Source organism: Embiotoca jacksoni, unplaced genomic scaffold (assembly GCF_022577435.1).
Source record: "Embiotoca jacksoni isolate LCO1_2020_lvr unplaced genomic scaffold, fEmbJac1.0.p SCAF_22, whole genome shotgun sequence".
Lineage (NCBI taxonomy): Eukaryota > Metazoa > Chordata > Actinopteri > Embiotocidae > Embiotoca > Embiotoca jacksoni.
Genome location: NW_027185363.1, coordinates 4,174,590 through 4,243,848, shown reverse-complemented (window position 1 = coordinate 4,243,848; position 69,259 = coordinate 4,174,590). Strand labels below are relative to the sequence as shown.

At 41.4% G+C, this 69,259-nt stretch overlaps 6 protein-coding genes across 13 annotated transcripts in view; 4 read left to right on the top strand and 2 right to left on the bottom strand.

The window, feature by feature from the left end:
* Window positions 1–12,814, top strand: part of gigyf2 (GRB10 interacting GYF protein 2) — a 16,689-nt gene extending 3,875 nt beyond the window's left edge. Inside the window, exons 6-29 of one of the 5 annotated variants that reach the window (XM_069157367.1) lie at window positions 770–875; window positions 973–1,013; window positions 1,095–1,127; window positions 1,330–1,506; window positions 2,273–2,484; window positions 2,616–2,763; window positions 4,368–4,607; window positions 4,736–4,908; window positions 5,205–5,361; window positions 5,469–5,635; window positions 6,260–6,354; window positions 6,762–6,890; window positions 7,056–7,186; window positions 7,286–7,386; window positions 7,542–7,682; window positions 7,796–7,954; window positions 8,036–8,275; window positions 8,365–8,487; window positions 8,661–8,897; window positions 9,398–9,600; window positions 9,747–9,898; window positions 9,988–10,199; window positions 11,683–11,824; window positions 11,919–12,814. In XM_069157367.1, the coding sequence (XP_069013468.1) occupies window positions 770–875; window positions 973–1,013; window positions 1,095–1,127; window positions 1,330–1,506; window positions 2,273–2,484; window positions 2,616–2,763; window positions 4,368–4,607; window positions 4,736–4,908; window positions 5,205–5,361; window positions 5,469–5,635; window positions 6,260–6,354; window positions 6,762–6,890; window positions 7,056–7,186; window positions 7,286–7,386; window positions 7,542–7,682; window positions 7,796–7,954; window positions 8,036–8,275; window positions 8,365–8,487; window positions 8,661–8,897; window positions 9,398–9,600; window positions 9,747–9,898; window positions 9,988–10,199; window positions 11,683–11,824; window positions 11,919–11,986 (3,587 nt within the window). In that variant the 3' untranslated portion in view covers window positions 11,987–12,814. Of the gene's footprint in view, window positions 1–769; window positions 876–972; window positions 1,014–1,091; window positions 1,128–1,329; window positions 1,507–2,272; window positions 2,485–2,615; window positions 2,764–4,367; window positions 4,608–4,735; window positions 4,909–5,204; window positions 5,362–5,468; window positions 5,636–6,259; window positions 6,355–6,761; window positions 6,891–7,055; window positions 7,187–7,282; window positions 7,387–7,541; window positions 7,683–7,795; window positions 7,955–8,035; window positions 8,276–8,364; window positions 8,488–8,660; window positions 8,898–9,397; window positions 9,601–9,746; window positions 9,899–9,987; window positions 10,200–11,682; window positions 11,825–11,918 lie in introns of all 5 variants that reach the window. The other 4 variants (XM_069157366.1, XM_069157364.1, XM_069157365.1 and 1 more) reach the window with 4 other exon arrangements.
* A 2,665-nt stretch (window positions 12,815–15,479) lies between these two features.
* Window positions 15,480–21,340, top strand: snorc (secondary ossification center associated regulator of chondrocyte maturation). Its single transcript, XM_069157994.1, has 3 exons — window positions 15,480–15,561; window positions 19,972–20,130; window positions 20,254–21,340. Exons 1-3 carry the CDS (start codon window positions 15,480–15,482, stop codon window positions 20,361–20,363), a joined length of 351 nt encoding a protein of 116 aa, XP_069014095.1. The 3' UTR covers window positions 20,364–21,340.
* A 2,124-nt stretch (window positions 21,341–23,464) lies between these two features.
* LOC138203271 (G-protein coupled receptor 55) lies at window positions 23,465–27,298 on the top strand. 2 transcript variants are annotated; one of them, XM_069158024.1, is made up of 3 exons: window positions 23,465–23,490; window positions 24,529–25,264; window positions 26,415–27,298. In XM_069158024.1, the coding sequence occupies exons 1-3, from the start codon at window positions 23,486–23,488 to the stop codon at window positions 26,619–26,621; spliced, it is 948 nt and encodes a 315-aa protein (XP_069014125.1). In that variant the 5' UTR covers window positions 23,465–23,485; the 3' UTR covers window positions 26,622–27,298. The 2 variants fall into 2 exon arrangements, with proteins under 2 accessions (XP_069014125.1, XP_069014126.1); XM_069158025.1 differs by lacking the exon at window positions 23,465–23,490 and adding an exon at window positions 23,503–23,578.
* A 1,495-nt stretch (window positions 27,299–28,793) lies between these two features.
* itm2cb (integral membrane protein 2Cb) lies at window positions 28,794–33,861 on the bottom strand. Its single transcript, XM_069157361.1, has 6 exons — window positions 33,699–33,861; window positions 31,525–31,662; window positions 31,230–31,421; window positions 31,015–31,125; window positions 30,690–30,840; window positions 28,794–29,980 (listed from the first exon to the last, which is right to left on the bottom strand). The coding sequence occupies exons 1-6, from the start codon at window positions 33,783–33,785 to the stop codon at window positions 29,889–29,891; spliced, it is 771 nt and encodes a 256-aa protein (XP_069013462.1). The 5' UTR covers window positions 33,786–33,861; the 3' UTR covers window positions 28,794–29,888.
* Window positions 33,862–33,879: 18 nt separating this feature from the next.
* On the top strand, window positions 33,880–37,621 carry hes6 (hes family bHLH transcription factor 6). Its single transcript, XM_069157362.1, has 5 exons — window positions 33,880–33,995; window positions 35,935–36,063; window positions 36,148–36,234; window positions 36,358–36,439; window positions 36,753–37,621. The coding sequence occupies exons 2-5, from the start codon at window positions 35,989–35,991 to the stop codon at window positions 37,166–37,168; spliced, it is 660 nt and encodes a 219-aa protein (XP_069013463.1). The 5' UTR covers window positions 33,880–33,995; window positions 35,935–35,988; the 3' UTR covers window positions 37,169–37,621.
* Window positions 37,622–39,411: 1,790 nt separating this feature from the next.
* per2 (period circadian clock 2) lies at window positions 39,412–68,405 on the bottom strand. Of its 3 annotated transcripts, XM_069157357.1 has the most exons (24): window positions 68,235–68,405; window positions 62,311–62,861; window positions 56,264–56,356; window positions 55,895–56,049; window positions 55,482–55,603; window positions 55,134–55,335; window positions 54,039–54,090; window positions 53,348–53,490; window positions 52,903–52,981; window positions 52,614–52,720; window positions 52,356–52,509; window positions 52,078–52,192; window positions 51,667–51,816; window positions 51,073–51,163; window positions 50,734–50,911; window positions 50,261–50,385; window positions 49,254–49,460; window positions 48,267–48,530; window positions 46,825–47,729; window positions 46,295–46,411; window positions 44,460–44,667; window positions 44,016–44,223; window positions 42,222–42,375; window positions 39,412–42,143 (listed from the first exon to the last, which is right to left on the bottom strand). In XM_069157357.1, exons 2-24 carry the CDS (start codon window positions 62,742–62,744, stop codon window positions 42,024–42,026), a joined length of 4,383 nt encoding a protein of 1,460 aa, XP_069013458.1. In that variant the 5' UTR covers window positions 62,745–62,861; window positions 68,235–68,405; the 3' UTR covers window positions 39,412–42,023. The 3 variants fall into 3 exon arrangements, with proteins under 3 accessions (XP_069013458.1, XP_069013459.1, XP_069013461.1); XM_069157358.1 differs by lacking the exon at window positions 46,295–46,411 and having other exon boundaries at window positions 50,734–50,914; XM_069157360.1 differs by lacking the exon at window positions 49,254–49,460 and having other exon boundaries at window positions 50,734–50,914.
* Window positions 68,406–69,259: the final 854 nt, after the last annotated feature.

The following is a 69,259-nucleotide window of genomic DNA, read 5'->3' as shown; positions in this document are numbered from 1 at the left end:
TGAAATGAACTCTTGTTGCTGAAGAATAGTGTCCTTCTGTTTGTCACCACAGAGTCAGACCTGACTTTTCAGGGTTGTTACCAATTATTAGCCACGGCAAATTATCCTAAAATCAGAAACCTTCTATTACAGTTTAGAGTTGCAGTTCTGAGAATGTTCTTCACCACTTAATGTCCTGTTCTCTGTTGTTCACATGCTCAGATGTAGGGACCAGACTGTGAGAAGAGTTCAAATTTAATCAGAGACATCTCTTAAGTTATATATACCGACTTCTGCGCGTCTCCAATGAACTGTGTTGTTCGCCACATTCGTCATGTCAGACACTCGAGTTGTGCATCGAGCTTCACGGCATCGAGAGTCATGTCATGAAGAGGGCTTTATTCAGGATCGGAAGAAGTCGCAGATGCAAGAAATCAGATGTTGACAGTCGTGCACAATATTGTTATATACCCAGATGATAAAAAAGTGCAGCATACCAGACTGCATTGTCTTTGAAGGATATTGTCTGTGAGTCATGGAGAGGACAGATTCAATTAATACCCACAAGCACCTGCTTATTGTCCTCTGGGTGAAAAGGAGAGTGCAGCATCATGATTCAGCACATGTGAGAAACCGATGATGGTCATTCAGTTATATGTTTGTGTGTGTGTTATTGGTAAAGAATATATTAATCCCAAGGCAAGTTCGTACTTAGAAGCCGGCACATGGGAATCACCAACTGAATCTCACGCGGTTATTTTAGATCGTATCAACTTGTGATTGTTTTCAGGGCGGGGAAGAGGAGATGGAGGGTTTTACCAAAGAAGTTTTGATGACGTGGAAGGTTTTGGTCGTGGAGGGAGGGAAATGCATCGGTCCCAAAGCTGGGAAGAAAGGTATTAAAATAGGCTTTTTCTGACCATATGCAGATGTTTATAAGTTTTTGTTGTAAAGCATCTTGACTTCTGACTTGATGTCTGTTTTTCTCACCAGGGGAGATAGAAGGTTTGAAAAGCCAGGTCGAAAAGACCCAGGTTGGTGCTACATTTTGTTGACATAACGTATTGTCTGAATACACTGGCTTACCTACTTTCTGCTCTTTATGAACATAGCAGAAGCTGTTCCAGGACATTTTCAGATCAATCACAGTAAGTGTGCTTTGTAAAACATGTAATAATTGACCTATTGAAAGTTGGGATTTTTTGAGTAGACGTGAATGACGCAAATTACAGTCTTGTGTATCAATTCACTGCATTAAATGAGTTTGTCAATGTCAATTGTTTCACTATGAATAAAAATCCTAATTGCTCCCTCTTTACCCTCCCCCACCCCGCACACTACGTTTTGCAGTCCGAAGCAACTACGAGGACGTTGGAACAGGACTACCGAGGAAGCACGACTTCACGCGCTCTGAGAGTGAGAACTGGCGTACTTCTCGTGATGATCAGAATGGTGAGGATGATGAGGGGGGCTGGCGCCTGTCGGGTTCTCGACGGGACAGTGACCGGTGGTGTCCCCCGAGCCCAGGTGGGCACTGCACTGACCAGATACATTTATCTACGATAAATGTATTTGTGGTGTACTGCTTTGTTTTGCGGCCTTTTTCAGAAAAAGGTGCATTTTCATTGGCGACTCCTTTATTTACCTTCCTGGGCTTTTGACCTGCACAGCTTCTTGAACATCGTGTGTTATGATATATAGACGCTTTTTGTTTACTCCTGGTGGGCAACATTTTCTGCATCGATTTAATTCACTTGTATTTATACAGTGCCAAATCAGAACACAAGACATCTCAAGGAACTTAACATAGTAAAGTCCCTAGAGTAGCACCTCACAGCATTCAAGAGAGGAACCCAAGAATTCAACAATTCCCACATGAGCAACAGCTAGAGAACTCTCTTTTAACAGGGAGAAAACCTCCAACAGAGCCAGGCTAAGAGGTTGGCATTCATTTGCCTCGACTGGTTGGGGTGAGGGGAGAATATAGGCTGTTATTGGAACCAGTTACTGTAGTCCAGAAAGTGTGGCTTCAAAGACGGAGATACTTAGATAAGTGCAAAACTACAGGAGCTAGACGAACTGCATAAAGCAACAATAAACAAAACTATGAAAGGGTGATGGCATAAAGATAGTGAGATGCAATGGTGGTATATAAATGCATGGAGAGTGAAGGAGAGAAGAGGCGCTCATTGCATCATGGGAGGTTTCCCCAGCAACCAAGGCCTTGATTAAGTTCTCCTATATTATGAGAATAATAGTTTTACAATTCTAGCTATTCTGCCATTTTTCCCAGATGCGCCTCGGTCAGCAGGGTGGCGGGAACTCCCAGATCAACGTCGGCGGTTCCCATTTGATGCCAGAGAAGACGAGCGTGGCTACAGGAGGCCGCGGTCAGGCAGCGGCAGCCTGGAGGACGAGAGGGACAGCCTGCCGGAGTGGTGTCTGGAGGACGCAGAAGAGGAGGCAGGCACCTTCGACTCGTCAGGAGCCTTTCTGTCCCTCAAGGTAGTGGAGTTTACATGAACACCAATATACTCTCCCACTATTACGGAATAAATTATTTATCCACTTGGTGATCGTCCATTTACAAAGGAAAATGCTCAAGTTCTTTGATTGTGTTCGTTCTTCTGTTACAGAAAGCTTCCAAGGAGCCTATTCTGGAGGAGGCAGAGCTCGACTTCAAACCCTTGGAAGAGTGTGAAGAGGGCCTGGAAGAGGAAGACGGTTGGCCCAAGGAGACCAAAGAAACAGAAGCACAGGCCAAAAGAGAAGCTGACAGAAAAGGTCAGTCACATCATCACTGAGTCTTGATGTATTGGTTTCTGGCCTGGATATATATAGTCAAATGATCTTTGTGCAAGAATTGGATTTCTACATTTTGGACCAGTTTACAGGGCTTACGTCCTGTTTCTCTCTTGGTTGAATTTCCTTAGGCCTCTTTCTACATCATGGTCACAATTGTGAGATATACACAATAGAGGTCAACCAATATGGCTTTTTCAAGGCCGATAGCGATTATTGGTAATCAAGCAGACCAATAAACCAATATTTGGAACCGATATACAGTTGCAGTGAAAATGAAAATCTTTCCGTCAAAATTTTGACATATATCCTAACACAAAACTTAATTCAAATGACTTTAAATTAATGAATGCTGCCACTATGTAATCTTATTACAAAGCATACCGCAATGTGGGGTATTTATTGTAAAAACAAAGAAGTCCGTTATCGACGCACCAGCAGAATGTTTGACGCATGATTTTAACATGATTTTGGGGTTTGTTCATTGACAGCTTAACTTTGGGCTTTTATTGCGCTTTTTTTTTTTTTTTTTTTTTTACAGTCGCGTAAGGAGTGTAGTTGTTATCAACTCCGGTAACATTCACCTGCGTCGCCTCTGTGTTCTTCCTCGTCTGTTCTGCTCTGCTGTCCTTCATGATACACGGAGAGCGAAACAGAAGAGCAGCAGCACAGAAATTAGCGCGACTTTCAGTGACAGAAAAAGGCACGCGCGACTCTCAGACTGCGCCGAAATGAAGCGGGAGCACAGGGACTCGGTAAATAACATAATATGTTGTTCTGTTCTGGCGGGGCAGGAGGTCCCGTCGGCCGGGCTGCTTCTCCCCACACAGTGGTGGGAGAAACACGGGATAACGAGTCGCTGCGGCGTTAGACAAACTTTTATAAACTCTGGAAACAGAGCAAGCAAATATGACATGATTGCGTCAGCGTCGAGGACTGTGGTGTTTTTTTTGTTGTTGTTGTTGTTTTTTTAATGACTTCTGCCGTGTCCCCTGTCTGACCTTTTTTGAAACAGTCCTCTGAGCTGCTGAGAACTTCTCTGAGACAGAAGCGAAGCGAGCGCCTTCTGTGGCAGAGACGTTCTCTGCGTTTTTCTGACCGTTACTCATGAGGTGTAACCGATCAGATAAAGCTGCGGGTGGGACATTGCTCCACACAACAGTGGTGACTAGAGACTTGAGAGAGACGCTGCATCGGAGCCAAAGCAGCGTATTTTGAATTCATTCATTTTATCGGCGATTGAATAAAAAAAAAATACAGATACTGATCATTGTAAAAATGCTAAAATATTGACGCCGATAATCGGTTGACCCCTAATAAGCAACATCATGGCATTGGTTTGATTAATTTTCTCACCTTCGTTTTTAGAAAATTTCTATTTCTTGGTTACTGATATCTAAGGACAAAAATATTGTTTGTCTGGGAAAAGTTGTATTGTGTCATTGTTGCAAGGACACAAACAGACACAATGGATTTGTTTTCAGATGCTGGCGACCATAAGATGACTAAATCAAAAAAAAATTAAATAACCGAAAGCAAAATGATTTGGTTATGATGCAATCTCATGACATAATTGTTTATTTCAGAGTTGGCCAGAGCATCAGAGGACGGTCCACCTGTTGCTCCTCCAGTCTCGGACCTCCAGGCTGCTGCCCAGTCTTTGTCCACAAATCAGCTCAGCAGAACAGAAGAAGCTGAGAGACCAGCTGAGCGGCAGCCCCCCCGGGAGCTCCTCCCAGAGCCATGCAAAGTCCCCCTGCACGTCCCCATGTCTAATAGCATGCTGGAGTCCCTTCCCATGTCCCACATTTCCACTACCCTCGCAGGTGGGTTGTGTGCCTTCAGTTTTACTGTAAATACAATTTTTTTTTTATTATTATTTTTTTTTTTTTGCCAGATAGTTCTATCTACCGTAAAACTTAATATCTGCTTTATCTCATACTGTTCCACGCAGAAGTATCTGCTCCGTCACCCATTGTCCAGCTACTACCACAAAAGCCCATAGAAGTTCCTGTGGCGATGAACAATCCTTTATCCTTCTCTTCAAGTATAATGGCACCTATTGGCAGGCCCATCCCTGTGCCACACGACACTGATGAAGACGAGGGACTAAAACACTTTGAGCAAGTAAGTTTGGAGGCTTTTAGCATGAAAATGTGTCAGTAGGGCTGCTGTCCTCAACTAAAATTCCACCAGAAGTCATAACATCTAACAGGGTAGTGTTAATATTATGAGATGTGACTTCTCTTTTAATCTCCCATCAATGATCATAAAACAAGTTTTCGACCACAATTTTGTCCAGTAAAGCCCAACAGCCTGTTGATTTTTTTTTGTTCCTGTGGCCGTTGACTTGTCAGCAGAGAAGAGGCAGCCTTGTCACGTTAGGTTGTGTTGACTTCATGTCTTTTAAAATTCTTACCCAGGAGGCAGAGAAGATGGTAGCGTACCTGCAGGACAGTGGGGTGGATGATGACAGACTTGCAGCAAAGACTTCAGAGAAGCCCAAACCTGCAGGCCTGCCACTCACCCATGAAGCAGCTCTCAAGTGGTTTTACAAAGATCCCCAGGGGGAGATACAGGGTGAGGCTGGAGCAGGTTGTCTGCGCTGGAAATGCAACTTGAACAGTGAAAAGTTTTTCTTGAAAACAAACCCATAAATTTCCTCCTCTTGTCTTGTGCTCTTTTAGGTCCATTCAGCAACCAGGAGATGGCCGAGTGGTTTCAGGCGGGTTACTTCACAATGTCTCTGTTAGTCAAAAGAGGATGTGATGAAGTATTTCAGCCTCTAGGAGACATTATGAAGATTTGGGGGAGGGTACCATTCACGCCGGGCCCCGCACCTCCACCGCTACAGGTACGGATGGTGCAAAATGTGCTCAATTTGATTCCCCATATCCATGGTTTGCTTTGTAAATCATTACTAGCCAATGACCTGCAGGTGGCGCAATACTCCACTCGTTTTACCAGTGAGCTGTATTGGAGGAAATATTTTTGTCCGCTGTGGTTTTTCAATCAAAAAGCTCAATTACTTGTTTAAAAATAATGAACACCTCTTCATTAAGAAAAATCAGCATCTACAAATGTGAACTTCAACCTTTGGATATAAAATGTCTCCTGCATCACTGAAAGTCCCTTTTCATTGTCAGTGCAATGCAGGCTTCAAGTTTACAATGTCAATTGGACCAAGAAGTGTTTCCAAATTAGTTGTCGTGTTCCCAGGTATTCACTTTTAAGTTTTTGGTGAGCTCAGAGAAGCTTTCCACTTTTAGTAGATGATTTTCAATCCAGTCTTTTCGTGTCAACCACCACTGCAGTCAAAGTCAAACATCCAGCAGAATTTGCATTGAGACGGGGGGGCACTTGAAGTTTCTCGTCTCTCTGACTTTGTGGATTTGGAGTAAGGTTTTCATTTAGCGGTTGCGATGTTTGTTTGGCTTTAATGATTTATTCTGATTCTTGTCTTTTTAATGTGTTGCAGAGGGAGGGCGATCAAGAGAGGTTGAAAAGGCAACAGGAGCTCACAGCTCTCAACCTCTACCAGTTACAGCAGCTCCAATATCAATACCTCCTAAGGTATGTTAGTGCTCAGATCCACAGACATCACACAGCTCCCTCTGGAGTCACAGATTCCCACTGCTCTTTTGGCATAAGTAGCTTTACTCCTCAAAGCCTGTAAACAAACTTTGGTGTGTAAAATTGGTAGCTTTCCACTTTCGGGTTCAAATATCCTAATAGACATTTGTACGCTGTGATGCCTGCGGGAGCTGTAACTGTGATGAGTTCTGGAGGTATTCTTTACCTTAGAACCGAAATGACCCTCCCCACTTCTAGTTTTAACTCCTCAAGAAGTGGGATGGGATTGAATTGCCCAACACTCAGTGTAAATAATGAATCCACTGACATCCATTCACATGTTTGCTTCCCTTGTATCCCGTCCCGCTTCATTTTCCTCATCCACCTGTCCCCCCCCCCCCCTGCAGGCAGCAGTATGCTCAGGCCCTCGCCCAGCAGAAAGCTGCTGCTCTCAGCTCAGCTCCTCTTCAACAGCAGCAGCAGCACCAACAGCAGATCAACCTGCTTCTACAGCAATATCAGGCTCTAAAGATCAGGTCAATAACGCTCACTCTATTGCACATGTCCGTACCGCCCTACCTCTCTAAATCTGCATTTAACGACGTTGACTTTTAAGAGCTTGAGTGTTAAGAAATCTTACCCGTCGGTGTCATCAAGGAGGCATCGCATTTATTCATGTTTATTTGCCTATGTTGTTGTAGAGCATCCGAGAGCCCCCTACCTCCTGTCACCCGATCTATGTCTGTACCAGACTCTGGTTCTGTGTGGGAAATGCAGAACCCGACCTCTCAGGCTTCCTGCACACCAAACCTCCAACAAGTTCCTCCAAGCAGTGAGTTTCTAACTAGAATACCCTGCAGTGTTGGATATTGAAAAAGTCTGTATTGCGTTACAGCAGCTGTAATGCATCATATTCTATCACTGTCAGCAGTGTGGGACGGCAGCAGTGTATGGGATTTACCTATAGAGTCCATGGCACAGGCTCCAACTATCGAACAGATGCAGCAGTTCGAGAAGTCGAAGTCTGCAAAGGTAAACAGTATTTCTTCATCTTGTGTTTGAAGGCTTTTTTTTGGTGTTTTTTGGCTAAAACAGCCACAAGGAATTGCCTCCTAATTGATCAACAGTTGTGTAAGATAAAACTGATTACAATAAAAGTCTGAATTAGACCTCGTATTTCTGCACAGCTTGAGTTGGAGAGGCGCGAGGCAGAAATGAGAGTCAAACGGGAGGAAGAGGAGAGAAAACGTTTGGAGGAGGCTCTGAGAGCTCGACAGGAGGAAGAACGGAAGCGCCTGGAAGAAGAGGCGCTGGCGCGGCAAAAACAGGTCCATCATTTTAACAATAACAGTTTGACGCACTTAAAGCCTTTACGCTACTGTCCCACCGAGGGTCCCTTTGATTTGATGGCTCTGAGACTGATGCAGTGTTGTATCTCTAGGAGGAGGCACTGAGACGGCAGAGAGAGCAAGAGGAGGCACAGCGCAGGCAAAAAGAGGAAGAGGAAAGACTGGCACAGGAGGAGGCTCTCCGAAGATTAGAGGAGCGGCGGAGGGAAGAGGAGGAGAGAAAGAAACGGGAAGAGTTCCTCCGCAAACAGGTAAGTGAACTAAAAGACCTCATACTTTTGCGTTTTTTTTTACAAATGTCTCGCTAAATGCCGTTTTGTCTACGTCACCAGGAAGAGGAGCGCAGAAAGCACGAGGAACTCGAGGCCCTGAGGAGGCGCGAGGAGGAGAAGCGAGCAGAGGAAGAGGCCGCTGCAGCGGCAGCTGCTGTAGCTCAACAACAGGAGGAGCAGAAACGGAGAGAGCAGGAGGCCCAACGGCAGCAGGAGCTGCAGAGACAGAGACAACAACAGCAGGAGGCCCTCCGGAGACTGCAGCAGCAGCAGCAGCAGCAGCAGCTCGCACAAATGAAGGTGAGCGCACCGGAGATTGGTCATCGAAAACAAGGCGCCACAAAAACCGAGACGAAGCGTCGATTTAAACATGTCGCCCTGCTCCGCAGCTTCCATCCTCTTCGAAGTGGGGCCAGCAGTCAACCAACACTTTAAACCAGACTCAGAACGCCCTGTCTTTGGCCGAGATCCAGAAACTGGAAGAGGAGCGAGAGCGACAGGCGCGGGAGGAGGTAAGACGGCGACCAGCTGATCTTCAAGTCCCCTCGGTTTTGTTTGGTTCCTCAATTACCAGCAATTAACTTCTCTCGGGGTATTAATTAAGTACCAAATTCGGACTATTCCTTGGAATTATTGAAATAAATGCTTGTTATTATGTGTACTAATATATTTCTCACCCTCACAGCAGCGACGTCAACAGCAAGAGCTCCTGAAGCTACAACAGCAGCAGGCCCTGCAACAGGCTCAGCAGCCCCACGCCAAGCTGTCGGGTTGGGGTAGCGTGGCCAATCAGCCAGCCGCTACCAAGTCTCTGCTGGAGATTCAGAGGGAGGAAGCCCAGCAGATGAAACAGCGGAAGGACCAGCAGCAACCGCAGACGAACCCCGTCGTCACCCAACAGACCCGCCCTCAAAACAGAACTGTACGTTCTAGAAGTGACGATAACGCGTTTCTCGTTGGATTAAACAGGATAAAAGTTGCATGTTGAATTTTAGTGGAGGCAGCACGACAAGCAAAATTTCAACATTAGAAAATCAGTATTGGTATGCAAATTGGGTTTTTATGTCGTTTACAGTTGCTTGACGAAATTACAGAATAGTTGTGACTCAGCATTTCTCTCATTCTTCAAATTTTAACTCGACAAATCTGCCGCTGGAATTTTCACTTTACTCCTTTAATTCTAAGTACATCATATGAGCTTTAGCAGAAGACGTTGGGTTGAAACGATTAGCAGATCAATTTGACAACTATTTTGATAACGAGTCAGTCATTGCAGTAATTAAGGATGTACTGCTTTAAAAAAATTTATGTGACATCATGTTCTATTCTTTCACCATTTCCTGAAACGTTATAGATCAAACAACCTATTGGTCATGAAAGTAATGGGCAGATGAATCTAACGGTGCCTCGCTCTCTTCACAGACATCTCTGAGTAACTCGGTGTGGGGGTCTGTAAACACCAGCACCTGCACTAATTGGGGTTCAGAGTCCAGCAGTATCTGGGGTGACACCCACAACTCAAACATGGGCTTCTGGGACGAGGCTGTGAAGGAGGCCGTCCAGCAACCCCCCATCACCAAGAAAGGCAACACGCAGAAGAACAACAAGGGCAACGCCAACCTCAGGTATTTATTTAGAAAGCCAAAATAGAAAAATGTCTTAGTCACAGCCTCTGAGGAGAAGCATGCCTTTCCGTATGAAGGATATGAGCAATACACTGAACTTAACGGCTCCTTTTGTCTTCCTCCTCCATCGGACTGTGCACGTAAAGTAACTCTTTGAGTGGGCGAGCCAATAAGAAGGTAGAAGAGGAGGAGAAGCTGCTAAAGTTGTTTCAAGGGGTCAATAAGAGCCAGCAGGACACCTTCATGCAATGGTGTGAGCAAATTCTGCACACCCTCAACACAGCCAACAACCTGGATGGTAAGTCTTTATAAATAAGTTGGAACAGTCACTCCACCCAAAGCCATTGATGGGTCCTCACAAATATTCTCGATCTGTCCTTCTGCCAGTTCCTACGTTCGCATCCTTCCTGAAGGAAGTGGACTCTCCATACGAGGTGCATGACTATGTCAGGGCCTACCTGGGGGACACTCCTGAGGCCAAGGACTTTGCCAAGCAGTTCCTGGAACGTCGTGCCAAACAGAACGCTAACCAACAGAAACCGGCACCTCAGAACCAACAGCAAGGTCTCAAGCAGCAGCAGCAGCAGCAGCAGCAGCAGGTGAGTGACTCCGTGAGACTGAAGTGATGACGGTTATTTGAAGGCTCAGCATATGAATACCAAACGTCTCGGTCCCTGTTCTGCCCTGCAGACCCACACAAGTCTCGTAATGTGATCGAAATGAGAAACATTCTTGTCCATTTCACTCCCCCGAAAATAGCTTTTGCTCTGGGGATTTTCTGCCTGGCCTCTTCGGCTCAATCAGGGCGCGGCGTGTCTGTGACGCGGCCGATGCCGTCACGCTGCACGGCTGCTGCTGTTATTTACATTTCTGGTGGGAACGTTTCTTGCGTCGCACTTTTGGATCGGACCCAAAAGATGCCACAGCAAAGCTAATCCCTTATTTCTTGATGTGATTTTGTTGCTTATGAGACCCAAGTGTTGTACTTTTTTTCCTTTTCTTTTTAAAACGATGTTCTGTATTTTTTTATCGTGTTTATAGAAGCCAAAACACATTGCAGTGTACAACATGAAATCAGCCACCGTCGTAGAGGATTGTGTCCATATTGTCCGCTCCTTGTGTCTACACTGAAACATTTGAAGGCAGCAGTGCCTCCATCAGAACTTGCATGAACTGTCAACATTTGATCTTTTATTCATTAAACACACAGAACGCTGAGAAAACTTTCCCCAAATTGAAAATATTGTTTGTATGTAAACACGGTTTATTCTTACAATAATATGGCCGGGCGGTTTTCTCGGAAAACACGTTGCGTATCCGTCAGTGTTACTTTAAACATATATAATGCATATTTTAAGAAACTGAATGCTGCCATTTCTATTTAATCATACCCGAAATGTACTCTCTGCATATTTAAGAAAAATCACAGAGTTTTAAACAGTTTGGAAAAAAAACATTTTGTGAAACATTAATATTAGCTCTCTCTGCCTGTGGCGTGGCGGCCATTTTGAGTTGCTGTAACTTCTTTGTACATATTCCTTCAAACATTACATCTTTGATAAAAGTCCCGCCCCGTATGGTAATATTCGGTCATAGTAATAGCGGCCCCTGCTGGCGACAAGACATATTTCACACTTTCACATGCTTCCGTCAACATCAAATCGGGTCAGCATAGCCTTAATACATTGAGGATGATGTAGAGAAGCCCTTGTTTTTTTGTGAAAGGGCATCGGCAGGGTCTCGCAGCAAAGTTTCATGTCTCGCTGTGACACAGGAAGTTCGTGTTTAAAGTCAAAGGATGCTTGAAACCTCACAAAACTTTGCACATGCATCTGGCGTGGTTAACCCTGCGGCCGCATACACCTCTGACCCACTGGCTCTCTGACGTGCAGCATACGAGGGCCCGCATATCACTGCTTGCAGTTTTAATTACCACCATTTTCATTCAAATGTATTGTCAATACATTGAGTCAGACTAAGAGAAAATATTACTGCTTATGTCAAGAACCAGAACTTCACGTAGCAGCTTTTTATCCAGCGGTTGATTCAGTCTTTCAAGTCCACATTTTTCCTCTTCCCAAGGACTCTGTATGGGGGGGAACTGTGTCTTCATCACTCTACCAGTCCAACCATACAAGTGGCCAGCAGCAGCGCTTCGAGACCGTCACCTCAGGGAAGAAGAAAAAGAAGCAGAAGATGGTCCGGGCAGACCCGAGCCTTTTAGGTGAGAGCAAACCGCCATCTCCTTAATCTGGAAAATCTGCTTTTTATATCCCGCGCGCTAATTGGATCTATCTCCCCGTTTATTCCATTTTCAGGTTTTTCTGTGAATGCGTCATCTGAGAGATTGAATATGGGCGAGATTGAGACTTTGGAGGACCTTTAAGGGACTGCAGCCAAGCAAACCCCACTGACTGTATCCAGTTTGAACAGCAGCTGTTTTTCCTAAACCACTGGCCCCGACTTCTTCCACAACTTTCACCTTTATTTCGCAGTTTCCCATTTATCAAGCGTCCTCCAGTTATTTCTCATAAATTCCAAGTAGTGAACAAACCGTGATCTCCAAAGTTGGGTGGGTTTTAATGTTGCAAACGGACATGGACTCCGACTAAAACCTTCAGGAGAAATGCGCTGGAGCAAACTGGCGAGCGAACCATTGAAGCCGCCAAGTGAGCAGTGAACCCGACTGTCTGGAGAAAGTCTGCAGAAGTGTCGATGTCTCTCCGGCATCAGCAGCTCGATCCATAATCATGTCATCTTGTTCGAACTCACGGTAACAACAGATTTCCAATTTGGCTTTCATTGTATACGATTTTTTTTTTTTTTTTTTTTTTTTTAAATGTGCGGATATATGGATGGGGTAGTATGGGTAAGGTTTGAGAGATTATATCCATTGTTTTTGTTTTATTTATTTAAAAGTTTTCCCCTCTTCAATCCTCCCTTCTCTTTCCCTCTCCCTCGTTTTCGGCTGGGTGTTCGTGGATAATGACGGCAAAGTAGAGCCCAAGGATTCGTGCCCACTTATGTCCTGTTTTAAGGACATGTTCAAAAGTTCCAAGTAGTTATCTATTTCTTGTAAAATACTAGGCTGTTAAAAGAATAAACTTTCAATTCTGCATCTGTATTCTAATATATGAAAATTGATCTACTGGAGTCATACTTTTTTTTTTTATTGCAGTATGAAATAATAAAACGGTCTGATGTGTGGGCTGTTCACACCCGTGTCTGAACCATTCAGAAAAAACACGACTGCAAGATTCAGTGGATTCACATTCATTCACCCGGTCGCACAACAGAGCAAAAAAAAAAAAAAAAAAATCCCATTATACAGAGATCCTATTAAGACATGTAGAAATGAACATTATTCACTGGCAGGTGTTAAAGAAGACGTAAATGTATTCACATATCAGGATTTATAATATAATTAAATGTAAATCCCTCCTAACTGTGACATAATTACAAAATTGAAAACGAGTTATTGCATCGCACCATTTTCCTGATAATCTGCTGCATATATTCTATATATAGTTATGACGCTTACCCTCGTGTGTATTGACAGCTTGAGCCAACATGTTTTTGTTTTTTTGGCCACACAAATGATTGATGTTTGAATTGGAATATGCAAAACCTCAGGCTTTATTCTCGGGAAGACACTCATGACCATTCAGGAAGTAAAAGCTCATCCTGTGACCTTTGGTGAATATATTTAAAAGGTTAGATTAGTAATCGTTTCTTTATATCTACAAACGGGAAATGAAACCCACTAATTCGTTCTCATGAAAAGGAAAAACCTATTTCTAAGCACGCGCTCGGATCGTTACCCTGCCGTAGCAAAAAAAAAAACCTTTCAAGCCTTCGCTGCGCGATGTGTGAAGACTCTCCAGAAAATAACGGGAAGTGGTGCAGATGAGCTTTCCTTAAGTGCTCCTCAGCAAAACATCGATCCCTTTGATCTACCGGCTAGTTTCTCTTTAGCGGCTTAATCGGCACTGTGTGAACTCTTTTGGTCTAAATGTAACCGACGTCCATTAATCTGTAAAAGTGCCGTGCTATAGTTTCAAGTACTTTTTAAGATACTTGTATTTTACATCAAATGCATACTTTTTATGACGCGTGATACTTCTGCGCGGGCAAATACTGTCGTTTTCACTACTTTAATTTGAGAACTATATAGTAACCTCTTAACCTCGCAGACAAAACAGCTTGACAAAACCTCACCTCGACCAGCTGCAGCGTTAAAGGAGACCGCCGACGATTTAACGCGTGCTCTCGATTTGACCGGTGACGGAAATGAACACGAAACAAACCCAGTTTCAGACCCCTGACAACGTTTCGACCAGAAAAAAAATTCCGTTTCCAGAGCGCGTTCCGTGCTGGAAGCGGAGATCGAGGGTGCCGCGTCGGTCCGGCGTAGGTTGAGGGAAAACCAAACAATGGGGAAGATCGTATCGTTTACCTGCAACCTTTCCGCTTTACTTCAGTCCGACCGAGCCACTACGAGCTCCTACAGGGCCGTATAGAGTCACCTAAAGTACTAAACCTAAAATTCTATTTCTATGAACGACGTTGAGCTCGGTACCAGCCGTTTCCCTCGGTTAGAGAAACAATTCGTCATCTGTGTCATTAACAATGACTGCATCCTCTTGCTACACTGCCAGCTACCTACGAAAAACAGTAAATGGCCTACACTCGTATAGCGCTTTATCTCCTTAGCGTTCTCAAAGCACTAACTTTTACATACACGCACTGATGAGGCTGATCTGCCGTGCAAGGTGCTCACCCACCAGGAATACATTCGCACACCGGTGGTACGCCATCGGGAGCAACTTGGGGTCCAGTGTATTGCCAAGGGACGCTTGGGCACGTGCACTGGAGGAACTGGGGATCAAACCGCCTAACCTTTCGATGATCGGGCAACCAGCTTAGCCACAGCTTCCCCAATGCCGGGTGAGAGTGACGTAGTGGCACGAGTTGCAGAAAACAACTGACACGTCTTTGATCGAGATGAAAAGTGAGTTAAATGCTCCGAGCAACGGCTCCTGTGTCGTCTGAAAATGATGTCGGTGCCACAGTTGCGTCAGTACTGGCTGCTCGGGTCTGGACAAAACAACTCGCGTCCACACAGCAAATCAACTGACGGGATCTGAAGGTCAGACCGGACGAATTAAGAGAATCGTCTTGGGCGTTCAGCGTGCGTATCAGAAGTGATTGTGGGTAAATGTAGGAGCAGCATTTAATGGAGCTTGACCTTTTTATAGATTAAAAGTCAGCATATCTCAGAACCTGCTGCTGTGATTTTGACTATTTGTTTGTTTTTTTTAATCTGTCTCTTGAAAGTCCCCCAACTGAACTGCTGGAGTACCACTTATTTGCTCCACAACAATAATATACTAATACACTGAAAGAAAAGAGTGTCTATAATCGTAGTGTTACTTTTTGTTTCTTTACATTTTGCTGCTAATACTTCTGTTCTTCTACTTTAGAGTAAGTTCTCATTACGTCCTCCCATCACTGACACCTTTTTGGTTGGACTCAGAAATTTCCTTTGATATTTGAAGGAGTAAAAAGTCCGGCAGAGATCTCTGTGACGTCACCCGACCACGGTCAGCGGCCACCGAATGTTTACCCCTCACGCCCAGCTATGTGGCCGGAGGGGTTCTGGAGTGGGTGGGTCCTGCGATGATGTGCTCACAAAGTGCACACTGTCCGGACAGTCCTGTGCACACCTAGTCCCACCCCTTCCCTCACCCCTAAGCCGCCTACCTTTCTCCCTCCCGCGCTCCCCTCTACTCATTCTCCTGCTCCCCTCGTTGGGTCACTTACTCATTCGAAGTCATCTGCTCCAGGAGTTTCGGAGACGCTCATCCTTCGCAGCCACCATGGTTCGCAGCAGCAGCAGCAGTGTCTGCAGAGTCGTCCTGCTGGTGCTCCTCAGCCTCTTGGTAGCCTTTGTACACACAGGTAAAACCTCCTGTTAGGTGTGTTTGACATTTATTTTATTTCTATGGCTGGGGTAGTAACAACTGCGCCTGCCTGTGCCGCAGGTAATTGAGGTGGAAATGTTCCGAGAAGGAAAGGCATGTAAGACTGAAGACTGATTTATAGACACCATCTGGCTGATGGCGATGCAGGGAAAGTGGCGTTTTAACAAAGACGGCGACAGTAAATTGTATCAAGACATTCAAGCCTGTCGTTATGGAAACATTTGTTCTTTTTTTTTTTTTTAATTATCGCTGGTCTTTTTTCATCCTGCCGCTTTGTTCTTAAAATTTGTGAGACATTTTAAAGCTTATAGTCTTTCATATAGTAAATTCTGCAGTTGTGTCCTGACGTTTCCTCTTTAGTTATCAAATCAAAGGTGTGTTGGTGTCCATCTTTGCCCTCTTTTCCACACACACACTCAGGCCTGTGTGTGTGTGTGTGTGTGTGTGTGTGTGTGTGTGTGTGTGTGTGTGCTGGCAGCCTAATGTAAATGATGCAGTTGTTGAAGCTGTGCGAGCTGTGAAAGCTGCCCTTTGACAAACAAGATGACTCGGTTACTTTCATGATGCCTGATGTTCGTATGCAAGTCTATAAACTGGCTGCCCTCTCGCTCGAGCTCCGCTGAAGTGATTCAGTGTGGCATTGGTTTGCATTTTAGGTGCTGTGGAACTTCATTTCATTTACGGGAAGAGATTTTGCAGATGAAGTTTTGTACAGTTCTTCTATTTTTTTTGTGATGTAGTGAGCGTTCACACCTGACGCCAACTGGTTATCGGAATAAGTGCTATTTAAGATGTCTCATCGCAGCTTTTTATTTCACTTTCATTTACTCCTGTGTGTAATTCTCCGTTCCTCTTTGTGATGTCTCTCAGATCCATTTGAGAGAATATCTGGACACAGTATTGCAGCTTTGAGGCCCAGAAGTCAGAGTCGAGGTTAAGAGGGCAGTGGGACGACAAGGGTGTTACGAGGACAACAATGTCCTCCCTGTCCTGTATAGACAAAAACAAAAAAAAAAGGCTGAGAACTCTCTCTTTTTACCCAAAACCAAAATTGTGAACAAAGGCTTTCACCTTTTCACCTGAAACATCAGGGTTTTTTGCGGGTGGTTGTGACTTCCCTATACCGTTCTAAAAACATAGATCTTTCAATCTTTATGCGTGACAACACTGGGGGACAGACTTTAGTTTGATCCTGGAAACAAACAGAAGAATCTGGAAAAAACAGCCAAGAGAACTAGGACGGCGTGTGTTCTTCCTGGCTGTACACTGTCTACTCTGCAGACTTATCTTATTACACACATTTGTTATGAGTGTCATGGTTGTCATATACTGTATTTTCTAGTGTTACAAGTCCTGACCACAACACCGTCCCACTGACTGCAGCAGCGTGACACGCAGCCTCATCGGTTGACTCAGCATGGGAAACACACCAAGATGTGTCAAATAAGGAGTTTAAGCAACACAGGATGATAATTACTCACCAACTCTTCTTGATGTTCTTCATCAAGTGGTTGATGATCTGATCGTGTTAGAGTCTTGTCCTACAATACAGAAAAGGGTTACTTTAGTTTACTAGTTTTGAATGAAATTGAGACCAATTCGAGCAACTGAACTTCAGTTGCTTTAGTTATTCAGGGCTATTCCAGCCCTCCTCTTTTCAAAGTAAAATCCAAAACACGCCGTTCATTTCTCAAAGATTTGAACTGTGGAAAATGTGGCCACCATTTATGGAAGTTAAAGAGGGTGAAACAAGGGCACACATCACCACCCATGTCGCGTTTCGATGCTCTGCCAGGTTGCTTTTCACACGCACTTGTCTGCGCGCTTTGTCATCTGTCTGGCCGGTGTGAAATCCTGACCGTGGAGGCCTGAGGTACCAACAAATGGTCTTCTGTGTTTTTACTGTCTGAAATGAGCCTGACTTACAGTCTGCCACACTTTAATGAGTTCTGGACGTTTGTAGTGTCAGAGAAGGAGGCTTCTTGATTGACATCTGGAGTTACAGCATGTCTTTAAAAAGTGTGACGACGAACCAGAGGTGCTCCTGCTGTTGACCCAGGACACACAGCTCCGCCAAACCCAAGCAGAAAAACTAAACTGTCATCAAAATATACAGCACGTATATCCATATATTTCTTTTGAAAAGGAAACACACAAGATTAAAATGTGATACTAATCTTTACTAAATCTACAACCGAGCTGAACAGCTAAATTGGTTCGCTAAAAGACTGGGTGAAATATGTATCTACAAATAATTGGATACTAATTCTGAAACGGACAAAAGTAATGAATAATTGGTTGAAATAGTAAAAGTGATAAATAAACAGTTGAGAAACTTGGTTAGTTAAAAGTAATGGACTCTTGAGACAGCTATTGAATAAACAATTGTTAAAACAATGGAAAAAGGTAACTTGCTAAACTCATTAGCTAATAACTAGTAGAAATAGTTGGCAAATGGAAGAAATAGTTCAAACAGAAAGCCAAAACTTAATCGTTGAAATAATCAACAACTCACAAATAAACACCTGTATTTGTTAATATATTAATACAGTCAAAAAAAACAATGAATAAACAGAATAATAGAGTAATAGATAAACAATAAAGATAATTCGAAAATAAAGAATTACACTCAAAATCCTGAGGGTTATGGATAATTGGTTAAAAAAAATCCAAACAAACTCCAACACTGTACTTGTACAACTGCATAATTAAACAAAGCAACTACAGTTGTAAATATTGAACAGCCACCTATGAAAAGACATTGTATAATAACCACTTTAATAAAAACTAGAGTTTTGTTATCAGTTCATTCAAGCATTGTTGGCTGAATAGTCACACGACTGCGGTTTTTCAAAAGCTTTTGTTTCACTGACAGAGAGGAGATAGGTTTTGTTTCTAGAGGTTTCAGTCATGTATATCCCACTGAACAGAAATTAGCTTGAGTAAACTCCTCCCCATGGAAACAAACACCCAACGGAAAACATCATGTTATTATTTTTTGCCTTCTTATTAAATCAGGCTGTCCAGAAGGCACAACCTTTTACACACAGGGACTATTTAATAAACAAGTTTGTTTGACATCCAGTGCCCAGCCGGTGCCTGGTTTGGGCCCGGCCGGTTGTTACTGGTTGCAGCCTGCCGCCCTGCGTGACCGCACAAGCTGCCTTTTGTGCCCTCGGCTGAAGGCCTCATTGATGGCTGAGCTGGCCACGGGCCCAGGCCTCCTACCCTTCAGCCAGCTACGGGACGGGAAGTTGCATACGCGTCAACACTGCGAAATACGCACATCTGAAGTGCATATCAGGGCATTATATGTGACGACTTGATATGATATCACAGGCACTGGTTTTTAGTCATTTTGTCATGTTTTTTTCCCCCCATCCGTCGAACACTATAAATGAGGTGTCTGTAATAATGACAGAGCGGCGAAAAGATGTGAAACGGGGTGAAGGACTTTACTGAGGCCATCACAGGCTACAAAGTAAATATGTTGCGTTAAATAAGCTGAGTGTAAATATGTTTGGATTATGGTTTAGTTGGTATGCATAGAGTTGAGGACAGGATAAGTCAATCTGTGAGTGTCTGAATGGGTGGGCCTGTGCATGAAGAGGGTGGTTTTTTTTCAGGAAAATGACGATCACATTTTTTTTGCCATGTTCCTTTGGATTTCTGAGAAGAAGCGGATCGATCACTAGAGACAGTAGCAACCACAATCACAGAGTGAAGTGGTTTACACTTTTTCATTTCCAGGGGGTGGGCTCTAAAAGTTGAGTTAGGAAACACAAAAATGTGGCCCAGAGTGACACCTTGTTTCCCTGGCTGATGCAGAGGTGTGAAAAGTCTCAGGGTAACTTCACGCTCAGAGGAGAGGAATGTCGGACAACAGCAATTTGGGATGGAAAGAGAACAGACGATCGAAGACGAGAGCGGAGAGCTTTATGCACAATCAGCAAATCACTGCCTCGCCTACAGACTGTTTGTTTGTTCTGTTTGAAGTTTGCTTGTGGAAAAGTGAAACATGTTGCGAGGGTACCTGTAGCGCAAACGGACAAAATGTCCATCCTCTACAAAGACATCCTTATACCCAGACCTGAGCTGTTAACCCAGGGAGACAAGAGAGAGGCTGTTGGAGTCGTTACAGAAGGGCCCATGCACTCAGCTCTGCATCCCCGAGACCTCAGCGTCCCGAGAAAAGGCAGACAAGCCCATTAGCAAAGCCGTGCGCCCTGCAGTGAAATGACAGCCTGAAGAAAACACTCAGTAAGTTGATCCTGCCCAGCAGCCAGTCAGTGTCCGTACAGGGATGATGTGAGTTTATGTCCGCTTCTGGATCAGTCACGTTAAAAACATGCACAGGTGGTAAAGTCTGTTTTTGGTTCTAATGTAGAGACGGTTGCAGACACCGTCTCAACAAGCAGGGACAACCAGGACACCATATCTGGAGACCCACCAAGTGACATCACCACCAAAGACCCTTTCCAGGAGCAGCCCATCACCTACGACTACGAGGATGCCACACACTCGCAGGCCTTGGACGTGGAGGAAGGTAAAACTGGCATGACTGACCAATTGAGCATGCTCAACCACCAGTGTTTTATGTTCTATGTTAGATGTCAGATTATTGAAACAATGTGAAAGTGATTGTATGTCTGTGTTTATGTGTGCGCAGGGGTTCTGGGGCCGGGGGCCATCACAGCCATAGTTATAGCAGTCTTCCTGGGAGCATCTGTCCTCCTCGCCCTCATCGTCATCACACTCAGGAAGTTCACTGCCTCCTAGAGTGAACACGTCTAACTATGTATGTGTGTGTTTGTACAGCATGAGTGTTTTTGTCAGTGTTCCTCTTTTGCTTCTCAGTCTCTAAGTTCCCAGCTTCCCCCCCCTTCCCGTCTCTTTGTCAAAAATGAGCTGTCTTTTACTTCACTGTAGATGCTGAAAATTGTGGCAGGTCCCTTATTTGACTATTTACAGACTTACTTCTGTAAACACTCAAATTGTTGCGCAACATGTCCACTTGTTACCATGGGAATAATCGAAGAAACTGGCTGGCTCTTCCAGTGCAATTGTAGCATGTCCATGTCATTTTAATTTTGCTCGGCTTTTTACTTTAAGATCTTGCATGCGTGTAGTTTTTTTTTTTTTTCTTCCTCCATCCTACATGTCTTTGCCTTTATTTTTGGGAAATTGTTTGTTTCTCTGTCTTAAGTTTTCCATTTTCCATTTCTTTTCCATTTAATGAGAACTATATATGAGATTAATGGGCCTGCACACAAGGTTATTATTAGTCTTTTAGAATGATGCCAAATTATTTTTTTTTTAAATATTCCCTTGGTGTCACCCATATACACATTTTGACATGTGTATTATTCCATTAACAAACATTTGTAGAGTCAAATTAAGAAGAGAATATTTTTAAAACGGCTTCTTCAGTGAATGTAAACAGTAGTTGGGTTGGATGTACCTGCAGAGCAAATATGAAGTTAAAGCTTGGATGATTGTGTTTGCACTCAACTCAGTGTTTAGTTGTTTATTTTTGTTTTTTTCAGGGGAAATATTATTTTGGTAAAATTATCTTGTCTTTTTCTAATAAGCCCCACAGTCATCAGCCATATAGCTGGATATTGCCATGGTGATGTCACTTGCTCAATTTAATTTGAATAAATAAATAAATCAGATGCCAAATGTCTGAGACTACCGTGTGTTATCTAGCAAATGATCAGTGATCAGCAGCGATAAAGAGGAATTATTTATATTATTATTAGAACCATGTCTTTAAACACTACTGTACTGTATGACTTACAGTTTTTAATGATACAAAATAAAAATATTAAAAAAATTCTCTATAGATACACAACATATTTTCATTTCCATCTTTTTGCAATCTTTTCTTTTAGTTACTATAAATCAAAATCACATTTTTACACTACAACTGTAGTCCATTTATTTCATTGCTGTTTGGGTAAAATTTGCTTAAATCTTTACACTAGTGCAAAAATGCCAAATATTGATTTTGAAAATATTTGTGTTTCTAATGACCATAAATAAATAAATACATTTAAATGAGGTCAGTGGCTTCACTTCACTAACAACAGTAGGTGGCAGTGTGCTTTGCACCTATATTTTTTTATTTATTTATTTTTTTTCCAAAACTGAAAGTAACATTTCACACTCATGTGCCCTGAACTTTTTCTGATTTATTGTAGTTTAAAAATCTTTCTCTGCTAACGAATGCAGGTGAGTAGAAACTTTCACCTTACAGCTGAGAAGAGGCCTCGACAACATATTCTCACACTTTTAATTCGGCCAAGTCATCTCAGCACCCGAAACCAGGAAACCCAGCAATTTAATCACAGTTTAAATCTGCTTCTGCAGCTTCTCACACACTTGAAAGAATAAACTCTCAGACTAAAACCAGCACTGATACAGTAATCATAGTATTGGGCTCATTGAAATGTATTATTTGTTTCTGCCAGATACTGTAAACAAACAAGTCATTGACAAAAACAAAATAGAGAGCCAATACATACAAAAAGTCACAAAGTCCAGGCCTTTACTGCATATATGTTTTAACATGTTGATTATTTTTAAGAATGATTACAAAAATAATCCTGCCCAACAACAGTTTAGTAAATTTACACTCACGAGGTGCAGTGAACGCTCACAACCTTTGTGAGTTCATTTCAATAAAGTGGTGGAAATTCTAGTAAGAGGAAACAAACCACAACCAGAAACTACCACGAGAGACCTGCAGAATTATCCAATACTGTAGTTTCCTCAATTTGATTGAATCCTCCTTTGATTTAGTTTGTGTATCCTTGTCATATTAGGTTTGTGCCTTTTGGTCTTTTAGCTCATGCTAATGTCGCAGCACTTGGGATGGTCTGTCGGTCAGCAGATTGTTTCACTACTTTCATCCATCCTTAAATATCTCCACAACTTTTGGATGGATTAAGATAAAGTTCTGTACAGACAATTTTTGCATCCGGACGACGAGTCCTACTGAATCTCATGGCCTTTTGACTTTTCCTCTAGCGCCACCATGAGGTTGACATGAATGTTTTTTGAATGCAATAATATCGTAGTAATTATAGGACAGATTTCCATGGACGCTGGTAGACGTTACTGTTAGCCTCAAGTTGAATTAGCAAAACTTTGGCAATCCCGTCCATAACTTTTAATCTAGAGCCACCGTCAGGCCAACATTTCAATGTATCCAGTGCTTTGGTATACAAACAAAAACTACTGACAGTGCCATCAGCTTTATCTGTACTTAGTGTTTTGTGCCAATTAACAAATGTTCGCCATGCTTAAACTCTAAATTAAGATGATAAACATCATTATGGTAGCATTGGGTGCACGTTAGCACGGTGCAGTAGCACTTAGCTCAAAACACAAATTATTCTTGCTAAATTATACTTATCTTTTGTTTAAATATTATTAAGGATGTAACTAACTTTGATTATGTCAAATATAGTTAAAGGGTGCCTGTCAAAATGTCTCAGAAACTAGGGTTGGTGTCTTTAAATGTCTTTTGTCCTTCCAGGCATAAGAGGAAAGCACCCCACACTTCACAAATAATGACCTCATCATCTCAGTGTATCGCTCAGCACTTCAAAAAGTGAGAAGTTAATTTCTGCAGATGTTTACACATACAGATGAATTCTGTTCTGGCGGTTTGCAGCGATCGGGCATACAAGTGTCAGCCAGAATATAAGTATAAGACCTACTGGACAAATTCGTGTCTGTTTTTATTTTAAGCAACAATAATGCAGGTCTTAACACACATGCATGATGTGTGGCATTACTCAGGAAGTGGTGATGAAACAACAAAGGTACAAAAGCAGAAGTCTGTCTGGCAGAGCTCAAACAAGATTCAGTGACTGAGAGACTACGCGACGGGCATGAGGTAAAAACACGGCTAGATTTCACACTTTCCACTCTACAGCTGACACGAAAACAGTCTAGACTAGACTTTTCAAGTGTTGCGGTTAAAGGTAAGATAAAAAAGAATTGAAAATTAATGTAGCTTCATTAAAATGTTTCAATTACAAGCCAGATTTACTTGCATACTATAAAATAGAAGTACGAAATAAGTCTAAAAATATTTTTTTTAAAAACACCTGTTACTTTTTATTTTATTTGGAATTCCTTTGGCCTTCATTTTGATCACTGTAATAAAGTTTTTGTATTGACAGTTGTTTATTACATTTTTAACGTGACGATAATGTTGTGCATTATCTTCTCAATTGACAGCCACAGAGGTCAGAAATATATTTTGTTTTATTCTCTATTTTATTTATATTTTACACTCCTCAGAATGATAAGAACTTGGGCTTTCTCTGTCACACGCTGACGTTTGCCATGAGCACAACTGCATAGTATTTCCATGTTTCACCTTATTATTTATATTCAGCTGCATTTAAATCAGTAAACACTCAGATTTTAATGGGAATCTTGTTAGTGTTTAATTAAGGACAGATAAAGTGAAAAGGTCAAAAAAAAAAAAAAAAAACATGTAGACAGTGAAAACATATGACTGAGTTGCTGCTTTCAAACCTTTTTAAATCTTGTGTCATTTTCAGTTACATTAAAGGCCCAAATAAATGACCTGTTACTTCAGCCTATACCGTACAAACGTTACTATTACTGCCAACTTAAACTTACATTGAGAATAAAGGGAATATAATATTCAAAAACTTCTTTTGGTATCTTTGGCATTTACACCAGAAACTTAAAACACGTTTGCACCTTCTGTACCCACAAGACCAGGAGGTTTCAAGTAGCTTGGCACGGTGTCGCGTGGTACTTACGCTTCTGTGTGGGAACGAAACAAAGAGTAACGACAGGAAAGACACATTCTTTTCACAGACACTTTTACAACTTGAAATCTGCTTTGAAATCCTGGCTGACACTGTTGAAATCACATCAAACTATTTTTCTGCAGTGACACCATGACAACCAACTGCACCTTTGATGGGGTGGACCACCTGATGAGATATCTGGAGCTGGTCATCTACATGCCCATATTCCTCTTCGGTGTGATTCTCAATGTTGTAGCACTCTTGGTGTTCTGTGTCTTCCTACGGAAGTGGACAGAGTCAACTATCTACATGACCAGCTTGGCCCTGATGGACCTGCTCCTCCTCTTTCCTCTTCCTTTCAAAATGCACGCCACCAATCACCAGTGGCCCGCCTCCCTCCAACCACTCTGTTCGTTCTTAGAAAGCCTGTATTTTGTTGGAATATATGGCAGCATCTACACCATTGTGTGTATAGCTGTGGATAGATGGGTGGCTATCTGTCACCCATTCAAAGCCAAGCAGCTGCGTTCGCCCAAAGCCGCTCTGGGGACCTGCGTTGGGGTCTGGGGGCTGGTGCTCGCAGCACTCTCTCCAACCATCTACCGATTCAGAGAAGGGGGGCAGACGGACTTCCACTGCTTCCACGGGTTCTCGCAGAAAGGCTGGAGCCCTCCGCTGATCATCTGCCTGCAGGTGTTTGGCTTTCTGTTGCCTGCACTGGTGGTGGTTTACTGTTCACTTCAGACTATCTGGGCACTTCAGCGGTCGGGCCAGCACAGCAGCCAGAGCCGGGCCTGTGTGAAGATCATCTACAGCAGTCTGAGTGCCTTCCTGGTGCCTTTCACCCCGAGCCACTTGGGCATCCTCCTGCAGTTCCTGGTGAGATGAAGTGCAAGTTCATTTTAAGTAAACTTTTAAGGGAAAAGAATGACACTGGTTTCAATAAACAATCAGTAAAGGTGACAAAGCTATGTCACCTCATGGTCCATTTGGTAGCTGTGTTGTATCACAATCTCCAGCCGCAGATCTAGAAAAAAATACATATTTAAATTTCTAATCTCCTTCTCACCAACTTAATTCCAAAATGTAAAATATATGTTAATAAATCAGTCTGAAATGTCCCAGGCAATGTCTGAAAAATCTAATTTATATATACATTTTTACTTAATTTTTTTAAATTTAAAAAAAAAAAAAAAAAATTTAAGTTAATGATAAAGAAGACAGATTTCCCAAAAACTCGAACAAAACGGGGGTTTTTTTTTAGTCTATGCGGTTTAAAAAAAAATCACAGGCCGTGATTGATTTGGGAATTAGGTCGTGTTTGAACTTTAGAAATACTTCTGAAATGCTGTCTGTTTCGGTTAGAAGAAAAATAATTACAGTCATACTATATTACGGGACAGTTCTTAGATGAGAGTCATTTTTCACCCATTGGGCATTGAAACAAATATTTTTAAAAAAAAAATTTTGTATCACACGTCACTTGTGATCTTTATTTCAGCCACAAAAAAAGGCTGAGGAATCATATTGTATGCAGCCTCAAGATCTGACTCACTGGAGGCAAGGGATGAATAAAATAATAAGTTAAACTGAACACTGTTGTCGAGAACACACATGTCCTCATTGGTATATATGACCCTGAGCAGTGAATATAAATTGTATTAAAATGTTTTAGATATAATTATTTAAAGAAAAATAGAATTGCAGTGTTGAACAAGTACAACATTATGTAACAATTAGTGTTGATTTATGCTGAGGTAATCTTCAAAAGGCCTGATAAAGACCTGCAATAATACAGCAGAGTTCAAACACTGCTGTGTTTCCTCTGCTGTCACAATAAGATTTTTAAAGCTGAGTATTGGGGTAACCCAATAGGCGAGTGGTTAAAACACATACCACATGGGTGTAAATGCTTTCAGCAGTGACCCCTGGTTTGATTCCCGGCCTGCTGGACCTTTACTGCATGTCACTGCCTTGCTCACTATCCCCCTCATTTACTCTCTGTTCCTGTAACCCCGCATACTGTCAGGTGCACCAAGGAGTGATTCAGGACTGCGACTCCAAGATAAGGATCAGCCTGTTCATACAGATCGCTATGTGTCTGTCCAACGTCACCTGCTGTCTGGACGCTCTGTGCTACTACTTCATTGCCCACGAGGTGAGGAGCACAAAACACACCTTCAGGATGTCAATGGTCAGCCAAAGAAGACCCACCTTCAGCACTTCAGAGGTGTGAACATGGGGCAAAGCCGATTCAAGTTCAGCTGTAGTTTGTCCCCAGAGGACCGCTGGCAGTGATTGCTTATTGATCTGGTTGCTTATTTTAGCAGGGCAGTGAAACTGAAAAGAAGCCGGGGTTGTTGCCTGTAGCTGGTGAGCAAGCGTGGCATGCACTAAGAGAAAACGTTGGAGATAAAGCAGGTCAGAGTGCAATCACAATTAACCACTAAGTGGAAAATAAAGCTGTGTGATTTGGTCCAGCAACAGGAAGCCCGCAACACCTCTCTAACTTTAAACAGCTCTGATACCCAAAAGATGCGCTGCAAAAAGAAAACCCACCAACAAGCCGCAATGTGACACATTTCTAGAATGATTACAGGGAGACAGGGAGACAGCTCTCAATCTTTCAAACTGACCAGTGAAACACTGACATGCGGTATGATTCCTTTGAAAGAGCCAGCTGCAGAGACGTGTCATTTACATTCTCAAGAACTGAAGTGAAGGATATGTAAAAGCAGCTTTTACTGTTCTAAAGCTGTCATTAAAGATCACCCATTATGATCAGGGACGATACATGTCAGACATATCCATTTCAACTGACACACTTTGTAAATTATTCAACATATTATTTGAATAACACTCATTTTTAATTCAAATAAGATCTGTAATATATAAAAAGTAAATTTACATAAAAAGACAACTTGAAATAAGTAATTCAAATAAATTTAAGCTATTAAATAAGTTAAATTTACATATTGATTAAAATATGATTTCCATATTTCCTTATTGAGTACATCAAAAAATGATGGTGTGTTAATCACCCCAACTAGTTGTCATTTTGAAACACATGCATGTAATAAATAATTATTCATTAAAAACATTAAAAAAATATTAAAATGATTAGTAACTTAACAACAACAGAGTTTTGTAATAGCATTTTTAAGAACTTAATTATTTCGTAAAAATTATTTGGTTCATCTGCCCATTGTGACTTGTTAAGGATACTTCCTTGTAGCAAAAGTGATTAATAAATAACTCTGAATATTGCATCAAAATATATTAACTCATAAATTCGGGGTATTATGTCTTTTTTTTTTTTTTTTAAGAATTTTATGTAAAAATACATTTTATTCATGATTCAGTCCTAAAAATCCTTATACAAATAAAGCTTCAGGCTGAGTAACAAAGATTTCCTACCTGTATAGTTTTAAAATGTATTCCTGCCCTTATTAATGCAAGCCCAAATAATATTCATAATATTCAATACATTAACACATTTGTAGCATTTGTCTTCGGAGGTCTGCTTACAGTTTTTACGGCTGCAAACTGACTGACTGTTTGTTTGTGTTTATTTGTACATATCAATTTCAACTTAGACTACAGTATATGTTGTTAGTCATGACATAGGTGAATATTGTTAAAATACAATTGACCTTTCATTTGCATTTTTTTGTTTTACTTTTATAATGTAGCCTTAAATGTGCAATAATGTTATTAAAATTGCGAAAGGCGGTCGGCCTCCGCCTCTGTACTATGGGAGTGTTCATAGTGCTGTTTTGATGTTACTGTAGTGTGTTTACACGGGGACATTTGATTTATGTGAATGCAGTCAAACTTAAACTCAAACGGAAAGTTGTATATGAAGTACATTAAGCTGCCGCCAGCCTTATATTGCTGTTGTTGAACAGTCGTGTTGTGGTAGCAGTTGGAGGTGTTTTTAAGACAGTGCTTGTCTCATGCTGTTTTTACTGTACAATGTAATCTCTGAAAAGCTCTTTTATAAAACCAAAAACAAGCCTTAAAACTGTTATCTGCTGGTTTTCTGGCATTACTTATGTCTCCATACTTTCATTTTCAACCAGCAAGATTTCTTTCTTTTTAAAATAATTTTCTTTCTCTTTGGTTTTAAAGTGAAATATCACAAACCAGAACACATACATTTTGTAACGTATGTAATTTACCACAAAAAAGTTCCACCACAATTCACAAGTAGTTAAAACTGTTTTTGTTCCAGTAATGTATGCGAGGAAGTTTACAGCAGAAAATGTCACCTCATTTCCTGAACTGCCATTTTAGAGTTTACATGTTGTCTGCATTGTTTATACAATCTCCATTTACGCCAACCTATAATTTACAGACTGATTAAGCTTCACTGAAAGTGTCACTGAAGAATATTCAAAAGACAAAAAAAGTTTGATAATTTATTCTTAAAGCAGCAAGATATTACACGAAAATCGACTGCACAGCAAAATTAAGTATCCAGAGACAATGAAACATGTTCACACATTAGAAAGACACCCCAAAAGTTGGGACGAATCAACATTGTAGAGATTATAATGCCAAGATAGGAAGGATTGGAAACTGGCAAGAGCTAAAGACAACAGGGAAATCTGAGTGAAGAAGAGGAGGAAGAGCAAGACAAAAATGAGTTATAGTCTTTGATATCATCTACAGTAGCTGATCTAAACTATAACCCATTCTTCATGAACATTTCATCTGTCCTTAGCACTACGTTTCGCATCACTGACTGCAGACTTTGGTTCCTTCTGTCCCTCTACAGCACTGCTACTAATTACAGTCTAAAGCCATTTAAATCCAAGGAGTAGGAAAGTGTCATACTAAAGAAATAAGAGGCAAACCATAAAGAAATGATCATTCACAAAACAAGTCGATTTCAGATAAAAATCTATGGATGTAACAATATTAAATTGAGAAGAAAAATCAATTTCAGTATATATTGCTTAGGAACAATCAAAGTTATGTACACCATTCATTAATGATACAAACCAGCAAAAAAAACATCTTAACTACATGAGGTATGTTTTGCCATTTTTGGACATTCAAACAAAATAAAATAACAACCAAGGAACAAATATTAACACGAATGCACAGTGCGAGCAGCTTCCAGATATTCTTACCATCACCCACAGTGCACTGACTTACTAACAAATACAAGGACAAGTCTAAAGTCAAATCAAGTCCTCTGATGTAAATGTCACAGACACACATTGACATAGTCTGCATAACATGACAAGCTACAGAAAAATCCGAACATCTGTAAGTTCATCCAAATATACAGAGGATTTGAATAAAAAAAGACATTAACATGGTACATGACCAAAACAAAGAGAGCATTTTCAAGTTGAGACGAAAACATTAAAAGTGAAACTAAAACTGTTGAACAAATACTTGTTCTTAAAGTGCAGTTTAACGCCCAAGGAATTCAAGAGGTATGGTTTGAAATTGGCTTCAGATTTGGATGGCTGTGATTTCCGCCTCAGATTTAGAACCTGTCGCAGATGACGGTCTCGACCACAAAAGTGTTTTCAAAGTGACGGATGTTGTGGCACCTCTTTGTTTCGCGCCTCTCGATACCTGGAAGAAAAAAGAACACACGTTTGAGAATCTGTGCAGCGCTGGAAAAAAGGTATGTTCATAGCACTTCTCTGCTAGCAGGCCTACAGCATCCATTTTGAATCAGCGGTGGTGATCCCCACAAACCACATCCATATATGTACTCAGGGGGAAGTTTGTTGCATCATTGCTGAATCGGACACGCCAATCAAAGGCAACGACGACAGAGATATCACTCACACGCATCACTGCCTCCTCCACAGTGTGTGGATGTGTCCACTGCACTACGAGTGACTCACATAGCAGGAAGTTCCCTGGCCGTGCCCACACACACACACACACACACACACACACACACACACAACCAAACTGACATGACAATCAGGCTGTTACAGGAGTAGCTTACACTGCAGACGCACTGTCTGAAATGCTCACAAGGAAGCCCCTATTTGGTTCTGGTTGTATTTGCTTTCAGTACGGTGACTCTCATTTTGCTCCTACACACCGAACCTGAACACTGGGCTCCCTGTGACTCACTGGAGGAACAGTTTCCTCCTTGGATACAGAGAGATCACAGTGACCCAGCAAGCGTCACATGACGTAACATCTCACAGGAGTTGGTGCGAAAGACGGTGAGATATAGCACAAGCGAACGAGCACATATCACTCATGAATTAGCATCTCATATTGGCTGAGCAGATTGGAAAAGGGAGCGGATGTGTTCACTCACGTGGGCGCTGGATGCGGCGTCTGAGGCGGTAGGTTTCTTTGCCGTAGCAGAGCCTGTGGATGAACGGGCCCAGCTGCCTCATGCTCCTCACCCTCCCCGTCACCACCATCTCCTCCTGGATGATGTAAGTCTGAGGAAGGTACGTCCCTCTCTGTTGCAAAGAGACAAATGAATCACTGAGTCAGTCTGTCTGTGGGAGGAACGCTGCCGACAGGAAGTCGGGAACACACTGTCCTTCGCTCTCTCAGACGGCCACTCATCTCTCACGATGCTTTTACAACAGCTTCACCAGTGGCCTTGGCAGCAGATGTAGTACGTGTCTCACCTTGACATTGACAAGCAGCTCCCACAGGCTCCGTGGAGGCATCACCAAGGTTGTGTTTAGCTCTGTGATGTAGCATTTGTCCAGGGCGATGTCATGATAAGCTGTGAGGCCCTGCAATTAATGAACAGAGAAATAATGTTCAGCTGTAATGAAACACTTTAACAGGAACATTTACAAGAGGAAACCACGTGAACATTAAAATGTGCTTAACCTACCCTCTGAAAGTCGTGGATGATATCAGCAGGGTCGCTGCCTCCAAAATGTGGCACAGGCACACTGATCTGTTCGTAGTTGTCGTCAAGGTAGATGCCGACATTCTCCTCGAGTTCTTGCCGTCCCCTCAGAGGAGCATAAACCGAGTCCTCGTAGATGACCCGGCAATGGAACAAGCTGTCTTCTGGTGTCTGCTAATGGGACGCAGCAGAGCTGAGTTAGCATGTGACATTTACTTTCACGTTAAACCACTGGTTCGGGATGTGATGTTAGAAAAGAGAGGTAGAATTAACTAACCTGAGGTATAAAGTAATAGCGGTACGTGTAGATGGAGGCCAGCACCAGTACTGACATGAAAACCACTAGGCCAAAGGTGAGGCAGCACAAGCCAGTTGGAAAAAGCTTCTTGGGCCTGACAGGAGGAACAAGATGCTCCTGTAAAGAGAGAAGCAGACTCGTTAGACAGCAGCTCAGACTCGTCAAGGAGAACTTAATCTACCAAATACCACCGATCTTTGTGACGGCAATATTGGGAGTTTAATTTTCAATTCGAATCAAGACCCCAGGTTTTTCAATGATGCAAAATATGTGCAAAGTGATGGAGATTGTGTAACTGTAGTTGAAGTCTTTTATTTCAGTTTTATGTCAACTGAGCAAAACCTTTAGTCTAAATCTGAAGCGACTTAAATATTATCTTCAAGTGAACTACATCCAGTTCTAAGATGGACTACGAGTGGACATAATGTCCGCTCACACTGCCATGACTTCCTATACAAAGCCATGATCGTAACAGAGTTAATTCTGGTGGGAGGTGGTTGCCAAGTCAGTAGTCATGTGAGGAGATATGGTAGACGTAGGATGGACTGGGATGAGGCACACCAGATGCCCACCCACAGTCTCTCAGTCAATCTGCTGCCTCTCCCTACTACTGTTGCTATGGAGAGCGGAAGCAGGGATGAACAGCTTGTGCCAGGCTCTGACGAAGATGCTGGCACGTGGCCGTCTGGGTCTATTCTTAGAGGCCTACTTCCACACTCCATATTTGCAGATATTAAGTCTCCCTCTGCGGGAGGCAAGACGAGAACAATAGCGTGGAGCAGGAGTCCCTCAGCAGAGGTGGACATAATTAATAGATCTACACACATTGACTCTGACGCCTGGCCTCCAACTGCAGCCAATCAAAATCCACGCAGCCTTCTGTTGACGTAACAAACAGGCACAAAAGTGTCTTTCCACGAGTGACGGATGCGTCATAAAGGGGTGTTCACCGTGTCAAGTGTGTTGGTGAAAAAAAGAATGAGGCGGACGTACGCACAGTGTGCCACATATCTAATTATGTTTTACTCCTGGGTAGCAGTCCAGAAAGAAAGCTAAGAAAAGCTGCACCTAATGTGACAGACCTGACTTCCTATAAGCAGTTAACTATGAGCTATTCTACAAATGCTGGTCACACTAATGTCCAAATTGTTTAAACAATCCAGATATGATCATCAAATCCATCTATCTATCTATCTATCTATCTATCTATCTATCTATCTATCTATCTATCTATCTATCTATCAGAGGTTTCCTCGAAATTCTATACAATCGGTGCAGGAATTAAATTAAAAGAGGGGTAACTTTCTTATTTCTGTTTATTACAGATACCAATTTGCTCTACTGCTAATTTTCAGAGAGCATACAAACCTAAACTTCCTTTAAACGATACACACTGTCTATATGCACACAACACAGTGATCCCGGATTACATTACCACTCATGCTCGCACTACCTGCAGGATCCACGTGGTATGACACCTCGTGACATCACTGACTGGTGCAGTAACCGCATCTGACACCTGTTGTTATTCTCTAATTTCGACTAAATTAAAACACCGAGGCTGATGTCGTTCCTGCAGTGAGTTTGATTGATACGTGCATACTTTATGTTCCACTTAAGGTAAAGGTGTCCCGTTCTGCTGAAAGCAGGCACACTTACACAGGACTACCCTCTGGAGTGTGTGCCCTCGCTGTGACCAAACAAGGTGACGTAATGTCAACATCCCCAGGCTGGGGTGGTCTATACGCTCTTGTTATTGTATTACTGTACAATAAACTATTATAGATGATAAGTAGTGTCTTGATGTAACAGCTACAATAATAAAAAAAAAAAAATTATATAATGCAACTTTTTAGCCAATAAGTAGTGTTTTGCTTCTATTAAAACACAGAATTGCAAGATATTACATTAAGCATATATTATATTTTGTTCTATTCATTAAGATGTTTGCATTTTTAAAAAGCACATATATTAACCGTATACAAGTACATTTCATTCAGCGAAATAATGATGCACGGACAAACAAATGGAGACTATCATTAATCTACTTATCCACAGCCTATGCAGAGTGCCTACAGCCTTCTCGTGCTATACTGAGACACAAGACAAATGCTACTGCATGAAACAAAGAAAGACAAAGTGAACACACTCACATGAGCCAGTGGTATGATGATCTTGTCCACATCGATGTCTTTTTCAGGCTTCTGCACCGACACTGTCTGGAAACTGATCTTCACCATGTTTCTTTGTTCAGTGTATGTTTGCTTTTTCTCCTGTCTGGTTCAGTGCGCTGGTCTCCTTCGCCGGACCGGGAAGATTATATAGCGCCGGTGCAGGCTCGCCCCCGGGGCTCGGTGACCTCAGAAGAGCGTCTTCTCTGACGAACAAGCAGTGCGTGGGACAGAGGGAAAAGCCGCCTCGACGCTGTCAAAATAAGAGTCCCTATATCGGTAAGACTAATAGATCCAACAAGAAAAATCACAGTTCGTTGTCCTATTACCCTATAAGTAAATAAACTTAAATGTTTAAAGCTGTTGAGGATGAAAAAACTAATTTTATCTCCCTTTTGTGCATATCAAAATACGCTGTGCCCTTATTTTGAAGGGTAGTGCCCGATATGGTAAGGCTTTCCGTGTTTTATTTAAAGCTGAATCTCCTCTTCTCAACACTAGCATCCGGAAATGTTGTGATGTTTAAAATGGGCTCAGCCAGCTACTATACTGCAATAAAGTTATCAATAAGTCACTTCTAATGGAGAGTAGTAGTAGTAGTAAAAATAATAATAAAAATAATAATAAAATAATGAAACACTTTTCTATGGCTTTATGAAGACATGTAATGCATACAGTATCATAGAATACACCGTGTACAATTAATTAGGTATGCCTTGGTTGAAGTATTTAATGAATAGTAGAATGCAATTAGTGTAGTATAATACTGTGAATGGACCTGAAAGCAAATCGTATATTTATAATGTGGTTACAACGTGGACTTTCAGGGCTATAGATAACAGAATTAAAAATATTTTACAAATCAGGCATGAAGACAATTTTGAAACCCCACTATAAAATGAACTAATGTAACCATTCAGTTTTTTTCTGTCACTAAACTAACTAAAGCCTTACAGCCACCTTCACATCTGGACACCAAGCAGCCTGTCTACCACCTGTGTAGTTAAACCACTAACAGTGGACTAGGGCCGCAAAATTAACTGTTCATTATCGATTAATCAATTAACTGTTTAGTCTTTCAAACGCCAGAAAATGGTGAAAAATTCCAATCAACAATCCATAACCAAAAGATATTCAGGTAGGTCTAATTATCATGGACAATTACAGGAACCACAAAAATATTTACCTTTAAGAAACTGGGATCAGAAACATTTAACATCTAAGTCTATTTTTTAATAAATGACTCAAATCGATGAATTTATTTTCAAAACAGTTGGCAATTTTCCGTGGATCCACTAATCGAGTGATCATTGCGGAGCTACAGTGGATGTCACTGTCAGCCAAACTACATGTACATATTTTACGCACAGCTCTCGTCACCATATGTGAATCGTCATGATAGCGCACATGTGACCCACTGCAGATATAAACGACACGTGTCACATTTGGACAGCATAGGGACATGTGAGCAGATGATAAATAATAAAATAAGCATTTTCTGCAAAGGTCAATTACACTACAACACTGTAAAATCCAAATGCAGGGATTATATATATATATATTTTTTCTTTCTGCAAGCACAGAAGGCTCCTCGCTCTTTAAACGCTTTACAGATTAACATACTTAAAGAACTAATGATCCAATGTGAGAAGTGGCAGATAAATGGCCTTTGGTGGTGAGCACTCTGTCAAAGAAAGTACTTAGCAATGCAACAATCACCCCAACAAAACCCTACAGTTCACTTACAGTTCAGCTCCCAATTTGGGTTTGAGAGGCAGACACACCCCCGGCTTTCAAAACTGAGGAAAAGTTGAAATGTTATTTATTTTTGCAAGATGAGCTTGCTAAAATAAATAACGCTGTACTATATATATATTTTTTTTTTTTCCAAGATCAAAATGAATAATTTATCGCATGTCCTGTTTTAATACTGTTTCAGCAGAAACTACTACATTATGTGGGCAGTCTTTTGGTTCATGTTTATGTCGAGGCCTGTGGTCCCGACAGAAGTGGGGAAATTAGCCAACATGACCATTAGGGGTACGAGCTTTGCGCGCCCTCGACGCTTTGTAGGCAGTTTGGCTATTCACATGTAAATGACCCGAAATAAATAGCCAGCATATGCCCCCTCAGAGCAGCATTAACAGCCCATACTCTGCGCGTCCTGCCGCGGGGATCTCCCGGCCATCTGTCCCACTGACGGGCTTCTCTCTAACAGCTCTTTGGACTACACCCCGACCCTCCAGTCCAGCGGGCTTAAACTTTTAACAACATGGCCCCCTTCCGCAACAACACAACCGGAGTGGACAGAGGTGATGACTGCAGCGGGATCAAATCTGACAGAAAGGTAAGTTAATGCCAATATTGCATGTTTTGACTGAGCTTTGCAGCTGAACGACTAACTCTATTGTGCTTCTTGTAATTTTGGCAGATGAGAAAACCTCTGGTGGAGAAGAAAAGAAGAGCTCGCATCAATGAAAGTTTGCAAGAACTCAGAGCTCTCATCGCGGACGCAGACGTGAGATACTTTGCTTTGTGTTGGCGTTGTCCCTCAAAAAAATGAACCACACCGATAATTCACCAGTGAGCTTGTGTGGCTTGTAGCTCATGTTTCTTGTCTCCCCCCCTCTCCCCGCTGCAGTTACAGTCAAAGATGGAGAACGCCGAAGTGTTGGAGATGACAGTGAAACGAGTGGAGGCCATCCTACAAAACCGGGCTCAAGGTAAACATGACGCGTAAACGTGTTATTTTGCATTTACTTGAGACTACGCCGTTGGGCAAAAGTTAAATACATGTTTTACTTGCGCGAATACTTTGACCTTAAACAGCATCCTACTTACGAACCACTCTTACACCGAGCAATTTCGTTCTTTTAAACTAGTTTAATTAAATTACGGGTCGCGGATTAATATTCTAATTAACTGCTCCGCGGCCACAGGTGCGCGTCGACCGCGGCTCCGCCAATCAGAGCAGAGAGTCAGACGTCGGTTGAGTGTTTGAACCGTCTAACGGTCGTTTTTTCCCGGTCTCCACAGAGGTGGACGCTGCGTACCGGGAAGTGTGTGAGCGGTTTGCGGCCGGCTACATCCAGTGCATGCACGACGTCCACACTTTTGTGTCCACCTGTCCGGGGATGGACCCAACAGTAGTCGCGGAGCTGTTGAACCACCTCCTGGAGAGCATGCCCCTGAACGACGAAGACCTGCTCCGGGTGATGCTTCCGGACGTGGCAGAGAATCCCGGATTTAACAGCACTTGGTCCCTGTGTGACAGCACCCTGTACTCCGCGATGGCGTCTCCGGCTTCCTCCACCACTTCCAGCGATGACTTCTGCTCTGACCTGGATGAGACAGACTCGGAGCAAAACCTGGTCTCTTCTTCAGAGGAGACAGACAGCCAGGATTTGCTGCCCGGTTTGACTTACTCCAAGTCCGTGTGGAGGCCCTGGTAGGGCCTTTAAAGTGCAGCAGCACGTTTTAAACCTGTAGATGATTTAATGATGTGTGTTTAGGATGTTGTGTGGGATAGGCAAAAACACTGCTGAGATGACAATTGTTTAAATGCATCTGAGAAGCTCTTTGTAAAAGAAATATTCTGGAACTACAATTAAATGTATTTAATAAATAAAGTATGGAATTAAATCTGTTTAGCAGAGGTCAGTGACCTGAGTGGCCTTGTCTGGGCCTGCCTTCAGTGAAGGGGCTAAATGCAAATGTAAATATGTACTTGTTGCATCAAACTGGGCTGTGTAGAAAATAGCTGTCCCACTAGAAAATCATTGATAGCTGTGTGTAAGTTATTTCCTTTTTAGGATGTCTTTTAACGTTTGTATTTATACAAATGACTGGTTGTAGGCTACCTCATCGGATTTGTCAACTTTTCAATAAATATCTTTTTAACAAAAGACTTGTTGTAAATTGTGCAGCAGACTCTTTGGGAAAAAAAAAAAGAAAAAAAGTATTATTATTTCACGCGCAAGGATCCCACTAACCACCCACCCACTGCTGTTTCCAAGATATTCGCTATTACTCTGCAATTGTAGGCCATTTGTGTGCATTTTCTCTCTCCAAGATCCCTCAGCACATCGTAGGCATTGTGAGGTGTGAAATGAGAAATCCACTCACTCCTTATATAGGCCTGGCTGAGAACTTGGCAAATGGGTTTTTATAACTGCAACAGCTCAGCTTTTTTTTTTTTTTTTAAATGTTTTTAAATAACACAAGCAGTCATGACTGTGGGCTCCAAACTGTTCAGATCTGTAGTTGTCATAGTTTGTATATTGTACAAACATATCTGTATTAACTTTGGAATAATGAGCAGTAAACATCTGTAGTGTACATATTTGACATGTATAAACCTGTCAAATCTGTGCATCTTATGGCAGCAGGACAGGCTCAGCATACTGACTCACTTTCAATGCTCAACCTCTGGTCTTGGTGAGAGCCACAGACACTGTTCTGCCTCTGCCTCTCCACATGAATAAGAAAAGACAGCTCTCCTGAAAATCAGTCTTCATCCACTGATCTAGTCAAGTGTCGCCTCTGATGTTCCTGTGATCTCCACTCAACGTGTCATTTCTAACAGGTCCCGCAACCTTAACACCCCCTCCTCACTCAGAGGGACCCTTGGTAATACGATGAGAAAAAGATTAATACAGTGAGTGTCGGATTATGGCAGCGTGTTCCCCGTGTTTAGCAAACACAGTGCTGGAAAGTAATTAATAAATGCTCAAGTGCCGTGAGATGTTTGTGCTTGATTTGTGTGTGTACCTTACACTTCCACCCACCTACACTTCAGAGAAAAAAAAACTGGTCATACCACCACATTTATCTGGCAGCTACAGATACAAAATATGATTTGATTATTAGATATCAAATTACCATTTATGCCATTCAATACTTTTTTTTCGACTGTATCAAAGTCACAACTTTACTTTTGGAGGCACAAAATGCATTAATTTTTACATTATGGTAGCCCACTTCTACTTATAAGTAAACAATGTACTTCTGTATGACAACATATTCTCTTTAACAGAATGAAAGAAAGAAAGAAAGAAAGAAAAGAAAAAAAAAAGAGAAAGAAAGAAAGAAAGACTAGCATGTAGGATGATGAACTTGATTGAGCACGCTCATGTGACTCTGCCGACCGGATTTGCGGATGCTCAGAGGTGTAAAATGGTCGCTGCAGGAGGTCAGTTTGTAACGTTTGACACCTCGTCCTCTATTTGAAATACATGAAGGTGTGAAGAGCGGAGAATAGGAGGGGGGGGATCGGGTCGCTTTGATCAGGAGGACTTGCCTGTCTGAAGAGCAGATCAGAGCAGTGGGCGGACACAGACATTTGCATCAGGAAGGTGAAAGTCATGACTTCACGGTAGAGAAGTTTGAAGGTCTATTTTAGATTATTTATTGCATTATACCCCGATTTATATTGATCCCCACTAATTGTCATGTGCAAACTCTGGAGAAGACACGTTTCACTTTTTCACGAGCAGCTTCCCTTTTGAGCCCTTGACAGTGTTGAAGGTACATTTTTACCCAGCCAGCAAAAGTCAACCTGTCCCTCCTCGTTACGTGTCAAACATCAAACAGCTGCTCTCTTCAGATGAACCTGATGTGCGCTGCCTGCTGCAGTGCGAACGAGCGCTGACTCGTCAAAACACGCAAAGATGCAAACATTTCGCGACACACTTCATTGTAAATTAAGCAGTCATTTATTTTAAGAAAATTTAAAAAACACAAGAGAATACTTTCCATTAAAAACAAACAAATAAAAACACATAGGTGCTTTATGTCAGTGTCTGTTCAAATACCAGAAAGACAAATGACAGTAAATTAGAGCATGAACTTCAAAGTGAAGGAAATCTCTCCGCACAGCCACTTGGCATCTGTCTGAGCTGCTTTATACCCGTGCAATAACCCTAAAATCAGTCTGAAGTGACCATACGTTTGTTCTGAACGGTAATGAGCTTCAGTCCTCCATATCCATCAGCCATCACAAGCAACATACAGCTCTGTGGTTTGTCCTGATGTCCATCACACAGCTCATACTTTCAGAATAATTTATAGTAAATCCTCTTGGTTCTGTTTTTGCTTCTCAAACTGGATTATGCATCATAACTTAAAAACATACAATCATCATTATACAGCAGTGATTAATGTACAGTATGTAAAAAATATACATATATAAGCTCACAGCCAGAGACTGTTACAAACATTAACACAAGCTTTGAAATTCATGAAACGATTCCTTTACGAGAGGCATCGAAGAAATAAAAGTCAAAGTTTCACAGCTGATACCGAAGGAAATGCTGCACGTTGTAAGAACCCCACGAATGAAGTTATGCTCAAAGAATAAGAATGTGAAGCTGCATAAAGGGAACGTGTCACAGAAACAGCTCCAAATGACAATGTTCATCTGAAATGATAAATACCCTGAAATCATTTGACACAATGGACTGATGTATCTCACAGTATGCACTGTGCTTTACTATCTTTTTGTCAGTGCGGTCTCAAATGTTTTCACCACCTCCATTGTGTGTGCGGGGCAGTAGACTAATGTATAAAATGTCCTTTTGGGCCACATTATATTTCTACATCACTGCATTTTAGAGGGAAATATTGCACTTCTTTCACCGCTACACAGCTTCATCTGACAGCTGTGGGTAAATTAGATTTTTAACCACAACATACAATCAGTTTTTGAACTATAATAATTCCAGTGGTGGAACGTAACTAAGTACATTTTCTCAAGTACTTTGAGTACAAATTGTAAGTATTTGTACTTAACTTGTATATTTCCATTATATGCACCTTCATACCACTAAATCTCAGAGGTAAATATTGTAGTTTTTACTCCACTACATTTGTCTGACAGCGTCAGTTATTTTTAGGATTACAGTTTTTCATAAATCTTTCTGTCCATTGAAAACCATCTAACTCTGAATTTGGTGATTTTGAATTTTTATAATATACTGAATGATTAAATGTTCCTTTATGAGTTAGGAAAATTCTCCTATTTTTAGGCTAAATAAACTTTTAAAACCCACTTGGATAAGCTGGAAAATGCACATTAATGCAGCAGTAATGTTTAAACAAAAACACATATAATGTAAAACACTGACAGGGAGCATTTACTGCATAGTGTGCACTTTTAATTTAGATACTTTAAGTATATTTTTCTAATAATACTTTTACTTAAGCAAGGTTTTGAATGCATGACTAACTTATTGTTGAGCATTTTCACAGTGTGGTATTACTACTTTTACTTAAGTAAAGAACATGAATACTTCATCCACCACTGGGTAATACTCCCATCAGTAATAACTATCCAAAAAAATTATACAGCATAACATTCTGAAATCAGTTTTTCTGCATCTTGAATAAAAGTGAAGTACAAGTACCTTAAAATACCTTTAGTTATAATGTTGTGTTTTACTCCTTTCCCATAAGTGAAACTGGAAATGTGACTGTTTTCATCACATGCAGCGATGGAGGTGGTAGAAAGTGGTGGTAGAAAGTATGTGGGAACATGGTTGTATTTTGCACTTCCTCCTTGTGACTTTATGCATCACCAGAAATGGATTTGCGCAAACAGACATGCTGTGGTCTCATTCATGTTTTTCCTCTTCATCAAATGCAACCTGCAAAGTGCACTTGTGCTTATTTGGTGCTTGATGTGTAAAAATGACAGGAGTGACTGGAATTAATCTGACTTTAAAAAAACCTCCACGTGTTCTCACCACATGCTGACGTAGCGCAGTGTTGTTGTAACTGAGGAAACGTCATAAAATACTGAATTCATTCATTAACAGCAACGGTTACAACAACACTGAGCCACTTCCTGACATGTGAACAAAGCAGCACGGTGATGTTTGTTTGACCTCTACTGTGCTGTGTGGTGTTTGAGCACACATTGCATTTCCCTAATGGGGCCACTGCATCACTCAACAGCCCGGTAATCCCTCCAAGCAACACAGCAATCCTGCCTGGTGTAGATTATAATTGTAGTACAATAATAATAATAAAAAAAAACTGTCCAGTACATATATTCACATTCTACAAAAGTCAGGACTGATTAAGCCTTTTTTCTGTGGTGTCTAAACAGGTAAAATTCATAAAACAGTAAGACAAAAACAGTAAGAGCCCGTCTAAGCAGGTCTCTCTCCACAGTTCTGCAGAACAACAGACGGTTGGGTAATGAAAGTCACTCTAAAAATCTTGAGCAGCCTATTGTCTCGCTGGTTGCATCTGGGGGCCAGAAAAGGGCTGCGGCAGGAGATGACGACAGTGTTTAAGAGCTCCCTCTTAGGGCCTCTCCTGGCAGCTGACATCCCCCATCTCTGTATCACAGAGGTCCAGGTCTGGCTGATCCTCCGCTGCTGCCACTGCTGCTGCCTCTGTGGAGCTGTCACAGCAGGAGCACATCTGGAAAACATGGCCATGGTTAAATGAGGCTTTGAGGTGAGAGGAATAGTGTGTGGTGAAATAGGTATTTCACTCTACCTCGATGATGTCTATTGCCTTGGGTAAACCTCCCTTCTTGATCCAGGGGTGGACCTCGATCAGCTCCTTCTTCTGCTCCTCTGAAAAGTGGGGCTGGCTCTTCTGCAGCTGCCTCAGCTTCTCGTTGTCCTCTCTGAGCACTCTCTGGATGTCACTGCAGACACAAGCAGACACACAAACACAACGCTCAGTAAACATACAATCAAATCTCCTCTGATGTTACAAGAGTTGGGTTTGCAAGAAGTGGGCTGGGTGATACAATCAATATGTTGGAGGATCACTAAGAGTGACAACAACAAAGCTTAGTTCCTTCAAATTATCTTGAGCTTTTGAAATATTTGTCATTGTAACTTCTCCACTGATGTAACTTTGCTGATCTACAGTCATCTGCCTACAGCTTCTCGATATCAGGCTCCTTCACTGACTGTGTTAATGTGAGGGTGCCATCTAGTGGTCAGAAATACACATCGATTCTATTTTTTGACTACAAAAGAAAATTGTGTTCTCTGTTGCACAAATGAGACAACTGGAAGGAATCACAAAAACGGTACCAAAACATTTGGTATCACGGTTAATTTGACTGTTCACTCTGTGCATATGGGAATATGTGGAGGTCTCATGAAACAGAAGTAAGAAGGGCTTATCAGTATATTTAGTGGTACCATTATCAAATGTCTGTAGCTCAGACAGGTTTCAAGGTGACACTTTGACGTGTGTGCAGCCAAAGGTCAGAAAACAGACAACAGCACTGCAGAAAGCTCAAAGAGGAGCCTCTGTATTGGGGATACTTGTGATATCTTCCACCCAATTGGAAGCATAAAAAATAAACCTGATATGTTTGCAGGATGTGTGTGGGCCTCCAAGTGTATGGTTTGATAATGCGCTGAAAACACAGAGAGCTTGTTGAACTTCTACTAAGAGAGTGGTGTCCACCAGTTGGTCTCAAAGTTACATTTAGCAATCGCATCATGATTAACTCGACAACAAGATGTGTTTGAGCTCTTTTTTTCTTCTAAAAATATATACTAAGCTGTGGATTTTAATAACTTGATAAATCATTTCCTTCAGAAACTTTTAAAGGAATAAAAGAGGGAGTAAGGGTTTTCATAGTTTTGCTGAAGCGACCAGTAAAGTCTATGTGGACTTGCGAGATTCAAATTTTTCTGATAAATGTAAAGCAACTGGGTAGAACCTCCATGCATAATGTTTGTTATCCAGAGTCAATTGTCTATAGTTGTCTGTTGTCCTGCGCAGTTGGAAATCTCACCTGCCGAGTGACAAATGATGGAAATTAGCTAGTAGCTAAATGTGGTATAAAGTATCTGTCCTTTTTTGGATTTTTTTTTTTTTTAGATTAATGTATTTTGTAAATGGTGTCTGTCATAAATAATTTTAATAAACTAAACTATACCTAAACCAAACTAAAACTAAACTAAACCCAATCTACAGTACGCCCTATCCTGCCCCCCCACGCCCACCCCCAAAAGTAAACTGTGTGCTGTGGAAAAAGTCCAATACATGTTTACTTAAAATCATTTTACAATCCTCTACCCAGTTGTTGACTTAAGAGAAGATCCTGACACCTGTGTTTTCAGTCCACTGTGGCATCACGCACACTCCACTGTCTATAAACATGAAACCAGTCTATTAACGAGGAACAGAGGACAGTTTGCCTGAATGCATGCCCTTTTGGCTTCCGTAACAAACAGAAGGTTGATAAAATATCAAACCACAGTTTCTACAGGGGGTCACTATCTTACTTTGCTCTAGCTGCGTCTCCCTCCTTTGACTCACCGCGAGGGTAGCTGATAGGTCATCATGACTGTGTCATCTGTGTTGGCCGTGAGCAGCCACAGCGGGTCCTGCAGTATATACTTGATGAAGTGTTCACTTTGCTCCATCTCGGCCGGCCTTCCTTCGCTGCTGCTCATGTGACCTTTGACCTTCTGACTGTTCTGAGACGAGTCCACACTGCCAAAGTACTTACTACTGTTGTTACTTCCTGAGAAAAGCCAAAGAAAAGAGTGTTACCAAGTTGTTTTTACATAAAAGACAACGTAGAGACAACACACAACACTAGGAATCGAATATTAAAATGAGATCAAATCTGATTCAGATTCTTGATGTTTTCTACTTCCCATTTGGCTGTCTGTGTTCAGTTTCTCCTGCTCATTTACCCATGAGGATAGTTAACTTCAGTTTATAACATCCATAAGATGTTGAAACTTGTGTGCACACCTGTACCACTGCCTGAGGTCCCGCTGCCAGAGGTCCCACTGCCTGACGCTCCGCTGGCTGAAGTTCTACAGCCGTTGGACCCTGAGCCCACGGATCCCGAGGTGGCTGAGCCGGTGCCTGAACAGGAGTCCTCTTGGAGAATAATGTCGAGCATTTCGCTGGATAAAGAGTTGGCATCACTGTTGTTGCCGTCGCCACGTGAACTTGTCTGCAAAAACACAGATAGTAAAGAGATACCATTAAAGATGAGATTGACAACATACAGCAGCTCGCTCTGGCCCTCATGCTGTAGAACGGCCTCCATCGGCTAATTCTTTATAATACAGGCGGGTGCAATATCACTGGCTGCTTTACATCCTGCCTCCGAATTAAAAGACTCAACCGAGAGTATATTACTGCTGCATCATGATCACCTGGTCCTCAATAACAAACTATTGTGGTTAAACGTAATTAGATACATAACAGTGACCCTGATCCTTGAGCAGCTGATTTAAAGTAGGGAAAATTCAATACCAGAATGGAGGATATATTTAGAATATATGGAATGGAGGATATATTTGGAAATGTACAAATGTACAATTTAGAAATGTATATACATTTTTATACAGCTTTTTTAGAATCAAACATTGGGAAGTGATATTGCTGTTTCTGTATTATATTGTTTTGAGATGTGACAAGGAACACAAAAATTTAATTGAATTCAATTATTTATATATATATATAAATAATTGTTGCAAACAATTACATTTACATTACATCAATGTTTGATTCTAAAAAAGCTCTAATGAGGTTGATTCAAGCCTGGGAGGTCTTGCATGTAAAATCACAGTGTCTGTGCAGTGGTACAATAAGTAGGTGAGCCCTTTGGAAGTAAACACATTTATCTTGTATACATGTATCTTAAAGTATGGTCAGATCTTCACCTAAGTAATAGTCATCAACAAATGCAATCTATTTTAACTAATGACAGATTATTGTATAGGTCTTGTTAAAATTGAACACGTCATTCAAACAACAGTAAAGTGGAACCCAGATGCTAATGACATCAACAAAACCCGACTGGATTCAGGAGTCAGCAAATCTGGAATCCAGGTAGTCAAACAAGATTGGACGACATATAAAAAAAAACTTTAAATATTTACCGTACCCAAATTATTGAGCAAGCAAGGTGTCCCTGACAGAAAAACATAGAGGAGGCTGCTGTGCAAAAAAAGCCTCTGAAGTTTGCCAAGGAGAACCTTAAAATTCCACAATGCTACAGTGACTTCAAAAGAGCTGTTCACACCATAAATAATAAATGCTGAGGAAGAAAAGTGGTCCAGAATTCCTCTGAATGTTGTGCAGGTCACCTGTGGTTGAGGTTAATGTTTCCAAAGGAGGTCTAGTTATTAAATCCAGTGGTTTACTTGCATAAAGGTTGTGTTCGATAAAGACACTTCAGATTATTTGTGTTATTAGCTTAAGCACACTGTGTTTGTTTGTACTTGTGACTGTGATGAAGATCAGATCACCTTTTATGACCAATTAATACATAAATACAGAGAATTCCAAAGGCTGTATGTATGACTGTATGCGTCCATACAAACTTGTACGACACTAATCGAGTAACATAATACACCACGTGTTTCCTAATCCTATTATTTAAAGGTTTTACAGACTCATGCTTTAATTAGAAACCAATATCAATCTTGGCAATACTTTCTGTTGGATAGACAACAACAGTGCAGGTTAAAAATATAAATCATAGGTCATGAAAAGGGAAAAAGTTGCTACCATATGGAATTGGGGCGGAATGGGATTTGAAAAGTGTGGAGGTTTTCTGATGATTTGCCTACCTCTCTGCTGCAAGCCCTCAGCCTAGAGCACACTTTATCCCAAGACAAACGCTCACAGACACAGGGTGTGCCCTCGAAATACAACGGTCCAGGTGGACCAAGGAGACTGAGAGATGGCTAAAGGGTGTAAGGGATAATAACATCATGTATTAACACCCTGGGCCACATTTCATTGCCAGAGTCTTGACTGACTTGACTTTACACATGGCATAGCAGTACAATGTTAAAAAACTGAAGCAGTTTACTGTGAATATTTTGGATCAATTACTGCGACGATGGCATTAAATCCCAAAACACCAAGATACATGAGTCAACTCTTGGCTCTTGAGTTGGGGGAACATGACACAGCCCAATCTAAGGTGGTTTTAAACCGCCTACAAATCTAAAGTTTAGTGAGGAATTGTTATTGTATCCAGACAGTTTAAGAGGGTTCAAGGGCAAGAATATAGAGTCAGAGGCGGTGGGAGAGTTGGGAAGAAAAAAGGAAGGAGAAAAAAAAAAAAGAAAAAAAAATGTGTTTCATTGTTTACCTGTTTCAGCTCCCTCTCTTTGGCCTGGATGCCACTTGCTGCTTTCTCCCTTTCAGCCGTAGTGGTCCCTTGTCCTCCACAGGAGAGCGCTGCTGCGTTGTCCACAGACAGCTCCAGTTCCAGCAGGTTGAGGGGGGAGCTGCAGGGGGACTGGAACAAGGGTGGCGATGTCTGGCCTCCATCTCCACCAGACTGCGGTGTTGAGGGGCGAGACTGACCCTCCATGGGTGGCTTTGGAGTTTCGGAGGATGGAGGGACGTAGAACGACGGAGTCAGGAAGCCTGCTTGAGGAGGAAAGTGGTTCTGGGCATGGAACAGATTCTGACAATTGAAGGAAGGTGGAGTCGTGAAAGCGCCCTGGCCCGGAAAGGCAGCCTGACCAAAAGGCTGTGTTTGGGTGGGGAAGCCCCCAGTCTCTGCTTGGTACACTGGCTGTGGTGGTGGAGGACTGGGGCCCATTAGAGGGTACAAGTAATTGGGTAGCACTAGAGCCACAATGGGGGTGACCATGGGGGAGGGGTAGGGAGCAGCATGGATGGAAGGTGGGCAGGGAGGGGCTTGGGCACCCAGATTGGCCCCAAAGCCTTGTAGAGAGGCATCCGTGCGAGGAGATATGGAATCGGCTGTGGGGTAAGCCTGGAGAGGGTAGCCTGGCATCACAGCTGGATAGGCCATGGGAAAAGTTGACTGTGATGTCTCAGAGGGAGACCAAGAAGTCTGGTTAAGGCCATGGTTTAAAAAAGGTGGCCGCGGCCGCAGCTGCTGTCTGTGTGGGGACACTGTGCTGTCTGAGGACTCGATCTGCCTTGGTCGCTTTGATTTGGTCTTCTTAATCCGTGTGCCTCGCTGTCTCGTCGGCTTCGGACCTGGACCACCCTGTTTGCAGGGTCGAGCAGCAGGTGAAGCTAGGGGGTCAAGAATATAAAACAACATTTATGATTTTTGTGATCGTTGTTGACATTTTTAAGACAAATATAGAGCTTACTAACTTACTTTGGACTTAAAACAGATCAAAAGTTATGAAAACACTGCAGTCATTGAAACCTGGGAACATGACAAAAACTGCTGCATCAGAGTCTGACCAGGTGGTCCTTAAACTAGGAGTCTGGACCATCTTGATGAAACTGTCTCTAAACTTTACTTTTATAAAACAGTATTGGTTCAACCTCTGGAACAGTTATTGAAATGACACAATATATGCAGTATATAGGAAACTAGTTTGTTTGTTATTCTCTGTGGTCAGTATGAAAGATTAAACTTGAACCAGGGGCTTTGTCTATTAAATGTGACAAAAGTTTGAGAAATAATGTTGTGTCCATTTTTTCTTCCAAGTAAGCTAAACTAACTTTGGGGTCAGTGTAATAACTAACTGTGTGCCAGCTTGTGTGTATTGACAAATCTGAGCAGATTGATGAAGTGATGATGTTGGTGTTTAGCGGTACCGTTGCTGGCGGTCTCTTCTTTCTGGCGCTCCAGGTACTTGGAGCAGTTTGCTTTGAGGGCTGAGAGTCCACGAAGCTCTTTCAGGCGGTACAGAAAGGCCTGCTCCTCCTTCTGTGTATGGGCTGCCAAAACCTGTTTCGTCAACCCCAGTTTCTTGTAGGACTCCCTCTCCTGACTGGGAGGGGAAACCTTGCAAGGAAGAGCACCAGGGTTCTGGCTGGGTTCTGTCATCTCCCCTGCACCAGGTATGTCCTCTATGATCTCTGCATGGATGACACCGAGGAAACAACTTCAATATACAGTTGAAACAATGAAAGGCAAGCATTGTAGTAGCTTGGGTTGGAACATACACTATAATGGATCCTGTTGAAAAAAACAACAACTTCACAATAAAAAAGAAAAACTTTCAAAAGGTCAAAAGTGGAAACCACTTTCAGGGCTATCAGATGGTTCAATGAAAAGACTGTGTATTAAACAGTTATACACTTGGTTTGTCCAAAGCACAGGGTGGGATTGTTCATTTCAGTGAGTCTGACTCACTCACTGGCTGCAATGATTGCTGCAGTACCTACAGTGTTTTATATTTGTGATTTGTAGAGATTATTTTAGTTTTTCTGTTCAACATTGTCAGAAAGCTAAAATAAAAGTGCACTTTGGGTCAAAGCTGTGAAACATAAAAGATTAAGGTGGTGTGTAACTGTTCATTGATACTGTATAAAGGAGCAGCCATTGATCAATCTTCCCCGATGCTCGCAACATCATGTTAGCCAATGAATATGCAGGTATGTGGCATTTTCTCCAGAAAACTGATTTCAAATTGTATTTCAGCAGTTAATGCCCTTATTGCTGCTAATTTGGTGCAACCATTTAATATGTTTAAGTGGCCAATACCTTTTTTAAAATAAATAACACGTTTGTTTTTTTTAACATTGTTCATTAAAAAAATGAAATGATAAGATAAGAGTATGTTACTCAGAGGTCTCTACCTGACTCGGGCTGAGGTTTCTTGTCCCCAACATGCACTATGGTGCTACTGTAGCTACACTGGCTGGTTATGGACACCACGCTTTCTGGTTTGTTTGGTACAGGTAAGGGCAGCGAAGTGCCCACTACCGCTGAGGTTGCGTCACTGGACTTTTTGTCTTGATGGTCCAAAGCAGAGAGACCAGACCGATCCTTCAACAAGGCCGGTTCTGCCAAAGAGAACAGAGAACAAGAGCTACTGACAAGGAACTGTCATTCTAGAGTCTGAGAGAGAAGTTTAAAGGGAAGAATGCCTGAGAAGGCCATAGTTTTGTAGTGTGATAACTATACCAAGGAAAATCTAAAAGTTCAGACTGCTCTTGTTGCGCGCAAACAGAGTGCATCAGTAATGTGCTCGAAGCAGGGGAAACAAATGCCCTTTGTGATTAAGTATTCCAAGTTATGCCACTTGATCAAAATCAGCACTACATGTTATTGCAAGCAGTGGTTTGGGAGCATTTGCGATTTCACCATGCACATGAGCAGAGGGTCCATATCAAATTTTGTGTCAAACTTGGGAAAGCGGCAGCGGAGACCCTAGAAATGCTTAAAAGACTGCCAGACTGTCAACACAGAGTTGAACTCTAAGGTTATGAGAAATCTAAAGAAAAACAACATGTGCCAACAGCTTAAACTGCGGCACAATGGCAGTTTGGTTCTCCAACAAATGGACAAGTGTCTTGATCGTAACAATACAATCACTACTCTCCACTACCCCAACTCACCCGCTCTCTGCTCAGGTTTCAGGTGCACTGTGAAATCGCAAATACGCACGTACCAGTGCTTACAGAAACGCGTGTAACTCCGGTGCTGATGTTGATCAAACTACGTAATAGGGAATACTTACTCATGACGGTTAAAGCTTCTCCTTGCTCCGTGCACATCACGGTGCCGTTAGTGCGCAAAAGGAGCAGTGTCATAACTTTTTGATTGCCCCTCGTACTGTATGAACTGAATCAGTGCCACGTACCTTCAGAAACCAGCATGCTGTTGGATCCTTTCTGTTTGTCCTCATCTGAGTTAGAGGACGTGATGTTAGAGGAAGATTGACACTTCCTCTTCATTGTGATGGGAAGGTTACAGCTCTCCAAGTACCTACAGGAATCATAAATCATATCGCAGGGAACAGTTTTAGCATTTTTACTGTCCGTTTTTTTTAGTTAGTTGTCTGCATGGGTAAAAAAAAAAAAAAAAATGCTGAAAGTGCACAGCAGAGGTTCATTATGAACTCAAATGCTTTCTGTTGGTTATTTAACAGAAACATTGCCTTTGTAGCATTTCAAGTAGATTCTCTGGTTTGCCTTTACCATACTTATCATATATTACAGGGCGGAAAATCTTAAAATTTGGAGAGAACAAGTCTGAATGGAAATTCCTCCTTCATAATATTAGTCATGCCCATGGCGAGCATTCTTCTAGTCATGTCAGTCTCCATCTCTGTACCTGATAACGCTGTCCAGACAGCTGATCTGCTGGTAGGAGTAGACAGTCTGATCATTGAAGATCAGCTCCTCCTGGAAAGCGGATCTACTCTCCTCCACAGTTGACCCAGTTTCCCCCCTGTTAATAGCAGCGACCGAGTCTTTGGGCCGCACCACCCCCGGGCTCTTATGTACAGACTCTGCTGGAGAGAGGTCAGGAGTTAGGGTTCAAGTGGAGGAAGTAAATGTCACATTTTCCCAACAAGTTGCAAAAAGACACTTTAACAGTCTTAGGTCGTTTGTCGCACACACACATATTCTCACAAACACAAATATGAAGACCATTTTCAGTTGGACTTACTGCCATTGCTCTTTTTACGGTCTGGTTTGGCTGTTTGCTGCTCTTGACTCTTCTGAAGATGAATTCCCTTACAGATTTCCTGAAAGGTTCGCTGTGTAACAGACACAAGACTCAATACAACATCTGTTGAAGAAACCTAGACTTCACTGCTGTTTTACTAAGACTTTTAACGTCAACCAATAGAGTAACATTTAACATAGTGGACAAAATTCAGTGGTCACAGAAACCTTAATATGAATAATAATAAACATGTAACTTTTGAGGCTAAAATGGAATTAGCCAAAATCAGATCAAACATGAAGTTACTGTTTGTAAGTTAGACTTTTAGTAACTGTTATTGCCATGTCATCCAGTCGAAGCAGGACTATGTGGGCTGAAACATACAGTACTGAACTGTCACTCTGTGGCTGAGATCACCCCCTTGTTCAGTCATTCACTAGTCCCTATATAAAGGACACTCAGAGGAGTAAATGGAGGTTTGAGAGCATTTGTAATCATTATCATTTAGCATCATGAGATGTATTAGTCATACAAGTGCAGACTAATAACCATTTACTACACAATAAACAGGCTGTGATTATACGGTTTACTTACAGGTCTGGCTTTGCTGCTAACATCCTCTTCCTCCTGTTTCTTTTTGCTGCTGGTGCCGTTGTTCAGGCTCTCACTGGAGGAGGTCATGCCCAGAAGGTGGTCATTGCTGTTAAAACTACCGTAGCCACTGGATCCACTGTTATGAACCGGCTGATTAAAGATGAAGAGAGCAGAGAAAGAGATGAAAAGGGGATGAAGAGATGCTGTTATAGAAGATGTAGAGCTGCCTGAAATCATCCAGTGTTATTCTGTGTTCGAGTTAGATCTTTAGTCTCTTTTAACTCTTGGAAGTCTTAAGGTTGCTCTTTCTTCCACCCTGTTGCCTTCTGTTGCAACATTTCCTTCTAGCTTTGTGATTTATTTTATTTTATTATTTTATTTTATTTTTCTTTATTTTTTATTCTCTCTTACCTGTAGCAGGAGCCGATGGATCTGCTCAGTAATCTCCTGGATGTCAGAGTCCATAGTCTTCATCTTACTCACAGTTGAGACCGGGGCCACAAAAACATCTTCATTCACGGGGCCCCTGGTAGACAAATACATCACCAGATTAAGATACATCACACACCTTTTAAACCTGACTGAAAACTTTTTTATGCAACATATTTTACAATCTATGTAATTTATTCATACAGTGTTTTAGTGATCTACATGTATGACAGATGGTGTATCACAGGACTAACACTCACATGCGGACTTTGTGTCTTCCAATAACAAAGGAGACCTTGCGACTCCAGGGGTTGACAAAACTGGACCAGCTGGTGTCTATGATGACGTATTCTCCATTTCGTGCACAGAACCGGATGGACGAGTGGTCAAAAGGTTGTCCTGCACACTGAAGGACTGCAGATGAAGTCAAAGAAAACAGAGTCAGGTCATGGTGGGGGCTGATTTCATGCGCAGATACTAGATATTGATTCTTTATCTCTTTCACTCTGTGGACTCACTCTTTTTGTGAATGGCCAGCATGATTGGGCGGTCATTAGGATGCAGGTGGAGGAGGACTGGGGTACCAATCAGGTCCTGGGGGAGGTACCCGAGGAGAGGAACCGCCCTGAAACAAAACACATAACATCTCTGCTAAATACAAACAGCACAATTTGTATTATCCATGTAGAGTTTAGGTTTCTTTGAGGAAAAACTGAAGATTTATCTTTTATTTATAAAAAAATATATATATATATATATATATATATATTTTTTTTTAGCTCCTCAGTAAAATTCTTCATGGCTTACCTCTCATCCACATCCTGGAACACACAACTTGGAGTATGTGTGGTGGTGAAGATGCGCTTGTCCGTAGGAATTCTGGGTGCTGTGGGGATTTCAATTCAAAAATATAATTAATGACTTGTATGTTGTCCCCAATAAAACTAGGACTGTTTTTAATCTTTCAACAGTCAAGAACCTTTAGCAAGAGCAGAAAACAAGGAAGCTCTAAACACACATTCAACATATATTTTCTACTTTAAATTAATTTATATTGAAGTTCAAATTCTGACTGACTATTTAGATTTTGGTAACAACGTATGATAATAGTGAGCAAATAGTATTATCATTATTATAAGTAACAGTCAGGAAATTTACATTAAAAAAGCAGATGTGATAATAAACAACATTTTTCCTTTTCTGTGGTTCTTCTTCTGGTTATTTTTGTCCAAACCTGCAGTCAAGTTCTTACCATTGTAACCGGAGTGAACCCTCTCAGCCAGGAGGAGGCAGCAGAACTGGTCTTCAGCGTGCACTGTGTCTTGGACCTTCATCAGGTAAGGCGTTATGCGGAAAGGATGGTACTGCAGGTCGCCCTCACACTCTTTACCACCACTGGATATGAGATAAGAGTTAAACTAAACTAAATGATGCCAAGATAGTGATCTCTATTAAAGTATGCACAAATATTCTCAATCATCATCATCATCATCATCATCATCATCATCATCATCATCATTATCATCCATGTATGTTGAATGTCAGGTTCTGGACACATGGGGGGGGCACTATGTAGCTATTTGCATATCCATATCTGTGTACAATTAATGGGAGTGAATAAATGTTTCTTAAATTTCCGGGTTTTTTTGTTTGACGGTAGACATGTCAAGTGTAATGACAAATGAGACATCTTTACATCCGGTGAAATTATAACGTTATCAGAGCTTCTCAGCAAATGCAATGTGTTTTTTATGTGTAAATGTGTCTGTCTATCTATATGTATAACACTGGCCTGGAAAAAGCATCTGATTACAGCTGTTACGCATATGATGTCACAAACTAATTGAAAATCATCTGGACTGGAATGAAGGTATGAATAAAAACTACAAACAGCTACGAGCGGCAGATGGGCCGACGGCATGTTTGAATCAACACCCACCCACCTGATACGACAGAAAAAAGACTTTTCCTGCATGCAGTCAGGCGGAGATGAATCTGTAATGAGAAGAGCATTTTTTCTTTTATTCAAAAGCAACATGATCATGAACGGAATCATGAATGGAAAAACATGAACGGAAAAACATCATTTTGATGCTCAGCCCTGCACTTATATACAATCAATATAAACAGTCCCACTATTACCTTAATGCACTAACCAAAGTACTTCCAGTCTTTTAAGGCACAAATCACAACAGCAAATGTAAAGCTCTGGGTGTGGAGTGTAGAAAAGCTTTAAAGCAGAGCCACTAGTCCTTTTGGTCATTATCAGTTCAACTGGAGGATATTTAATGAGCTCTCTGAGTTTCTGAAAACAGGGTTTATGATCTCAGTTCAGACGGTGTCTACGACAAGTGTGTATTTTTTCCTCTGTGAAATTGAACAAGCTTCCTCCTTCAGTAGCTCATTATACTTTCCCAATTATGCAACTGAGACAGTTCGGTGTGTTCTATCCAAAACACCATCAGTTCTATGAACAGCTACAGTCAGGTCGACTTAAACTTAATGCTCCACGTAGATACAGTAGCTGGCTGTGTTTCAGTGACTGGTTATGAGGCTTCCATGGTACTATCTGAGACTCTCAATCAGTCATTTTTGCATCTTTTGCGCAGGTTCTTATGTTTGCAAGCATTTGCCAGAATGATTGAAGACAATGCAAATGACCCCTCTTGGTATGTTAGTGTTTATGCTCCTGGAAGCTGCTTGTGTGGTAAACATACTTCACATACAGTTTGTTTCACTCAACTGTTATTTTCTCTCCTTATTGTAATTGTTTCCTGTGCCTACTTCGTAAATACAGCATCTATCAAATATCTGTCTGTGCTGCTGGAGAAGTCTCCTCCGCTGCTCCTCCTGACTTTTCTCCCTTTATTTTTCATATCCAAATTAAAGATCTAAGGGTGTCATCTGCTGCAGGGACAAATTTGTGATTTTGTGCTACATAAATAAGATCGGCTTCACTTGTCATTCTCATAAGCGCAATTATGATCAAATATGCCGTCAAGGGAATTATTGATAGTGTGCTTGCAGGGAGTTTATACCTGCTCCAGTGCACATGCTCCAGGAGGGCAGGCGGTAAGGCGTTGTGAAGCTGTAGAACACGCTGACATCCTGCGGCGTCAGAAACTCTACAAACTTGGTGTTCTTGAAGACATCTCTCTTGCAGTTGAGGATGGAGGCAGCCTGATCAGAAATGTATACTATCCTTCCTGTGATCAGAGACACTGCTACTGCAAATATGTCCTGTTTAAGACACAAAAGCCAGATTGAGGGATGAGTGAAAAAACTGCTGAAACACATTCAATTAAAATATTCTTGTTCAAACCCTACATTGATCAGATTTGATACAAACTTCAATTATTTGTTTGAAAGTTTATTTTAAGGATTACATTATTTTTTAGGGTGTATTCAGAAGTGATGCTGTCTATCTCCTCTATCGTATAGGAAGACACATCCAGGCCTGAAGGCAGACTGTCATTGGTCATCAGCAGCTGGTAATACTCCTCATTGGCTGCAAGACAGAAAATACAGTGATCTTGTCAGAATTTACACAGTGTTGAATTAAGCAATTACAGACCATTAACCATACAGCTGCCAACAAAAATGTTCCCTCTCGCTCAAAGCTATGTCTTTATTTCTCTTTTATTGGTTTCAGCTTCGGCTATTTCTTGAATTCCATAGAAAATAATTTTTTGTAAAAGAAATATCAAACAAAAAAAAGCAGGTTTGTAGAGGTTCATGGGAACACAACAAGACAGAAGCATAGAAAAGGCATAGACTGCTGCTTTTTTGTACTACATACCTTCCACCTGTTTCACACAGCGAAGGGCGTACTTCATGGTGTTTAATGTGGTGGACTTGTTATTGTTTCTCTTCTCAGCAGGCAGGTGAAGCTTCAGCTCTTTCAGAGTTTTAATCACCTCCTTCTGGGTCTTGGCTTTGGCCGACTCCTGACTACTGCAAGTTGGACGAACACATATGTGTAAAGCGGCAAGTCAGATATTTAACAAGGAAAACAGTCCCTTGCTAAATCATTAAATAAAGGCCTAATTGTTGATTTTGAAAGGTTTATTTTGTAACTTGAGTCATTTTGTAAGCTGTGATACTATCAGAATTAGAATATTCTGTGACGTGATGCACTTGGTGATACAACAGTGGTTGGTGCACTAACCTGCAGCCGCTAGTTGAAGGGTTGTCCTGCTCTGAGCTCAGCAGACTGAAGGCGTTTGAGCTGCTTGGAGGAGACGGACTGTGGGAGTTCGAACTGTGCAAGAAAAGGGACATTTTAAAATTGCTGACGGAACATTAACAAAATATAGCAACATTTCTTAAATTACAGCAAAAATGGGCACAAAGAGAGAGGAAGGGACTTCCCCATTAATTCTAATCAAGTCTGATTTTAAGTCCTCCATGCATAAAAAATAAACAGCAGCGGACTAACTGGGTACAAAATCAGTTTCTTCTACTCTAAAGCACATATTTCCCACGTTTCATACATGCATTTAAGGTGCTCAAGTCACCTAATAATAAGAAGAACAAGTACACTCAATCTCACAGTATGGGGTGTTATTAATTCAAGCTAAATACAGATCAGCTGCTTTCTGCCTTTGTGAGAGTGAATGGGGGACAGTGTGCATGCAGCTTCACATCAGCAGGTCTACAAAGGAAACCATACTCCAAATCTGAGGTCGATCTCACCCTGAGGAACTTGCATTAATCTGCAGCTCAAGGGGTGCACAGCAGGAAAGCACCAATAAAGTAAGAATTCGGGGTCAAAACACAACTGGGAGCAGTGGCAGCAGAAACTTTGGCGCTGTTCCTTTGGTGGACAGAAAAAATAAAATAGATAATATATATAGCACCTGTTATTTTCTGACTGCGGCCACCTACCCTAAAAAAACTGCATCCTAATTTTAGTTATTTTCTTGACCCATTCTATTCCTCCCACGACTGCACTGAGGCACTTTCTCTGTATATAAGAAACCACAGCTTTCCTCAGCCTCAGTGTGTTTAATGGGCATGATAACTTTTGATGTCATGATATCAACCACCGTGAGTACCACACATTATGACATGACAGAACTTCCATACTTAGGTTTTACTGAACGCCTTTCATCTGCTGAGAAAGATGAAGATCCCCATCAAAATTTGTAGAAAAAACTATAAAACAGATGTTGAGTTAATATTGTTGTCAAATTTTACAGTACAGGTTTTAACATACTGTTTCTGTTTGGTGTTGGTGGTGAAAACACCAGTGAAGTTAGACTCATAATGAAGGCCTGCATGCAGCTGAAGAGTGTGTGATTAACCTACAAGCTTACCATTGCACTAATACAATTAGGTGAACAGTCCTTAGAGACACTGACTCACTACAACACAGCTTACTATGTATAACAGGTTTACCTGGCCAAGAATAGAACTCACCTTTACAAATAGACTCTCCAAGTAAAGGTCTGTCTCTAATTCGACCAAATATAGCCTTCACAAAAACGCAACAGCTGCTTTTAGACCGGGCAGACTGATTATGTATTAGCTTGTGAGACTTAGAAACAGTTTAGCACAGCAGGCTAATTGACAACCTGGTACATCCTAAGTCTGTATGCCACCATGTGTGATCACCAAAACAGACTGCTAAAAGAAGCACAAGCTTCAGTTTTAGTTTCTACTTTGATCAAGGTGACCTCCTGAACAGACCTTCACCTTGATTATTATTAACAGCTGTCCTAGAAACCGACTCACCTGAACAACAACTCCAGCTCCTAAAAATAACCAGAAAACATCTGAAACAAGAATAGAAAATATCTTTACAAATAGCCTCTCAAGGCCCAAATAGGTATCTAATTATATCAAATATAGCCTTCAGTAGTCAAGAATGCAACAGCTGGTTTTAGACAGGAATGTCTGAACATGCATTAGTTAACCCAAATAAAACAAGTTACAAAAAGAGAATGTTCAAAGTTGCAGGCAACCTTCTATTCTGTGCAGAAACCTGCGTGTGTGTGTGTGTGTGTGTGTGTGTGTGTGTGTGTGTGTGTGTGTGTGTGTGTGTGTGTGTGTGTGCGTGTGTGTGTGTGCGTGATGTGTCATGTGTCATTACATGAATAGGGAATAACCTGCATATAAATAAGGCAAACAGAAGCTTAAGTCTGCTTCAAATCTGACGTGTTTTTCCATTCTGTTTGATGACTATAAATGAAGTACACAATTAGTGATCAACTTGGAGAAAATTAATCATAACAAGTAATGCAAACTCAAATTGTGTCAAAGATTAAAAAAAAAAAAAAAAAAAAAAAATTCAGATGAAATAGAAACATTTGAAATATTCACTGACCTTAGAAAATCAGTCAGTGTGTAGGCTAATTATTTTTGACGTGATGCTTGTTCATTTCTCATTTGACGAGAAAAGAAACCCCGACGTTGAGCTTAAAAGACAATTGTAAGTGACTGAAGAGAAATTTACTCCGTTTGATCAACAGCTCAACAAAATAAGTCATTCTTCAAAACATAACGTTGCTGTGGCAGAATCTGGTAAAGTTTGCAAAAATTTAGCCTTTGAATTCCCAATAAGTGCACGGTGCAACTCAAGTTAAAGTGTACAGAATGCAGCCCTCTATATTAGCCTGCAAGCTTGTCAGTGCACTAATGCACTAAAATCAGCAGCACTCAAGAGACATGACTCATCTCTTAGTTACAACAAGCTTTTCTCTAAATAAAAGGCTTAAGTGACTTCGTAACAGTGCAATATTTCCAAATTGATATCCAAGCATGCATGACCTCATTCATCAAGTACACCGAGTAATCGGTTTAGGATACACCCGCACTTTTAGACTGTATTGGGACCATGATATAACAGCAACTTGAGAGAGAGAGAAGTCGAACAAAGTAGAGCAAAGTTTGGATGCAGGTGAAAAGCAGAAAAAGTCAAATATACGGTATAGAGAGAGTCAATTTGGAGGTTGAGGGAGCGGTTTACAAAAAAAAATGGGTACAAAAAGTTAGTTGAACCGAAAAGAAGGAGGGGTGAGTAAATAGAGAAACAAAGCGAGTAATGGACAGGAAGACGTCAGTCATGGCGTCAGCGGACAAGGGAGGGAGTTGGTACGTGTGGGATCGACAGGAAGAAGATGTGTTCTTTAAAAAAAAAAAAAGGTATTTAAAAAGATTAAATGAGGCAAGAGAGGCAGGGCTGGGAGTGACGGAGTAAGAACGTCAAAGCGTGCAACTCCGCTAGCTCCACCCAGTGACAAACAGATACAAACAAGGTGTTGTCATGGCAATATCAAGGAGTTGGAGAGTGTGTAACCCATCTGGCTTTGAGAGAAAGCCAGCCTCCAGCATGACATCAATTCAGATTTGCTATTGGAGCTACAGTCATTTTATTCTTTCCACTGCACAGCTCCTGAGCAGGCCACATTGTGTTTGGACCTATTTTAGGTCACGCGATGGTCACGTCCGGACGATTCTTTGGGAGATTTGGAGAGGTTTTGTTCACGACTCAACCAAATTCCTACCTCTGTACTTAAGTTGATATGCTGTACAACTTCAAGGAGCAAAGGATCTGTCTGGCACATTGTTAACACTTCAGCTTTCTGCTGTTTACTTTAGAATTTCTGACACTAATAACTCTTTAAAGAAATAGGTTCAGCAGTCTCAGTGAGATTTATTGCGAGGTCAGAAAAGTGGGATTCGTGTGCTTGAGCTGGGCTTCATGACAAAAACAACATACACCCAAGTTTACCTTTAAAATCTGGCAAGGACACAAGATGAATGTCACCAGAGCTATAAATTGAGCTCACCTTATCCCCTCACTGACTGCCAACACTAACAACACAAGGAAAGCACTGGCTGACAAACTCTGTTGCTGGAAGAAACTAAAAATCTGAACATGTACGTAAACAAATTGCCATAGAAATCACTTCTTTGTAATGCTGACGCCAGCCACATGGTAACTCTGTACTAGTGTTACATTAAAACATTTGCCCCTTTAACTTCTCTGATGGTGGAAAAGTCAACCGTGAAAAAAGGTTGATGCTTTTTTAATTACTGATTTAGATTCAGAAAAAAAATTCACATATTCAAGACACCATCATAACTGATATGAAGAAACACAGGAAATACTCAAATTCATAAAGTGGAACAAGTAATGTTTGACATTTTTGCCCAAAAATGTACTGCTTTACTCTCTACATCAAACACCAACCACTCAGCATCCAAGTAAGTGGGAGTCTGGTCATGGTTTGCAGTTTTGGGTGCTTTTGATCCCACATTCAGTCAAAACAACAACTCATATTTTTATATCAGGTCAACCTAATATTTGCTTTGCCCTAAATACAAACCAGATCATGTTTACCATGTTTCCCACTTTGATCACGACAAAGAAAAAAAAAAAAACAGGATTTAATACACACAAGCTACAAACTGCCAAAAGCAACCACCAACTGATCCGACCAGAAGCGAGAGCTGACTCACTTGCATGTAATGTGAGCTGGCATCAGATCTGGTTTAGAGGGTGATAACACGATTATGGTAAAAGTGAATGATGTTAAATGAATCTTCATTTGTCAAAACTCCTAAAGTAAAATGTTCTGACAAGCAGGATGCCTGGTGGGCAGGTTTAGTTTAATGTCAGTCGAGGGAAGTGCTCAGCTGGCAGGATGAGCGTCACTGAAAGCAGCACCACTTAAAAGCTATCATTCAAATCAGTGTCTGTTTAGGTTTTTAGCTTTGAGGACAAAATGCTCATGGTCAGAGAAACCCGGCAGAGCAGGTTCATTTATGCTTCAAATGTGCTTCCGGGCGGAGAGCTCAATGGCCATGACTGAAGCCTTCGCTCACTGGTCTACAGACAGTCAACGCTGACAAAAACATCCGACGCTGACAGCTGCATTCATTATGAATGTAGAGAGGGAGGCCATGATTTCTCATTGTCACAAGAGACGTCAGTCTACTCTCTGTGCATTATTATTAGGAAAGAGCGGTTTCCCAGTACTTCTTCTATTGTGGAAAAAATGCATTATAATCAGGGAAATCCAATTTTAATTTGTAAGAAAAGTGAATGTTATACAGGGAAAAGGTTAAGTTTTTTTTGTTTAAAAAAAACATAATTGGAAACTACAATACAAATCATTTTCTTAAATTTACTACACAAACTATATGTTTTAATAAATAATAATAATAAAACATTTTTGCCCTTTCCTTTGCCAGAAATGGCTACCTTTCTTTTTAAATACTGTCGTGTACGTTACATCCATGGAGCCCAATGAATCCCACATGCTGTTTAAAGGTGCATATGGTTCGTCCTCATCGTAAATGTCATGCTAAAAGAGGGCCTACAAGATTTGAATGGGATTTGAATCCGGTGAACACGAGGACCAAGTCATCATTCTATCATCTTTGAAGCCTTTTCTGGCTAGCCAAGCAGTGTGGAGTGTTTGGATGCATTGAGATGGAGCACTGTCCTGCATATCACGGTTGTCTTGGTTCGGACTACTTCTTGTGCCACTGTTGGAAGAAATAAATCTGTCCGAAACTGGCAGAAGTTTTTTGAGTCAATTTAAGTCCATCTGCCATTCGAAAAGGTCCAACCACTTGTTGATGATAGTAGCACATATCATTACTGCTACTGAGTCAAACTGGTGCATTATGTCCATGAGTGATCTAGCAGAGGGCCCACCTATCAAACAAGTAGTTTGATCCCCTGAAAGTGATTCCACACATTCAATACTGAGCTTGATATGATTTAGAGTTGGAAAAATGTTCTTGAACATAAAATTTGACCGTACTACTGTACTGCAGTGTGACATCCTGTACTTACGGTTTAGGAATATGCCAAGGTTAACCATGCCTTTAAAATGAAGAGAGCATAAATAATTCAGCCAAGTTTTTCCCGTCCAAGAACTTGTATTGCCTTAAAAGTTCAGCACCACTCCAGTTTCAGAATTGTAAATTCAATTGCAGCAAACGTTGGTATTTTTTCGTCATCGGGGTTTGGACATTCATTTGTCAGCGATGGCAAGCAATGATTGCTGCTATTTGGATTTAATTGCCGTATCCATCTTTTCTGTTGACCTACTGGCAGATGCCTGGCTTAAAAAATGTAATGCCAACAAGGGGAGTTTCCCTCTCTCTCTCTTTTCTTTACACTCACATTCATGAGAAGCATGACATCATCAAAGCCGACCATCTAACGGTTCAATAATTTGCAGAATCACCACTAACCTTTTATTGCTCTCACAAGAGTCTGCTCGTGCAGAGTCTTTGCTGTTGCCACTGGAGCTGCCCAGTGACTCATGGCCGTTGCTCTCGTTGCTGTGACTTTCACTGCCATGCGACTCGGTCCCACTCCCGCTGGACCCGCTGCTCTTCATCTCCACGTCCTCCTCTGGGAGCGATCGGGAGCGGGCGTTCTTGCGAAGGTTGTGTGGCGAGGCGGGAGGGTCCTGACCACTGCTGTCACTGCCCTCTGAGGGGAGGCCTAAGTTAGGCCCACCCTGGCTGTAGCCACCCATCCGGTGCAGCTGTGCCATGGAGCTGCACCCTGCGGCCCCCATTGGGATGGATCCGCATGAGGTGGACCCACTGCCGCCTGAGGCTCCATCCTGGTCTTCCAGCATCGGGAAGCAATAGGGCTTGGAGTCTGAATCTTCTGACATCAGGAGGAGTTCTACCCTGGGCTTGTTTCAGGTTAGTTAAGTGGATGATGAAAGAGCACAATCACCCCATCTTCACAAGGGTGAAGCCGGAGGAAATAAACGAGGGAGGGGACTGATCTGTGGAGAGAAGGAGATTATACATGTTAGTAAAGTGACACGTCTATTGCAAATTACACATGTAGTGAAAATTTAAGAAAAGTATGATTAGATATACTGTGGAATCCACTGACTACATCAAACAAATACCCCAGCTAATTTGTGTTTAAGTGAAAAAAGAAATATATTGGCTCAATATAAATGTATGCATCTGTTTTATTTAATTATAAAACAGTTACAACACAACTCTTACTGAACAGAAGACAGAAACAAATCACCAAGGAAGTTTTAAAGTCTGCGCAGGAACTTCAATTCTAATGTTAACATGAAATGAAACCAATAATTGCCTGGAAGGCAGGACACAGCTGAGCTTAATATTTGCTTTTGAAAATGGTTAGTGCCAGAGCAAAGTATGTGGCATTTGTATTCAATTAGTAAAAACATGCAAAAACACCAGTCGTCATCCCTAAACACAAGGATGTATCCGTTCATTTGTGCATGTAAACACCCCCAACACACACTAACAAACACAGTTAAAAAACTTTTGAGACATAACTCAATACTGCACCAATCCTTCTTCAAAAAGGTGTCTCATGTCTTTTGTCTGGTGTGATATCACAGCTCATAGCAGGGTTTAACCCCTGACCTCTGAAGAGCCAAGTACATGTTTCTCTGATGTTCAAACAGTGTGGCCTTTAAGAGCAGCAGGTCTGTCCTTTCTGAGCCCTTCAACCCTTTCAAAGGGTCATTCAACCTAGAACACATAAAACACTGAACACCGTTTATCTGAATGCCACCCGAGGTTGCCAGCCAACAGTGTGTAACTTTGCCATGTTTTCTATGGCCTGAAGTTGGCAGGGTTTAGACACACTGCCCTGTATAAAACCAGTAACAATTTCGATAATGGTGCCTACAAATGGCAGGTTTTGAAACAGAGTTGGCTGGAAATACCTCCGATAACTTAAAGTAACAAATACCATATTTTTGGGCGCATCAACAGTCGCATGTTTGGATTAAACACAAGGGAAACAGGTCATTATAATCAGAAGAAGAAGAAATGGAAACTTTTTAAACAGACCATCTATGAAAAATGTAATTTTTGTTTCTGAAGGGATCACAGGGAAGTGCAGTTCAAAAGAACCACAAATTTGTGTATTCTTAATTTTGGTTAATGACAAAAACAGAAACAACAGAGAAAAGGATTGGAAATTTCCAAGAGAATTTCCAAAGTAAAATCTATCAGTCAAGATACTCACATGGAGAGCTGAATGTACTACATGTGCAACAGTTGAAATGAAAAGGTTCAGTCCATAATGATATAGAATTATGCTAATTATACCATAGTGATGTAATTTACCCAGTGGTTTACATGACTGTCTCGGTGTGAAGCACACTTTCTTTACTTTCGCCTGAAATCCTTTGTAGTAAAGTATTGAGTTCACTAGTTGTACATACATATTCCAACTGTGACCTGTTAATTACAGTCAAACTTAAGATTTAAAATAAAATAAAATATCAAATGTTAGGACTTGCAAAATCCTGTTTCTGGGCTGCATGTTGAGATCAACGCCTAAAAGTATCAGTGTTTAACCTCCAGCCTGGATGTTTTACAGGGAAGACCTGACTGAACACCGGCATGTCTTTCCCTCAGCCGTACAATGGTAGATGTGTATTTTCCACTGGGACTAAACACTCACAGCTGTATGCCCCCCCCCCTCCTGAAATCACCTGAGCTCTCTATGGATGTGTATTTAGTCTCGCCAAGTTAGTTTTGTGTGTCAAACCCATGCCTGCACAAGCACTTTTACGTGTGAAACTCATGTTTGTTGTCTGTTCATCTGCTAAGGATATGCTGACAGCTGAGTGAGACTGTGTATACAGTGTGGGTCTATGTAATGTTGGAAATGCAGCAGATGGAAAAGTTGATGGCTAGAAAAACTCATGTCCAAATGTTTCATGTTGTCTGTCCGTATTTAGACATATCTGAAGCCATTTAAAACACTGGATTTATCTTTATCTTTACTGTGCCTGTATTGAATATTGATATTTTGATTGAGCATATTCTCTGAGAAACATTGCAGAGTACAGTTGAACAGTTCAATGTCCGTGTCTACCTTCCATTGTCTGTGTCTTATTTACACTAAAATACCAAAATAACATTGGCCAAACTATACAGACTGAACTCTCAAGCAATCAACAAGGAGACAACAAGGAGAGACTTGACACCTGATCATTTGTTTATGACACTATATATACATATATATATATATATATATATATACATATATATATATATATATATATATGGCTAACAGAGCAATAAATGAAACCTAACACAATTACGGGTCGCCTGTTAGTTTTTGTAGATTCTGTCAGCCATTTTAATGCAATCAAAGGGTTGTTCTGGACTATTGGAACATGTTGCTTCCTTTGCCTTTCAAAATCTTCAGGGACTTTAAAAAGAGACAATTTAGAAGAAATCACTTTCTAATTGTGAAAAGGATGGAACACTCCTTTCAGATATGGCTTGAAACCATTAAAGCTAAGGTTGTAATCAAGGTGGGAAATTAAAATTTGATTACATTTGTTGAGTTTCTCAGCTCTGGCCACTGCGGTAGTGGTGAACACGTGTTTTCTTAGACTGGTGGAAAGACAGCCTGTGAGATATTTCCAGTAATCTTCGTCTGTCCCATCCTTATTTTCCAACGCGTTGCTCTCGATCAGCAGTACCAGAAAAACAAATGGCAATCAAAAAGTTCTAAGACTTCTACTGTGGCACTGTGACATGTTGCTTTCACGTGCAACATGAACAGTTGGGATCAGAAAGATGTAGTTTTTTTTTAAAGGCAACTCCATTTCAAACTATATTTTCACTTGCTAACACTTACCTCTTTTGTGTGCTGCTAAGCTGCTCATTTCTTTTTGCTTTACTTGATTCTTTTTAAACCCGTCTTTTCCGGAGGAAATGACTGGGGCAGATTATACTACTGAATTAAATAAACAAGACCTAGAAATCCATTCATACTTTAGGCGAGTACTACATCATCACCCAATATTTCCATTCTCTTTGTCAGATGTAAAAATATGCACACGACAGTGCTCGGATCATATTATCTAACTTGTCCTCTCAAACCATCTTTTACAATAATGCTGGAGTAGATGCACTTTTATAACTGTGGATCATGTTAAAGGCAATAATTTGACTAATTACAGAGTGCAGTTCCCATATTGTACAATACACTCCAATTTACTGGTATGCTGTTGAATGCAAAGTTAGAAAGTGAACTTTGAACCTTGGCTTCAGAAACTGATTGCAGCAGGGCATCATTTTTTAATTCCAAAAGTTAACACTGACAGCTTTGAGAGATTTTCTAATGTTTTGTATTTAGGTGAAGTTCTTACATCACCATCTTTTAACTCTGAAAATCTTTGCAAATAAATATTTATACTTGCAAAGTAAGGTGCTGAAAAAAAAAATATTGCTTTAGTGTTAATAGGAAACTTGAATATGTAATTAGCATAAACTGAGAAACCTTGTCCTGAATTGTTTTTACATTGTTATTATCTGTTAATCACCTTGAACTGCACTAACCGGTAAGAACGGTGCTTTATAAATAAAGTTTCAGAAATTGATTGATTGCTTTCACATAATGGCAGCATTAACTTCCCATTTAGTGTCAGAAAAGTACATTTTAAAAAGCTGCTGATGACACACTTTACTTTTCTGAAAGAGGACTTAAAACATGACTCCTGCAGGGAATACATGTAGATTTGTTGAAGAATTTCTATATCTAACTTATAGATAGAGCGAATGAGATCTATATTATATTATTTTCACACTTTTAATGTAATTTCTCATCGTAACCTGATTCTTTTATGCAAATATAATCGTTACAATTCAAATCTTAGGGCAACAAATGCGGTGAGTTCCTTCACGTGCAGACATGACTGAGGTTTCTCTGGCATTGTTTCCTCATGCATACATCTGTCTTGGGTGGCATCCTGAATAGAAGTAATGAAAAAGTACCTGCCTAGACCACCCAAGACTCTATCCACTTTTAGCTTCAGTTCCCAGACCACCAGAGTTCAATCAGAAAACTGCACATAGAGCAACATGCTGACAAGAAAAGATATATTCTGTGCTACAGTGTCCACAAAAACGGCCCCAAAGCTTTGGCACCTTTCAAATTTGAGATCCCACTGTGAAAAATGTCAGTGAGAGAAATCATACATGTTGCTGAGCTGTCCTGTAACATGATCTAATTTGTCTGACATCAAGTAGAAAAAATTAATTGGCAAGCTCTTCTCCTCCGGCACTGCAATTGTGGGAGGGAAAATTTGTACAGATGCCCTTTCGCTGATTGCTATAGTAAGATACCAGCCTTAAATGCATCCGTCATCCTTTTTACCCTCTTCCCAGTCACAAAGGGCAAGCTGAATATGGCCACATCAGACTTGCTGCTGCTGCATGTCTATCTCCCACAAGATTCCTGCTAAATTAAGTTCCATGTTTTAGTGTTATATACTGCATGTCACTGTAATTGCATTCTACATTAATGACAGCTGTTACTTTATTATCTCGCCAGTTTCCCTTTTAACAACGGCTGAACACTGATGTCAAACAAATGATTTGAATTAAAAGTAAAGGTACAATATCACAAAATTGTGTTGCAGTCGTTGAGTAGAAGTACTTCCCATTGAGTCACAGACAGCACATTATAATGAATGAATGGTTGGAAGAGACAAAGTATCTTACATGTAAATATTGTTTCCCTCATAGGCAAAACAGCCTGACTCAACACGATGACAGCCTCTTTGAGGGAAACCATAACTCACATCTCAGATTCTCTATCCGGAGTTGCATGTGAAGTTCTGCCATGTGCAGCTGCAGTAGACTCTTTATGTAAGGCATTATGCCGGAGTTTTCATGTGACAGTGACACCACAAAGTAAATAAACAATGAGCCATATGTCTCCCTGACATCCCAACGATTACTCTGTCAACTCTAATACTCGGCAGTTTAGCGATGAGTATCAAATTTTACTGCATAATGCATTTACTCATATATTTATATAAAGTTCCTCTCAGCGCAGATTACTGGCGGCATTTCCGTTTACAGCACGTAAAGGTTATTCCCACGCGATCGGATTCAGGTTCCTACCGTGATGTGGGTCAGGGCCGGTGTCCTGCTGGATTCTGCTGACCGAGACTGGCCGTGTCAGTAACACAGTTATGCAACTTTCGCACCTCGCGATCATATAGTGTTATATACATAGGCGATTCAGAGCAGCGCTCCTTAACGGCGGGTTAAGCTTCATCCCACACATTTTAAAACACACTGCAACACTAACGCTGCACAGTACAGCTCGCACACACACGTAAAACTCCACCAACCTCACACAAGGCAGATTCTTTGCTGATTCCCGGTGTCTCCGCGAAATTCAAAGCCTGGATGTTGTTATCTGGTTGTGGTTGTGTCCTTTTCGAGAGATAACCTGCGGGTGTCGCGAGGTCCCGGCTGGATCTCAGAAACAACACTCTTCGTTCAGATTTCCACCCGCGCTGCGCTTCTGCAGCCTTGAATCTGCAGCTCGGGAAGGGACTTCATTTCGACACTTCTCTATGCGCCTCCTACAGCTCTGTGATCATTGGTCAGAAATACTTCCGTCTCGACGTCACGATGCACTGAACCAATCAGCAGTTACCGCCTCCCCGGGGGGCGGTCACGGTAACTGCCGCCCCGCTCCGCGACTGGGCCCCGGTGCTGTCAGTCTTTTTATATAAGGGTTGTCACCGCTTTCACGTGGAAACCCACGCTTTCTGCCGGCGTGTGTGAGGCGAGAGCAAATCACTACGACGCAGCAGCTGCGGGTGAATGAAGCAGGGGCGATGGTTGGCTCACAGCGGCTAAGCACGGGCGACTGTTATCTAAACAGTTATACAAGTATGTGTGTGGCCGGTGTGAGTGAACTGCTCGCTGCGCAGCAAGTTCCTTCACTCCTCTCAAAATGTGATATAACTCAAGGTGGCTTTGATCGAGGCGGTTATCTAATTTACAGTAACTCTTACATAAACATGTGTGCAATGACGGGATTGGATTTAGACTGTGTAATACAGGCTATGTGGTGATACAGGGCTGTGCAAAAGGTTTAGGCACTAAGAATAAAATGAGGATTATTTGTAAAAAAAAAAAAAAAAAAAAAAGTGCCATAGCTATTTATCAGTTACGTTAATACAAAGTACAGCAAACAGAAAAGAAAGTAAATCAAATCAATATTTTGGTGTGAACCCTTCTCCTGTGGTAGAGTTGCACCGTTTTTTTTAAAGTGTTCTGCAGGCAGGTTGTCCCAGCATCAATTCTGCCTCTTCATATAATCTAAGCCTGACAAGATGATACTGAGATCAGGGCTCTGTGGGGG

Coding starts and splice junctions, on each gene's coding strand:
- snorc (XM_069157994.1), top strand. CDS start 15,480: ATGGTTCGCAGCAGCAGCAGCAGTGTCTGCAGAGTCGTCCTGCTGGTG. Junction 15,562..19,971: donor GGTAGCCTTTGTACACACAG/GTAAAACCTCCT, acceptor GTTCTAATGTAG/AGACGGTTGCAGACACCGTC. Junction 20,131..20,253: donor GGCCTTGGACGTGGAGGAAG/GTAAAACTGGCA, acceptor ATGTGTGCGCAG/GGGTTCTGGGGCCGGGGGCC.
- LOC138203271 (XM_069158024.1), top strand. Junction 25,265..26,414: donor GCATCCTCCTGCAGTTCCTG/GTGAGATGAAGT, acceptor GCATACTGTCAG/GTGCACCAAGGAGTGATTCA.
- itm2cb (XM_069157361.1), bottom strand. CDS start 33,785: ATGGTGAAGATCAGTTTCCAGACAGTGTCGGTGCAGAAGCCTGAAAAA. Junction 31,422..31,524: donor GCTATTACTTTATACCTCAG/GTTAGTTAATTC, acceptor GCGTCCCATTAG/CAGACACCAGAAGACAGCTT. Junction 31,126..31,229: donor TCATCCACGACTTTCAGAGG/GTAGGTTAAGCA, acceptor CATTAATTGCAG/GGCCTCACAGCTTATCATGA.
- hes6 (XM_069157362.1), top strand. CDS start 35,989: ATGGCCCCCTTCCGCAACAACACAACCGGAGTGGACAGAGGTGATGAC. Junction 36,064..36,147: donor GGATCAAATCTGACAGAAAG/GTAAGTTAATGC, acceptor TAATTTTGGCAG/ATGAGAAAACCTCTGGTGGA. Junction 36,440..36,752: donor CCTACAAAACCGGGCTCAAG/GTAAACATGACG, acceptor CGGTCTCCACAG/AGGTGGACGCTGCGTACCGG.
- per2 (XM_069157357.1), bottom strand. CDS start 62,744: ATGTCAGAAGATTCAGACTCCAAGCCCTATTGCTTCCCGATGCTGGAA. Junction 56,050..56,263: donor CCTTCAACTAGCGGCTGCAG/GTTAGTGCACCA, acceptor TCCAACTTGCAG/TAGTCAGGAGTCGGCCAAAG. Junction 52,510..52,613: donor GCTGGCCATTCACAAAAAGA/GTGAGTCCACAG, acceptor CTTCATCTGCAG/TCCTTCAGTGTGCAGGACAA.